The following is a 72,089-nucleotide window of genomic DNA, read 5'->3' as shown; positions in this document are numbered from 1 at the left end:
AAACTGTTCTTGGCGGTTCAACTTGAAACATTTACACATTTGCTCTTATTTGTGGAATAAGCATTCATTATCTTTCCTGATTGTTTGGTGTTTTTTCAGGTGTGCTTTAAATGGCTTTTCTCTAGTATTCTTGAAAGTTCTGTAGGTGTCTTCAGGAAGTTGACATCAACGTCTCGTGGTTTCAATTTCAATTGAAATATTGTTTTTGTGATTGTTTTCCATGAAATTCCTCCATTGCCTACTTTCTTCTAAGTTCTTCGAGTTAATGTATGTCTTACTTATGATACATATCAACCTCTTAAATAATACTGGTATGAAGATGTAACAAGCCATCAACTTTTACGATTATCCATAGTGAGGTTTTTGCTCTCCTACTAGTCTTATCTTTCTAGATGGCTAAGTAATTACTTATGTTCTCACTCCTTATTAACAATTTGTGGGATCTGTTAATTAAACATTTCCCCTGTTCATCTGATTTTTCAGAAACTAACTTTCCTCAGCTGTTTAACTTCAGATGAATTAAGGAAGATTTCTAGAAGTCGCATATGCCACCTGCCCATCATTCAAATGGATATCACTTGTCATATGTCTCATGTTAAACCTCATAAGTCTTCGAAGTTTTAACTTTAGACAAATTTGGCAACTTTCTTTTCTTGAACTGTTGCCAAAAGATCAAACTAATGTAACCTGAGTGCTTTTGATTTAGCCTCAGTAAATATGCAAGTTTCCATGCTTTCTTGGGTATTACTCATCCTCACATCAACCAGATGTAGTTTCTGTTGTGAAAAAAAAAAAACTTACTTTCATATTAAGTTTGTCACATCGTAATCATTGTTAATTATTACCAAAAACCATATATTATTATCGAAAGATTTGAGGCAAAGGGGATCTACATGTGTTATTTCTTGTTTTGATATGACCCTACGATCTACATGGTAAACTACATTTTAGCAAAGGAAATTTCTGGTTTCTGAGAATTTCTGAGAATGCATGAGACATGATTATGCTTGAACTCTACATCCATTAAAACTGGCTGTAGGTGGCATTTTTACATCACTTGTATTCTTTGGAAGTCACACCCATGTCAAATTCTATTTATATAAAGTGTATTTTGAGCGATGATGAGAGCTGGTTGAGCACTACTCCAAGTCTTAGCCGAGGTCGCAATATCAGTGGGATCAATCACATCTGCACAGGAGCAAAAGCTGTGAGGCTGGCAGCAGTCTTGTGGTTGATTGCTCTGTGTTATCCCTCTTTTATGCTGAAGAGGCGCTCTCCATCAGTTAGAATCTGCAACTAGAGTCTACTCATCATTTCTAAATATCAACTATTCAAGTGGTCTTGCACATTTTTACGCGTTTTTTTTTTAAACAAAATAAAGTAGGACTTTAAGCAAAGAAGTAGGAAAAGTAGTAGCAACAGTAAAAAAAAAAGTAGGAAAAAGCAGGAAAAGTAGGATCACCTGGTTACAGTTGGAGTTTGGGTTAAGGTTGGGATTAGTTTCAGGATTAAGATTAGGGTTAGGGTCAGAGGAAGGGTCTGGGGTAATTGTCCAGGCATGGGTAATTGCTCTAGAACCGTAGGAAACGTGCTATCTTCCCCCCAAGATGGCTTTCCTACATGTACATGTACATGTACATCGAAAACTCGAGTGCTTCACCCTACCGTATGCGCTTTATGACATAAATCAACACATGTACAACAAAATATTCAACGACTTCACGTACTCAACGTTGTGATTACACATATGCACGTACAGAGTACTAGTACCTTAATTCCTGGAGTTGAAGGAGAAGGCTTTTAACCTGTGAATCCAGGAAATAATACTCCGTATGTGTGTTAGGGCGTATTATATGCGTGAATGTAACACAAATATGTTTGACAACACGGAAATTTCCTCGAAAAATTTCCAGCAACTCAAGTGTAATGCAGTACTGTGTGCAAACAAAATCTCCATACTTTAAATAGATATCATTCTGTGGCTGTAAAATGAGCGTAGGATGATAATGCATAAAGTTCACTGTGAGGAAAAAAATGTCTCATTTGCCAGCATGCCTGCGGTCAGCATTGTTTTGTACTCATGATCTCATTTTCACAGAATTAATGTTAAACACAGACACACAGACAGACAGACACACACACATACACACACACATCGTCATAGAGATGTCTCACATAAACTCATGAAAATATTAACCACACCTATAGTATAAGATTTCTAGCCTCATACTTCACAGTTTATGTACAGTAATATATCGCTCTGAAAACACCGAGTTAATAATTGTGATAATCATATCTCACAAAGGTAGACAAAATTCGTAGTTAAACGCGAGTCCAGTGTACCTGACTATCATTACCATTTTTTGCCCCAAATCCCCAGACCCCTCCCTTCTCCCGTCCTACGGATCTCTTCATACCCATTTTTAACAATTTTATTGTACGAACTGGAAGAAACCCTCCAGAACGTATGCATCTTGTCATTCAGCGCAGACATTTTCTAAGCTCAAATTCATTAAATTCTTCCGTCGACATGTTTTCATTGCAACGGATTGACAAAGTGCCCTACATCGGTGTATATCTTATATTCGTCGATGTAGGGCAATTTGTCAATCAGTTGCAATTTTCTAAGCTGTTAGAAGTGTTGGTGTAGCTGTTCCCTACGGACATGACATAACTTCGGCCCAGGAGAACACTCAATGTTATGCTTGCATCTTTATGTTTATTCAGACATGCTTGGACAAGACCTCTTTAAAACAAAAAAATAAATATGAAGTGATACACAGTAATGACACAACGGTGACGGGAGTATAGATTTCTTAGGGAACAGTTCTTATAGCATAATACAGAAGCCGGCCATGAGACGAGTTGCTTCATTTATCTGAATTAATAATGGATGACTGGTAGAATTAAGGGATCTTTCTGGAGACTTTACGGCCACAAAAAAAAAAAGATCCAATCCCACACAAGGAAAGGTATTTCTTAGAACTACAGACACAGTCAATTTTTGCCTAAGTCGCATCTGGAGGGATCAAACAATAGGTTTTGACACAGGCAGAATTCAACATGAATGACTGAATTAAAGCACACATCTGCCACACAATTGGACATTGAAATTTCTTTCGACTTAGATGATAAAATGTGACTTTGACTTTGGGGAAGGCAACTGTATTAACTTCCCAGCAAAAAAAAAAAAAAAAAAAAAAAAAAAATCAAATCAAATCAAATCAAATCAAATCAAATCAAATTAAATTAAATTAAATCAAAAAAAAGAAAAATAAAAAGAAACAGCAATGTTCATCACTTCCTCTTCATGTTTGATTCGAAATACAAAAGGAACTGTCTTTTAAATACAGCGATAAGAAAGTGCCTGTTATTATGTGCTTCGTCGAGACCCAGGTCTACCACTAAATTGCAAAGTACAATGTACACGTACACGACCCTGGGGAACAAAAATGAAATTCAGGAAGTGAATGAAACAGTACTTATCTACAGGAAATGATAACATACAGTATACAATTGTATATCCCTGTACTTACTCTCTCTTTTTTTTCCCCTCAGAATTGTACTGAATAGCATAAATCATGATTTTTGCAGTACATTTGTAAATTCAATCTTGTTGTAATTCTACTGAAGCAATGCATAGCGTATCAAGCTTTCACGTGTGTCATGACATTTGATAAACTCTTCCTTTATTAACTCTCTTTGGACCATCATCTATATGTGCTACTGACATTGTACATATGGCATGTGCCGGCAGGACTGGAAGGGCTAAACCGAGATTCCACACATGATGCCAGACATAATGTACATCGTACTTGTTGAAGGAATGCATGATATCTCCATATTCCATGAGCCATGGGACTGTAATAAAAGTCATTCCATGTAGTATCACTAACCATCTGTGAGTAACAGATCACATCTGAAATACATTTAAAGGTACAGTTCCAAAGACTGGACTGACAGATCTGCGTCGATCTGAATGCGATTTGCCCTTTTCTGCCGCACACTTACAAAAAGGCCGAAGACTGCACCCATACATTTCTCATTGGAAGAGCCGTTCTCGTAAGTATGAGTAGCAAGTAACTGTGGATACAAATCAATATAGTTTCTGCTGTAACTTAGTATGAATGCACCTGCAGCTAAAAGTAATGTCCCCCCCCCCCCCCACCCTGCCCCTTTCTCTCGTCAAATTTCATGCTCCAAATCATGGGATATGAGACGTGCTGTAACACAGGATGTTATATAAAATTCATAAAAGTCATTCCTATCATCCATTACGTACAAAGTTCCTTAAATATTATTTAAGTTGATGAAATTCACTTTGGTAACTACTTCATGCTAAATACTTCAGAAACTTTTTTTTACATTCAACTTACATACACAAACAATGATTGTTATGGCACTGTATCGGAGTCACAAACCTTGTTAACCTTCCATATGATATCTATGATGCTGCAAACCTCCTGCCTACCCAATGAGAGACACATATGGATATGTAAGTATCTACCTACGTGTCTACATGGTGCAGTTACACCACCACCACCACCCCCACCAAGTCTAACATGTCCCAGGGTCCAGCAGACAATCATCAAAGTGTTCTATATAGTACGCATTCAATAGCAGTTTAAAGGGACTGTACAGTACTGGTTGAGGTAAGGGATTCATGTTTTGAACATTTCGAAGTGAGATAATTAGAAACCTCTTAAGAAATATGAAAGAGCATGTCATTTTAAGAAGGATTCAACGTTTATTTGATGAAAATTGGTTTTGAAATGGCTGAGATATCCAAAAAAGTGATAATAATAAAAGGCGACAGGCCACAACTTTATTAGGATCTCTTTGTTTCACCTTGTTTTTGGATATCTCAGCCATTTCAATACCGATTTTCATCAAATAAACTTTTGATACCCTTTAGAATTGCATGCTCTTTGGCATCATAGAGTGGTTTCTGAATATCTCGCAAAATGTTAAAAGCTAAATCCTCACCTCGACCAGAACTGTACACACCCTTTAAAGACAAACTACAGAGTGAAAACTGACACACTACATAACTTCCCAATCTACTTGGTCTGCTATTACTACAAGATTCAGGTCTATTCAAAAATTCCCTACAGAGGAACACTGTAGACTTGACAACGGAATCTTATCACCGAGTACATTATTGTCATACACGGAGTGCGCACTTGAATGCAATTAAATGATTCATTCACTGTTAGGATGGCTTTTGTGCAATGACTGTCCACGACTCGAGATAGAGATTCCTCTTAATATTGACACGACTTCTGCATAATCACGCATTTATTATCTGTATATCATCAGTAGTATCTGTAAGTATCTTTGATGGTTCCTTCTGAAAGATGAGTGGGAAGTCATTGGATCCATAAAATGATTAATGCATCACTGGAAAAGGTAAATACATGTATACAAAAAGAAAAACACAAAACAATTATCATCTTACACCATCTTTAAGTGATTGATGACAATATAACCCTATGAATGTCTATTATGTGTGAAATGGAAGAAGAACATTAATGTCAAACCACTGCCAAAAAACAGCAAAATTCTGAAACCTTCCATACCTATTTGATGGCCTCCCGCTCAACATAGGAATGTTCTAAAAGGGCACACACATCTCGATGTATCATTCCGAGGTGTTGAACAAAAAGAAAAAATTGCATATAACTGGGTGTGGGCAAGTGGCTACAAAAGTTCAGGACTCTCATAGTGATATGTCATGACTTAATTTCTTTCTTTGCTGTGCAGGCTGCAAGTCTCTACTTTCTTCCTCAATAGGCCTGTCTTCATCAGACAGATGTTCAAACTAGCGGGCTATTCTGCGGTAGGAAAAATAGCCAGACATTATGAATGTGCATCTTCATTAAAGAGCCCACTTGGGAAAATTGGCCCAAAATTGATGCATGTTTACTCTGCATCATTTCCTTGGCTCAGCCACAGAACTCTATGTACGCGGCTTGAATGATGGGATGGAGAAATTTGGGGCTAATGGAGATGCAACCCACATAGCCCCCTAATTCACAAATTATCACGCTATTTCACAAACTTCACCAAGATTTTGGGGGCAATCAAGTAGTGCGTTATTTGCTTTTTAATTGCATGGATAGTGCGTCAATTTGACAGCGGGCTAATTTCCTAACCACAAAATAGCACAATATTTTGCAACTCCGGTCTGATGAAGACAGGGTTGGCCCAATGGTTCCCTTCTTTAAACTGACTGCATAGTGATGTACTCACGTGCCACTGTACACATTTGTGTATGCATTCATAAATAACACATTATTGTCATCATAATTTTTTGTTCTCAATGTCCTGAATAAGTGATTTCTTTTATGTCTGCCATAAGTTATAATTCTTACTGTTTCTTAATTGTTTCCATCTTTTCCATTTTCTATTTTATTTCAGGAAAATGAAACGGTGCACAGTATACGCTATTGGTAAAGAGAATTCTTTCAATCATGAATTCTACAGGGATTTGTGTGCAACTACTAGAAGCCCAAAACTTGGCCAAAAAAAAAAAAAAAAAGAGGAAAAAATCAGTTTCTCCAATCAAACTACAACTATAAGAAAAATCAAAGGATGCCAAGATCCACAATGTTTAAACTCAGAGACAGAAAAAGCAGGACAGCGCATATGACACCAAAGATTTTGTGAAGCTGTGGAAACATCGCACAAGGTTTTAGATGCCAAGGTGCGATGAAACACCAGTGGTGAGATTCAATCCACAATGACATTGATCCGGTGGTAGTTGAGACTGTGGTCCGCTCATTTCGACTTCTTGGCTTCAGCTGCTTTGTCTTCTTTTCCACTCGTGTCGTCAGCCTCTTTGGGAGCGGGGTTGTCTTCATACCTAGGATTGAAAGAGACAGAGACAGACGGGTAGACAGACATACACAGGGAGAAATAAAAAGAAGCAGATAGACAGACAAAGATAGAGATAGAGAAAGAGATGGAGGTATATATATATATATATATATATATATATATATATAAATAGATAGATACATACATACATACATACATACATACATAAATACATAGATATATAGATGGGTAGATATATAGATAGATAGATAGATCAAAAGATAGATCAATAGATAGGTAGATAGATAGATAGGTAGATAGATAGATAAGAGAGATGAGTAGATAGATGAATAAATAGATAGATAGATAGATAGATAGATAGATAGATAGATAGATAGATAGATAGATAGATAGATAAATGATAGATATGAAGGGAGAGACAGACAGACAGATAGACAGGTATGCAGGGAAGTAGATAGGCAGAAAAATGGAAAAACAGAAATACAGACAGACAGAGAGGTAACAGAATGCAAGAAAAGGAATAGAAACTATGTCATTGCTGAAGGGTACAATGTATACAGATAATCAAACTATTTTGTTTATTTAAGTGTACACAACCTATGAACTTTTAAACTATGGTTGCAAGTCAAAGTGACTGTGCGCTTTCATGAAACGGAGAACTAATCTATGCCACCACAATGGCACATTTTTCATTAAAATAAAACATCATTGTTGATCTGTCACAAACGGATTTGCACTCAACTGCATGACTAAAATTTATCAAAATGACTGGTGCTATTGGTGCAGTAACAATACAATAATGATAATAATAAAAGTAATAATAATAATGATATTAATAATAATAATAATAATAATAATAATAATAATAATAAGAACAATAATAATAATAATAATAAATGTAAAAATGACAATAACAGCACATTTACATTGCAAAGCTACTTTAGAAACACACTCTACTGCACATTAAAAAACAAGTTATACTGGTGCACTATTCAAATAAAGTTGTACATTTTAAGAAGATGAGTGTTAACCTGGTCAAAAACTCAAAACTCTAGCTGCTACGGAGGAAACCCCTTCAGTTTATAAAATACATAAAATAGTAAAATAAAATCATCAAATACACACGAGAAAAATGACCTCTTCGAAGGAAAAGTCAATGTAACGAAGCAGTGAGCACCCAGCTATTTTCCTCATTAATATTACATTACATCAGTATTCATTCTATCTAGTTTCACCCCTATGAGGTCTAACTGATAAGAGCGTCTTACTTGAACAAAGCCTTGAGGTCTCCTTTCACTAGAGCTACAAATAGCGGCAAACCGATGCAGGCAGGCACTAGGTAGAGCAGAGCCGGCTGGGCATGCTTGAAGCAGTGCATGACAGCGATGGTGGCGAGCAGGCCCAGAAGGTATGCTGTGAAGCCGGTGTAGAAGTAGGTCCGCGCCCCTTTTCTCCTACTGCAAATGACAACAAGCACACAAGTGGTGAAAAGTCGAGAAGAAAAAATATGGTTTTAAACTACTTTTAACCAACTCTTGCATCCTAGAGAATTGTGAGATATTGTAGATGGTCAAAAGAAATTGAAATTCCTATATATTTCTTTTTTAAGTTTTGAAAAATTTAAAAGATTTAATTTTACTGTATTTTGAGGGTGCCGAGTCTGAATCTGGATGGTTTTAAAGTATCCAAAATGGCCACCAAAAATTGACATTTTAATATGGATTATTTCCTTCTACGTGGTTACAAAACAGAAAACAAATTGATGGGTTTATCTTGAGGGTGCTGAATCTGAAGCTGGCTGAGGCAACTGTTGCATTCCTGAGGGTTGCGACATATCCAAGATGGCTGCTAAAAATGGGAATTCCGATATAAGTATGTCCGTAACTGGTGAGAATATCAAAAACTTTTTACTCCTACATCCCTCAGGGTTTTGCGATATTCAAGATTTTTCATTTGATTTGATTTATCTATTTTGTTGTTGTTTTGTTTGTTTGTTTGTTTGTTTGTTGTTGTTGTTTGTGTGTGTGTGTTGTTGTTGCTGTTGTTGCTGCTGCTGTTGTTGTTGTTGTTGTTTATTTTATTTATTTATTTATTTATTTATTTTTTTTTTTTTTTTTTTTGGGGGGGGGGGGGGGGGCATTTTGGTGGCCATCTTGGCCAGACAGTAAAACTGTGTTCAGCCTCTGGCACCCAGACTACCTCACCATAATTAGAGTCTCAGATGCCATGTGAGGACACAGTAGATCTAGCGCCTCACAAGGGAACTGCCTCGAAAAAGCGAGGAAGAGTTACTTCAGCATCTAGCCAACGAGGAATAATCATTCTTTGCCGGTCATATCACAATCAAACTCACCTGACATCAAAACGCAGAAGGAGGGCAATGAAGATGCCTGGAATGACGATGTCCCCAAGACCCAGCATGGCAAAGTTGTTGGCTTCCAGACCCTTCTCTAGGATGTCTTGTGGGAACACCACTGCAAGTATGAGTGTACCAGGGTTAGATGGCTTCATATCGAATTTGAGAAATCACCATACTAAAATAATCTAAAACTTTCTTTTCCTTTCCAAACGTTGGCTGTTGTTGTTTTGTTTTGTGCTTTGCACGACTATGCAAAGAACCCCAGTATATGTACAGCCAGGAAATCTACATAACAAATAAAGGATGTACCGTAAAAGTGGAAATTTTCTCGGTGTTGAAATTTTTGCGCATTTCACGCAACCAGAAACTAGCGCAAAAATAAAAGTATGCAAATATTTTTGCCTGCCATATGTTCCAGTAGCTGAGATCCTGATTCCGCGGAATTAAAATCACACGAAACTCTTCTTACCCTGCTGAGCGCAAAAAGTTAGTCGCGCGAAAATATCCACTTTTACAGTATGTGGGACTTCAAATTAAAAACATACACGTAACTAGGTTGCAAATTCTTAGTTGTAGGGGCGTATTCCGACAGAGGATAAGGATAGTTAATGCAAAGTGATACATGCACATGACTTATCAAACCTGGATGCTCTATACTGACTAAAATTCTTGATGGGAAATGTACCCTATCAGAATATTTTTTTTTTTTTGTTCATTGTGATGTTAAAGCCACAGGAGCTACCACCGACTGTTTTTTTTTAAAGTTTCTACAGTGTTTTCATTATTACCTTAATACAAATACTTCATGGTGGAAAATAGAAAAAAACAAAAAATAAAAAACAACTTGAGATATTTGCAGTGTAAAAAACAAAAATGGTCATAAAAAAGTCATACCGTATTCTATCATTCCAAACTCTAAACTCAGACAGAAAAGGAATGACAACACTGGATCCCCAAATCAGCCATGATTTTTCAAGCCTTTTAAAAACTTGCTAGATTTTATGAGCCTTGTGATGCATGGTCAGAAATGTCATATGTTTTGCTTGTCTACAAAAACCAGTCCACTTCAGTTTATCTCTATTAACATACATTCGGACTAGAAGTGAGAGGTTATAGTAATATTATTATTACAAATATGCATACACATTTCAATCTACATACAACGTATTCATAAACAGAAGAAAATGATTCCGACTGTTTATCAAATGCTCACGTTTGATTGGCGCTTCAAACGACTTGGCAACTGTCACCATGACGTTGGTACCGAAGACCCAGAAGATGTCGTAGATGAAGAGCCCACCTAACAAGATGCATCCTGTCATAATGGTGTTCAGCTGGAGAAACTCTACGCCATTGAGAGCAAAGGCCAGGCCAAAGACATTGTTGGCTACCCAGTGCTGGAAGTCAATATTTCAAAAACACAAAGCAAAACAAAACAAGCAAAAAGAAAGGTTGAGGTCCATAAATGGTAATTTGCACTATCTGAGCATGGAGAATATACAGCATCACATATTATTGACAATGAGTGTATCAATATCTTAAACTTCTGTTTTAGTTACAACTTGCCCTCTGAAATTCTTATTTCTTTTTTTCCTCTAGTCCCTGAATATCCACAATATGGCTTGTTGTTAGCTTCATGCACGTACAGTGGAGCCTTCGAAAAAAAAGAAAAGAAAAAGAGAAACTTACAGTGTACACAGAGAATAGCTGTGATGCCAAAAACCAAGAAACGAGGTTTTTTGTTTGTTTGTTTTTGTTTGTTTGGTTTTTTGTTTAGAGAGACTGATATTTCAACAATCCCATTCCTCCTTGTTAAAATACTATAGAATGAAGTTTGTATGTATATTTTCATTGTGTGTATGTGTGTACATGTGTCATCGATACAGTTGTAAAATCCTTTGCAAACTGTTACAAATTATTGCTCTGCTTAATCAAACATCTCTCTTTCTCTCTCTCTCTCTACTTTTTATGACACTTTGTGTTAGTAAAACATTGCATATGATGTCAAATCTCAAAACTCTCAATGTGTTTTGGTGTTATATTTTTAAAAATGTCAGTTATCCATACATTTGACTCTATAGGGTTCTACTCGTATCTAGTTACAATGATGGCACAAATGAATCAATGAAATACTGTTTATTTGCTCATATGTAATGTAGCTCCAATAGGTGTACACCCCTCAGATCTGCTTTCCCTATCCTAGTCATTCCCAAGGTCTTCACATTGGGGCTGATATATCTGCATCAGTAGCTCAGTAGAGTGCAAAACTCTTGTAATTTCTACATCATGAACTACGTATGTATGTTTACAGTGAATCAGCTCTAGCTCCAACAAGAGCAGCAGTTTGTAGAGCATGAAAATCTTATCGTGTAGGAAACGGAGTTGAGTGTTGCACTCACCTTTTTCCAAAGATACCACACTCCAAATGCTGCCCCAACACCTAAACAGATCAAATCTTTGTTGTCAAACTCGTAGTTCATTAACTCTGTGAACAAATGGAGAAACATACAGGTATCAGAACATACGTGTACATCATCTGGGAGTACCGACAGAACACACGCGGAAGTTTGATATTATAGTGTACCAATTCCATGTCGATCGGTTTAGCGAGGTATCAATTAAGGTACATTGTACAGAAGCACGTGCATTGCATATTATTATCATTCAGTTCAAGGCATACTTGGAAAAAAATATATATATCGATAGCATGATCGTTGGATTGAAAGAGTCAGGTGATCGATTACATGTAGTCTATTTCACATCATTTCTGCTTTTGTCTGATTTCTAAAATTTACATTTAAACCCTAATAAACACTGACAAAAATTTCTAATATTTTGCAGAGGGCGTGTCTAAAGTATATTCTACAAATATAGCAAACACAATACTCGAGGCATTGGAACACTTTAATATCGTCATTACATCTATAGGGATTTTCTGAGTGGGTAGATCAATATTTCAGCTATAGGACACAGATACATGCATTTTTTAAATTTGACAACCAATCTAAACTACTCCACATTTGTAATGAATCTCTAAAAAAATGATTTACTACTTACAAATGTACAAACACGTATCATTTTATTCAATAAAATTTGATCGTGTTTTGCTTTGTTTTCCTTCCCGATGACAAATACCAACATATAATGATATCTATGTCTGCATTTGCGTCAGTTTGTTTTGAGACACTTAAGAATGAAAAGACAATATGAACACGAGGCCAGAATTAACACAGGTCTGTAGATTCAATTATAGGTCATGGATAATACAAAAGTTGATTGTAAAAATGAGTGTGACATATCGCATACAATGGTACAGTTGTAGCAGACGTCCAGTAATAAATGCACACTAACAAGCATAAAATGATGTGCAAGGTACTGTATGCCTGTTTCACGCGTGGGGCGGAATCCACGTGCCCCCCCCCCCCCATTTCGTGCAATAATTCTGCCATGCGAGAAGACCTTGTCATGGGGCTTCTTGACATTGTTCTTTCAAGTCTAGCGTAAGTTTTGAGACCAAATTTTGCGACATCTGCGCGGACCATTATGAAGCTACGCCCATATTTAAAACGGCATGTCACCCCAAAACATGCACACTTTTGTGATCATTTCCTATGGAAAACAGTGCTCTGTCATGAAACTCATGAAAAACCTGACTTTTTTGTTTATACTATTCATCACTTTGGTTGATGATTTTATTCTAATTATGGAAGACATGTGGTCCATGACAATTTGCATTGAAAAAACAAAGAAAAATACAAAAGAAAAAAAAACACAAAGAAATACATAAGAAATTCTGAAACAATAAGGATTTAAATGACTTCTGGAAGTTTTTATGATGTTCAGCTGTTGAATATGTTAAATGGACTTGATTTAAGTTGCTTTTGTGAAATCCAGGCTACTAACCAAAAAAATGGCATGATTACATTAACCCGTTGAGGACGAGTCCCGAGTATACTTGGGCAGGTGTCTATGGGAAATGCGTGCCGTAGCAAATCAGTCCATCCTCAGGAGACGCAACTCTCCATCTACACACCTGAAAGACTTTGAAGATGTTGTTACATGTAACATATAAGTCACTCTTTTTCTTACCCTCTTTCTTGTCATCCTTCCCTTTAACGAACAGCAAATGGTAGCTCTCGTTGGGCATGGATTCTGGAACCAATTTCCTCACTACAGGACTGGCGGAAGATAAAACAAAAGACAGAAACAAATGAAGAGGGTTACTGCACTCCAACTACATGTTTAGTTTCATTAGAACAATGGTCCTGTGGATTCCTCTGAAATCTAATACCAGTACATAATGGTCACGCACAGAAGCTTTTACAAAATTAATGGCAAAACATAGTTTCAGTATGCCTGACAAAACTTTGATGGGTAACAACGAAAATTATGCGAAATACACAATGTACTATGTGCAGCTGTATTTGAAGACTAATACGCCTATAGTGTCTCTTGCAGAGACTCCAACTCTCCCGTTTTCGACGGGAGATCTCCCGGCGAAAGCCCATTTTTGCACAATCTCCCGTTCTCCCGCTTGAGATTTGATTTCTCCCGCCCTGGCTCTGTGTCTCCCGTTGGAAAGGATTTCTTACTTATTGCTATATCGTATGTTGAAAAATAAGCCTTAGATAGCACGAGAGAGCATCTAGAACCCTAGACTGGGTCCCAGCCGCAAGGAATTTCGCGCTTCGCGCACATCAACTTGGAATCTCCCGCTTGCTAGGGGTTTCAGGTGGGAGAAAATCCAGATCAGAAGGTGCTTGGGGTTGGAGTCTCTGCTCTTGGCATGTCAATTATCCAGCTGATGCTTCATCATGATTCTTAATCAATAACAAATTGGGCCATAGTAGCATCCATCATTCTTCAGCCGAGAGTGAATTGCATGCATTTGTAGGGAAATACTGTAGTCGGCGCGTATGCAGCCGGCAGGCCAGTAGCTGCAGCTGGGCTGCAGAGTGCTGTATTATCCCCGTTAGCGACACGTAATAATGACCGGCCGAAAGTTCATGATGTTCGAATCCATGCTATCACCATGCATATTACATGTACATGTACAGTGGCTGTGCTTTGGAGTAATAATTGGCATGCAACACAGAAAAGTATGAGTGAGATCATATAATGCTCAAGTTTGTAGATCATTCATTCAAGGATAAAGTTGTGTCAGATGATCCCAACAATGTTACACTTTAGATCTCAAAATACTCCAAAACAACTTGTTATCCTTGCAGATTGTGTCAGCCAGACAAGTTTCTTGGTAGACCCTTTTGAAAAACAGATTGCAAGCTACATTAATTCAAAATGGTGGAAAAATGAATTTTGAATCATTCCCAGGATGCTGTTTAACCTTTAAGAGCTAACTGGTAAAGTATCACCACTAGATGGCAGCAAACATGGCTATATCCCTGATCAGAGAGACAAGTGTTGAAGAGTATAGACCAGTTCGTAATTCCACTTTGCACATGAGCAGAAAAAGGTCATTTGTACCAACAGGCATTTTGGTTTATCATTTCACTGAAATGAGCATCTGTGATGTAATGATTATTCATGTGATCCTTATCTGATTAGTGCTTGCCAGCACATCCACCTGATAGCAAGCCTGGCATTTGCAATATCAAAAGAAAAAGGTTGTTATTCCATTACATACGAAACAATAAATTAGATGCCTGCTAAAATGTCAACTGACGGACTATTCTGGTCACCTGGTCTATTAATAAAGCGCAAGCTCATTCTTTGTTTGAACATGAATTCCACAAATTGTTGTGTCGGGCAAGCTTATGCATTATACCGCTTTGAAAACGAGTGAAGTGCCTAACCAACTGAGAAAAAAGAAAGGTCATTTGTACCAATGTGTACATGAGCTAATTACGAACTGGCTTATCAAAAAGGGTCTTTGTCCATGCTGGGGCCGGTGTATCATGGAGAAAGTCTGGCTAATAGTTGCGACAAAAGTTAAGATGCTGCTAGCATGCATATTGCAGGGTGCTACAGCCCCTTTGCCTGGTTGCCCGGGCCACTGCGTGGCCAGACAGGTGTGAGAGAAGGTTTTGTAATGCCAAATGCTCTATCACATTCTCTTTAACCCATACCAGGCCGGGCTTTTTGAGCTGTTCTGTGGCCTGGGAGGTTTGAATCTATTAAACCCCACCCTAAACCTAAATTCAAGCATAATTATGCTAAGATTAATTGATTTCAGCCAATGAAAATGAAAATAACCACATCTTTTTGAATAAGATGAGAAAACTCCATAGCGTCGCTGCGGTGACAAGACCTTGTACCTCAAATTTTGCTAAAAATGACTTTTTTGGATTAATTGTCCGAAAATCAGTTAAGTGCTGTCCTATCCAAATCCTAGCTGTCTTACTCCAAAAATGAAGCCACCATGGCATGTCAAAGGAATGGCGTTCCCATTTGATAAAGTGCATTGGCCACCATATTTTTGCTCTCCTGAACATTTGACATTTTGTAGATAAGAGGCCTTGTTGCCCCAGTGACGATAGACTTTGTACACACAATCATGTTTTTGAGCCATTTTCGGTCCTACAGGTATATGTGTAAAAGGTCCTACAGTGCTGTACAAAACTGTGTGCCCGATTTTACAAAAATGGTGTCATGAGATGTGCGAGACTTGAAAGTAAAGTCAGTGAACAGCGCGGTCAAATAATTTCGTGCAGTTGAATAGCGTTAAGATGTGGTAGTGTCATATGTTGTGTAAATGTAAGACAAAAACAAACACAACCCCCCCCCCCTCATTTTAGGGTTAAGATGTGATAGTGTCATATGTTGTATAATGTAAGACAAAAACAAACACAAAAGGGCCAAGATATACCTATCTTGTAGGTAAATGTTTGTTTGTTAATCTATTTTGCGTGTGCAATTTCCAGGTAAAGGTTGAGCTTGACCTCCTCAAAAGCAGTTTTCTTTAGCTAATAAGTGTGCCCCTTGGAAAGTTTGCAGTAAATAGCCACATAATGAAGACAATGCATGGCCATCAAGTCAAATTTGGCATACACGATCTTTATATCATTACACCAGTAACTGCCATATTACACAGAAATAACCAGAATTTGAGAGGCAAGAAGACTTTTCCTCTGTGTGTGTTTGTGTGTGTGTGTATATGTATGTATCATGTGTGTGTATCTAAATGTAAAAGGGAGGCAATCCCCATGTAAGGGGAAAAAAGAGATAATTAAAAGCTATAAGGTTTCTTCAGAACATAACAGGAACGATAAATCTAATCTTTGATCCTAGTGTGTTGAAATAAAGCTACAATGAACTGAAAAAGAAAAAAAGTTTAAAAGAAAATTAAGATTGCATGTTTTAAATCAGTATGCCGAAATGGTGTGATAAACTTTTTTCTTGTAAAATATGTCAGTGTGTGTATGTGTGTGTGCGCGTATGTATGTGTGTATTAACTCATAAAGAAATGTATTCATTCAATACTTTAATATCTTATGAATGAAATAGTATGGGGACAGGACTTTTATATAAGGCATAGCCTTTCTGTCTGTCTCCGAACACTTTCAAATGTATTGTATTTTCGTACTGATGCTTATTGTGATCATTCTTTTCTTGTTATTATGGTGTTGTCAATTTTCTGTATTCTCCTGTTTGTTTGTTTTTTTACTGAAAGTGTTGAATAAATCTGAATCTGAATCTGAATCTGAATCTGAAAACTGCCCAAATGACTTACCTCAGAATGTGGGCAAGGGCTAGGACTCCTAGAAAGAAGAAGTATATCGTCAGGAGCAGGTTGATATATTCCTTGGAGAAAATCTGCAAAGTGACAAATACACCATAAATGGAAGATTACTTACAATGAAATAAAGTATGAGAAATGAATAACGAAAGGACAACATATATTTGACTGAATTATCATGCACAGCTATTAAAGATATATTCCAACTATCAAATCCTAATGTTGACAAATCATCCAACATTACTGGGTTTGTTGTTACTGTTCTTGTTCTTGTTCTTTTTCTCTCTTTTTTCTTTGACTGTATGGTTGGGAGGTGCACAAGTACTGCACTATTAACCCTAAAAAGACTGGGCTATTTTGGTAGCTCGAAAGACCGGTGGGGCGGGGGGGGGGGGGGGGGGGGGGGGGGTGCTAAAGGGTCCCCCTTAAGATCTCGGCCGTGTTTAGCGCGATCTGGTGGATCTACAAGATCGTATATTCAAATTTTCCAAAATAGCCTTCTTTTATTTTATTTTGAATAATTATTCTTATTTATGCAAGAAATCAGACTCTTTGATCTAAATCAGTAAATAAAGCTCCAAAAGTGCTCATTTTTAGTCTAATTATTCTTTGTGGCATTTTTAGCAAATGTACTTGAAAAAAAATTTGGTATAAAAATTAATTTCTTATTTTATTGTTTTATGAATTTCTTATGCATTTCTTTGTTTTTTTGACCTTTTGTTTGTGTTGCTTTTTTAAACAAAATTTGTGGCAGACACTTTTTGAAGCATAATACTCCTAAAACAAATGAATTTTAGCCATTGAGAGTAAAATTAAGCATATTTATATGAACCATGTGAAAAAAATCATTTTGCATTGACTTTGTACACAAAATCACATTTTTTAGCCATTCTCGGCCTCACGTGCATGTACAAAAAGTTATGTAACTTCAGAACCGTACCCCCGGGCGTCACAAATTTGGTGTCAAAATGTGCGAGAAACTCGAAAGAAAAAAGTCATAGAGCATCGCGGCAAGAGCATTGCATGTTGCAGAGTAATCGTGCGAAATGTTGAGGGGGGCCTTTTAGGCCCCCCCCCCCAGTCTTTTTAGGGTTAAAAGACATTGGAACAGCATACCTGGAAAACAAGATATATTCCAAACAGTGTTGCACTGGCTATGATGGGAAACATGGCTGCGTCTTTGTCGGACATGATTTCTGGTGTTTCTCCATTCTCCTGCAAGTACATGTTGTATTAAAAAGGAAGAGACATACAATACAATGCATTATGTTGACATTGACAGATAATGTAGTACTTTACCTGTTGACTATATTCAAAGCAGGATAAGCATATAATGGCTGCAAAAGACAAGAAGAGTTATCAAACTGTAAATGCATATATTGGAAAAGACAATATTTACTTATTTTTTACAAGAAACTTGCCAGATGCACATACAATGTACAAAAAAGAAAAAGAACTAGAGAGGGGCCGTCAAAGGCGGCAGACCCACGCCTATTTGTACAAAGTCGGGGTAAACATAATGTGCATTCGGTCATCTACCAGAATTCGGCCACTTAATTGCCAGTGTGCTTTATCACCAGCCAGTGAGTTCTACCAAAGATCGTACACTGAAGTGTACGATCTTTGGTTCTACAGTCACATCACACGCAAATCACATCATTACACATACGGTATTAACACTCATTCACGTACAGGAAAGTCCTCAAGTCTCCTCCAAAAATCCATCGAAAATCCCAAATTCCACAGTCAAAAGTGCAGAATCGGAACTTTTCCAAGCGCGCGCGAATTAAGTCCAGTTTTAAGAGTATTGTCTACGCGACGGGTCGTGGAAAAAGCGCTAAAAATCGAGAAATACGCCGTTTTCTTGCGGGATATTTTGATTATAGCAAGCCGAGAGTGTGATGATATCAAAGGTCGTATGAGTGTACGATCTTTGATGGTACGATTGTATCCACAAAAGCGCAAAAGAAAAACAAAATTTACGTACCCCCTAGGCAATTACCCCTTTGATTAGTGTCTACGGGAATTATTCAATGCAAGGGTTGAATGCAAATGTCTACTGCACCAGTATTCGGCCACCAACGAGCGCCGCAACGTCCCCGATGCAATTTTGCACCAACAGTGTAGAGCGCGATGCATTGTCAGCGGCCTTGCACAGTAGTCACGCATTGACATTGAGCACGCATATCGTGCAGAATGACTGCGACCGAGCAAATGCTCCTCCAACGAAAAAAACAATCAATGTTAATTTGAAAAATCATCAAAATGCGGGCCAGTTTGTGATGACGGAGAACGAACTTTCATAAATCTAGAAGGACATAGTCCCTCAAATAGGCCTAAACGTAAATTTCGGAATTCTTACGAACATTTGAGCAGCGAAGTCGGATCGTTACGGGGTTAATGTTTTCGTATGGTAGCGGAAAATCGCAAAGTGAGAAACGGGAAATTTTCGGAGTGGTCACTATACCATGGGGTCAAAACTTCAAGGTCACACAGAATTTGCAAGGGTCAACCGATTATCACCAAAATCTAATCGATTCTTTCCTGCCATTATCCAAACATCCCCATAACATTTCGTGCAAATCCGTTTACCCGTTCTCTTGTTATCTTGTACACAAACAAACAAACAAACAAACAAAAAAACAAAGAAACAAAAAAAAACAAACAAACAAACAAACATACGGAACCCTTTACATAACCCCCTGCCGATTTTCATCGGCGTGGGTAAAAAGAAAAACAAAATTTACGTACCCCTAGCTGGGCAATTACCCCTCTACGGCAATTATTCAATGCAAGGGTTGAATGCAAATATCTACTGCACCAGTATTCGGTCACCAACGAGCGCCGCAACGTCCGCGATGCAATTTTGCGCCAACAGGGTAGAGCGCGATGCATTTTCACCGGCCTTGAACACGCATTGACAATGAGTGCGCATATCGTGCAGTGTGACTGGGACCGAGCAAAATTATTTCATGATTGAGGAATGCTCCTCCAACAAACAAACAAAAAAAGAATCAATGTTAATTTGAAAAATCACCAAATACGGGACAGTTTGTGACGACGGAGAGCGAACCCCGAACTTTCATAAATCAAGAAGGACACAGTTCCTCAAATAAACGTAAATTTCGAAATTCTTACGAATGGCGTTGAGCAGCGAAGTTGGATCGTCTTACGAACAGAGTTGCATGCAGCGAAGTCGGATCGTTTGGGAGATACGCTTTTGTATATGGCGCGCCGATCGACCAACAACACTGTTTATCGGCGATAAAAACTTTATCGAGCGATAAACTCTGTTTATAGAGCGATAAACTCTGTTTATCAAGATGAAGCTCTGTTTATCACACCTTTATCAACTGATAAACTGAATTTTTCTCGATAAACACCGTTTATCGGCGGTCGATAAACAGTGTTTATCACAAAAAACTCTGTTTATCGGTCGATCGATAAACATAGTTTTTCCTCGATAAACACTGTTTATCACTTGGTCGATAAACATAGTTTTTCTCGATAAACACTGTTTATCACTTGATAAACAGTGTTTTTCGTTCGATAAACACTGTTTATCGCCGATAAACAGTGTTTTTTCAGTGTTTATCGCCGATAAACAGTGTTTTTCGGCGATGAACAGTTAATCGGCATTATTGATCAAATGGCGCGCCATATTTGTATGGTAGCGGAAAATCGCAAAGAAACGGAAAATGTTCGGAGTGGTCACTATACCATGGGGTCAAAACTTCAAGGTCACACAGAATTTGCAAGGGTCAACCGATTATCACCAAAATCTAATCGATTCTTTCCTGTCATTATCCAAACATTCCCTGAACATTTCGTGCAAATCCGTTTACCCGTTCTCTTGTTATCTTGTACACAAACAAACAAACAAACAAACATACAAACAAACAAACAAACAAACAAACAAACAAACAAACATACGGAACCCTTTACATAACCCCCTGCCGATTACATCGGCGTGGGTAAAAAGGAAAGGTAAATGAAGGATTCCGTCTAGATGGAATCCCATTTTCTTTGCTTAAAGGGGCATTAAATACGATTTTCATAATTTCACATCATGTAGTACATAAATCAACAGCTCTGTGTATAGATTTATGGAATTTATTGTGGTTCTTGAGCAGAGAAACAATAATTTGAAAAACCTTAAACAAATTACACTGAACTAGGATGATGACATAGGAGGCTCACATATCTCAGAAATGTAGCAGTGTAATTCCACTACAATACCGCTTGCTAGCGAGTTCAAATGTGTATAATCTATGCATGTTTTCTTCTTTTGTTCTGCTTCCTTGAGCCCCAGCTCATGCATTCTTGTGGTGACCCTGCCATGTCATCATCCTTGTTCATTGCAATTTGTTATAAATTTTGAAAATACTGTTATTCTTCATCCCAATTATCATAAATTCTGAAACTCTGTCCTCAGTATAACTAATTATTTTATAGTTGTTCAAATGTAAAAATCTGAAAATCATCTGGAGGTCTCCTTCAACTTTCATAACTTATATTTCTGGTCAGTTTCTCTTTGTTGCATTTAAAAAAGGAAAGGTTTTTCAGTAAATGAGGTAAGGATACATACTTAACATAGGTTTCTTGTGATGCTTTGAGCAGGGTCCTGCTGCTCCTGAATACAATTGTACACAATTTGTACATGCAGTATACAGTGTATTCTATCTGTAACATCTAGGTTGCCTACATACAATGTATGTACAAGTACGTGTAGTTCTACTTCACATATAACATGTAGAGCCTAGAAGTTTAGAATTAGAGACTACAACTGCAGGGGCGGATCCAGGAATTCTGTAAAGGGGGGGGGGGGGGGAGAGGGGCATGACTAATATTTCTGGTGCCACTTCCGGGTTTCATTTCATTTTTTCTTTTTATTTCTTTTGTTTTTAACGAAAAATAAAGGGGGGGCGTGCGCCGGTTGCGCCCCCCTCTGGATCCGCCACTGCAACTGTATAAAAACATCTAGACTTGTAAATTTTCAGGAGAGAAAGGTTCCAGACTTCTTTGTGGTGTGTGTGTGTGTGTGTGTGTGAGGGGGTACTGAGGGGGGGGGGGGAATCAAAAGCTGACCAGATTTCATCATGAACTACAGAATTGTAGGCCCTATATAATTTCCCTTTTGACATGAATTTGAGGGTAATCCAAAAGGGCTGAATTTTTAAATGAACATTAAACTGACATTTCAAAATCGATTATGGTCAATCATTGGCAAAGGATACGGATCTAGAGAATCAATGTTTCTTTTGCGAACTGAGACCGAGGTTTGCAAGTGCACTGGGAGCCTATCAACAATAGCGCATGGTGATATTTTCACGTGTTGTTAAATTTGCGGTCCAACGGTGATTCACAAAAATTAAACCCTCGCAAAAATAACAGCTTATACAGTACACGTTCATGTATGAACGACAAGACTAATAAGAGAAAAAAAATCTGTACGGCATGTAAGATCAAAGTTAAGAAGGCCCCTTCTAGGAAAGAAAATGTAAAATTTTTAATGCACGTTCTTTGCATTCAAAGAGAGCTGACAGAAGGATGTGTAGTAGCAAGTACATGGCGATGGCTGAGTGTAATAGTACTATAATACAACGACAATAGTATCTAGTATGATGGTGCATGTTTATTGCTAACTGCGACCAGCAGCCCCAACGTACAACGTACAGTGTTGGGGCTGCGCCGTTTTGGCATCAATATTTTAATGTTGTACCAAACGGGTGCCGTTCCGGCGCTGTATTTCCTTAATTTTTCAACAAAAACTACTGGGAATACTTACATGGGTCGACTAAACCTAAATGATTCACATCGGCGACTGTTTGATGCATTTCATTGCTTATGATGCAGAAAATGCTGTCTTATAAGGCAAATATCTTCAGCTCACCGATGCTCACTAAAACTCACAATCACTTGCACATGCGCACACAATGCATTCAGTGCAGTGCATTGACAGCTGTATTACTCGCTACATGATGCATATTCACCGTGCGATGATGCATTATTCATATCCTTTTGCGTCCGTAACGTTGAAGTCATTGTTTACGCATGCGTAGATGCGTACTGATGGATATACACGTTCAAAATAGCAGCAAAGCTCTCCACTAGGGCAGACCGCCTACTCCTAAAAAATGTGGAAAATTATGCAGTTTCCAGATAAATTGGTGAGAAGGACCAAGGCAATGGGGTAGTGTATATTTCATTTTATATTGTCACTGTGTTTATGATGGACATTTAGCCATGGTTTATTTGTGAAGTTGCCGTATATGTGGCAATAGGGAGTTGTTCGTGATTCTCACTTGAACGAAACTGCGGGGTAGCCGCCAGGACCCCGCCGCAGAGCGGCGGGTCTCCGGGGCTAGTTTATTGCCAAACCGGGCACCCCGCTTCGGACCGTTTTTGCTATTCCCACTAACACTAACAGTTAGATAAAGTCCCAGCAGAGTCCAGAGAGAGAGTTCTATCCCGATTACGCCGCGAGCAGAACTCTCTAACATTAGCCATTCACACTAACAGACTACAGACTACAGTATCAATGACCATATGAGTACAGAAATGAACTAACTGTAGAATCTACCGTCAGGTTAACCGCGACAGCCACCACACGCAGTGTGGCGGCTGCGCCGTGCTCCCATATCAGATCTTCATGTTGAACAAACGGGTGCCTTTGCGGCGCTATATTTCCTTAATTTTTCAACAGAAACTACTAGGAATACTTTATACATGGGTCGATGAAACCTAAATGACTATCATCGGCGACTGTTTGAGGCATTTCATTGCTTGTGATGCACAAAATGATGTCTTATAAGCAGCTCACCGATGTTCACAGAATTCACAATCACTTGCACAAGCGCACAGAATAGGGGAGCTATTCGTTATTCTCACATAAGCGAAACTGCGGGGAAGCCGCCAGGACCGCGCCTGGCGGCGCGGTCTCCGGGGCTACCGTCAGGTGTTCTACAAAATGAAATTTGTCTAAATTGACCCGACGTGTAACGTTATAGATATAGGCCTAGACCTATTTAATGTCATTTATTAATAACAATAACAGTCAGTCAGTGTCTATTTGAGAATGTTTGTGCAACGTACTACTACTGTATTACACAGATGCGAACTAACGTTAGAGTTTCTAGGCTCTAATAACCAGACCACAAAGTTAATATATGAACCTAATGCTGCCGAACTCATGTCTCACGTAACATAGGGGCTGTAACATATGGTCACACTAAACCACGACCACGCATGCTGCATCCGTGTGAACGCCGGCAGAATTCACTGAATGAGTCTCAGTCTTGATATCACTATCAGTAGTCAGACATTAGGCCAACAGTGTGTGATCAATATAGTACAAGCGAAGCTCAGTAGGAAGCCAAACTCACTCTTTGCTCTTTATGATATCTCACGGAACGGAATGAACCGAAAAATATCGGAATCAATGCCATCATCACCAAACTGCCATAAGCCAGGGCCATACCCTCAGAGGTTGCTGGAATTTTAGCGGTTCCATTTCCAGCTGTTGCATTGAGAGTTGCGTTGATGGTTGCCGAGATCGTGTCTGTTGCCTCCTCCGCCATGATTGAGAATGCAGACGTGTTGCAAATTTCAGATGCTTACCGAGGATGGCGCTATTTCATTTCAGTCTAGGTCCAAAGAACTTGTGGGATAAAAAAAATGAATAAATACATTGTAAAAGAAAAAAAAAAACACACACACTTTGTTGTATCGGTATGACCGTAGAGTTCACAGTGACTTAACAGCAAAGAACATGCACTAAAAGACCTTTTAATGGTTTTACATTCCCCCCCCCCCAAGCTTGGAGGGGGATCTTTCTTAAATACACACGCACAAATTCACACACACCCACTCATATAAAGGGTCATCGTCCGAGGTGAGGCTTCTTTCGTGGAACTAAATGGACTATGGTAGTAAAAACCCTCAGCATCAGCTTAACTTGCATGTTTCTACGTGTGATATTAATGTGACTAACAAAAGACATGGAGAGGGAAGATTTAAGTTATGCTGAGTCAAGGGGAAGGTGCATTGCAATGTCTTTTGTTAAACATATCACTGCAATGATTGACAGATGAGTGACAAAAGGAATATAATAATTGAAGGGGTCGGTGCAATATAGTGCTAACCCACACAATGGTCATTTTGAGATAATCGCTGTTGAATGTTTGGAAAGTCCATGCGTGCATTTTTTACCATCTTATTGGTTGAATTCAATTATGATATTTTCACGGAGGTTAGAGTGAAGGATAAGGATCATGAAAATGCATGTAACTAAATTTTGACAAAAGTGTGGGTTAGCACTATATTGCACCGACCCCTTCTATTGGTTTGTAAGGATTTTTTTTTTCTGGGAGTTCCAAAGAAATCTGAAGAAAAATAGAAGAAAAAATCGTTAAAAATATATGGAATGTTTCTAGATATTCGTTTCATCGCAAAAGTGATGTTGAGGGTATCATAAATCAACATAAATCAACATGGATTTGAATTACAGGGGACCTTTAAATTTTGATAACGCTTTAATTTCACGAGATCATATAAAACGTATAAGGCTGAAGCATCGATCATTTCAATATTCGAATGCCCTTCTCATTCTCAATGGAGGATATTTTATGGTAAATTGATCTATTTACTCCATTTCGATGTGTACAATGTTTGATTTATCGAGGAAAACAGTTTTATCTTTTTTGTGTGCACATGACATGTGTTTTTCATTATGCTGGTAGTATTGATCTTTTACAAGACCTTAGATTTCTACTAGATCGTATACTCTCTAAAAAAAAATCGAGTGAAAATTTTCACTCTCAAAAGAGTGAATACAAAAAAGAGTGAATTTCGAGTGAAATTGGAGTGAATTTTGAGTGAAAATGCTCATTTTCACTCATTTTGGAGTGACGTCAGGGATCACTCGAAGATTTTGGAGTGATCCCTGACGTCACTCCAAAATGAGTGAAAATGAACATTTTCACTCAAAATTCACTCCAATTTCACTCGAAATTCACTCTTTTTTGTATTCACTCTTTTAAGAGTGAATATTTTCACTCGATTTTTTTTTAGAGAGTACATTATAGCTATGATGATATTTTCCTTTGGGGAAGGGAGGATCCATATTGATCGGGGGGGGGGTGGTCAAGAAAGGTTTAGGTGGGGAGAAGATCATGGGACTTTTAAAGGCATAGTCTACCATTTGCAGATGAAACAAAAACCCATGCAGCTTTAGTGCTTTAAAATAGTTCTAAAATGTGAGTTAGGGACAGAAACAACCACGGTAAAAATTTTAATCGGTAAATCAATGTTAAGTATTGTTAAACACACATGGTTTAATTAAAAAAAATAATTATATCTCCTTATATTTTAGGCTTTATTGCAAAAAAAAATTATGGCATAGGATGTTTTGTGATACAACTGACCTACATATACTTGTAGGCCTATACATCAAAAGTGATATCTTGAACATTTTTTAAATCACTGCTCCCAAAGGTATTTAAAACAGGACCTTTAAAGGGACTGTACAGTATTGGTTGAGGTGGAGATACAGGTTTTGAACATTCCTAAGTAAGATAATGAGAAACCTCTTATGAAATATGAACGAGCATGTGATTTTAAGAAGGATTCAACGTCTATATGATGAAATTTAGTTTTCAAATGGCTGAGGTATACGTATCCAAAAAAGTGATAATAATAAAAGGCGACAGGCCACGCCTTTTATTACGATCTTTTTGTTTCACCTTGTTTTTGGATATCTCAGCCATTTCAAAACCGATTTTCATCAAGTACACTTTTGATACCCCTTGGATTGCATGCTCTTTGACATCTCAAAGAGTGGTTTCTGAATATCTCGCAAAACGTTAAAAGCTAAATCCTCACCTCGACCAGAGCTGTACACACCCTTTATAGGGTCTGACAAGTACAAGAGACTTATCAATTGTAAAACGGGTTAACTCCATTCTTGTTGATTTGACATTATTATATGCGATGAAAGCTGCTAGCCAATCCAGAGAGAATAGTATGAAAAGGTTTTTTTTTTATCATAACGCCAAGAATACAGCTGTAGTCTAACAAAATAAAGAGTTTGATCGCAAAAACCGATAAGTCCATTATTTGTCAAATATCAAAATAAAAAGAATACTAAGAAAATGTTTGCTTCTTTTGACCATAGCTTCAAAAACGAACCTTGAGATTATGTAGTGACCAATATATCATTTAAAAGGTATCATTTTGTACTTTATGACGGAGATCGTACTTCAAAATCTTCAAAAATGGACTTATCGGTTTTTGCGAACAAACTCTTCAAATGAAGAACCATCCGATATGATTAATTTTGCTCTCTGTGATGATGGGATTACTATATCTACAGATGACATTTAACCCGTGTCGCGATCAAACTACTAATCATAATGTTTTGCGTCTATTTTCTATCCTTTTAATGTTGCAATTATAAGAATATGTACATTTGAATACACAAAATATAACGTATAAAAAAGAAATGTATGTATAATCATAATCACCATATTCATACATAAATAATTATATATATATATATATATATATATATATGTAATATATTTGTATTCAAACTCAATATGTATTTTACGGTGTTTGTGAAAGTAGATGTAGGCCCTATCTCACAAAAAAACCCACAATTCAAATGCTTTGTATTGTTATGAATATGCTTTATTTTGTAAATGGTAGTATCTCAAACATGATGGATCTTTTTTCTATCTTAGCGTTACAAAGATGGCATGGAAAGTTTACAGTTAAAAATTCGTCAGAAACGTTACAAACGATACAGACATTATATACCTGATGAATTGACTGTCGGTGTATAAACACGCGAAATCAATTGCAAGTACTTGAGTATAGCTTGATTATAAGGAAAGCATGACAATAATATTCGAGGTAGGACTACTCTACATAGAATATTTGCTGTGTGAGTTATGCAGATTCTAGCGTCGTTTGCATAATCTTATTAGATGAACTTGAAGAGTTTGTTTGCAAAAACCGATAAGTCCATATTTGCAAAATGGAGATATTTGCAATTAAAGGTCAAGAAAAATAAAGAGAATAATAAGAAAATTTTTGCTTCTTTTGACCATAACTTCAAAAATATACCTTTAAATGTAGTAAACAATATATCATTCTAAAGGTATTATTTTGTACATTATGACAGAGATCGTACTTCAAAATCTTCAAAAATGGACTTATCGGTTTTTGCAAACAAACCCTTCACTTGCAAAACACTGCAACATTACTATATGCTACGAAACGTATACACTGCACTTGCAAAACAGGCATAGTGCAAAATCAGTATGCAAATTATCAACAAAATTAAATGAAAACATAGAATTACGATATGACTATTACGGGGTCGTTTCTTTGCCTCGAAATTCCGGGTTAATACGAGGAAAAGTTTAATATCTACGCTTTTTAATACCACTGTATCATAATTGCCAAGATTTTACATTGTAAACCACGTTTTTACGTTTACACTATTATGTGTGCAAGTCATTCTTTGTTTACAGTGTGTGACGAAAGATCAGTGATATATTAGTGAAACAATAAAACAACATCTGAGTATTCATGCGGGCACACTGCAGAAAATGGAGGAAAACAAGCTCATAAGATTTACGTCATTGCGACTGTATGACTTATGAACTACACAACCATAATAATTACTTGACTGTGGAAGTAACTGACAAGGTTCACCATGCAAAGCAAGTCCGATAAACATATTCCATATGAAATACAACGAAACGATTTGATATACAAAATATGAAGTAGAGACTACAAAGAATATCTTACAGTGTATGCATTCTACGTGCCATACGTAATCAGTCATACCTATAGAACTATAAAGGATATTTAATTACGCAAGGGAAATACAACATTAACAAGAAATTTCAGAATACACCTTTTGAAATTACGTTAATGTTAGGTTGATGGAAAGTGCAATAAGGGTTTATAACAATGTTGATTATTACAGACTGGAAACAATTGTTTACAAATAAATCCAAAAATGTTGATTTGTTTTAAGCGTTGCAATTATTGCTACCGGAACAGGACAAACGGAATATCGTCTTAGCAGTCAACAATCGGTAATTCTGCCTTTTTCGTGTGTGTAAATCCTGCCTGCTAACATAATCAGCTTCAAGCATTTATAGGCTTTACGATGAGATACAAACCTAAGTAAGCATATTATTATTTAATTCAATTAAATTATATTCTATTTCCGTTTTTCGACAACAAAAATGACAGAATATACATCTCACTTTCCTTAATGATAGACATGATAGAAATTACGTGGATTTAATAGAGTAAACAACAATAAATGTAAATTTATAGTAACGATACAATATAAAGGGACTTAAGTAAAATGAAGCAAAGTGAAAAATCAATAATTAAATGTACTTTGTGAAAAACGGAGGGACCCACTGAAAACAGAAAAGACGATGCCTGCAGACAATGTTTATGGAAAGTGACATCCTCCTCCCCCCCCCCCCCAAAAAAAAAGTGCTGATAAGTGCCAAATATTAATAGTCCATGCAGCTCTGAGGAAAACACAACACCTTTTTTTTCCCACATGACAGGTTAGCTGTAGCCATGGAGTTGATGCTTTGAATATAACACAGATTTCCAAATAGAAAACATATAAATTTATGTGCATTATCATAGTTTATAAAAGTACATGAAATACGTCACAATATATCATGATTGAACAGTTGAATGACACAGCTTAAAACATTCGCGGTGGCACTATATAGCAGAACACTTAAGGAATGACAAAAGAAGATGAAAAGAGTATGCCAATAGGCTATAATAAATTTCGGTATTGTTATTACGTCATGAGGTCTCCTCAGGCATCAAACATTATGCCAACAAAATCAAACATTATGCCAACAAAATCAAACATTATGCCAACAAAATCAAACATTATGCCAACAAAATCAAACATTATGCCAACAAAATCATAAATCTGCCACGCGATGGCGTAACGTCGAACTGCGCTTGAAACACAACTAGACTGTCTTTTATGCAGACATAAGATATAAATAAGAAATCACTATTATGACAAAATATTCTTGGATTGCTATGTTTGGAGGAAACAGATTTTTACATCTAAAAGCAAAACAAAATATCTCGTTTTAACAATGATGATAATTTTGTACAGAGGTGTAATATATGAAAAATTGTATTTGTTTAGTACCCTTGTCCTCAGAAATATCTGTGTCTCATACAGTGTATTAGCTGCACTGGCTGCAGTGATTATAAACTGCACATAATAAAATGTATGATGACAATAACAGCATATCATGAAATGCTAGACAAAACTAACTATAAAAATATCTATACAAGCTGCATACACAAGCACACAATTAAACTGTCCACTTAAACTATGAATGACATATTAAAGCAAACCAAAAAGATAATTAAACAATAACATAAAGCAGTCACAATCCTCAGGTGAATGGTCAATCTCGATGAAAGGGAACAAATCTAGTGGAATTCTTCTATCTTTGATAGTGAGGATGCATTGTGTGTGTGTGTGTGTGTGTGTGTGTGTGCTGAACGGTACACAGGCATTACATTTGTTTTTGTCTTTGATGACGTACATGCGGAGGGGAAGGTACCGGTAATCGGTGATAGCATTGTACACTTATGTTTAACAATATATATAATACAACGCTTGAAGGAAGTCATGTATAAAGCATTATAATCGTTGCTTTACAAAGAGAGAGTGAGAGAGAGAGAGAAATAGTCAATGAGTATAATTTCGGTTATCATAACTGAAGGAGAAGCAAGTCTGAGGTTGCATCGCAATGAAATAGCGCAGGAATCAACAACATCGAAGTTGGTACAGAATTCTTATAACAAATGCAACGTATAGGGTAAAAAAGAAAAGAACAACGGCTGACCGTATACTGTTTTCTACTTTTCCTTTTGAAAGATAATTGACAACATGTCAGCAAATTGTATTATTGACAAAGATAAATCCAGTTCAATCCACATAATTCTTCTTGTCACATTGGCATACAGTCATACATTTTCACAATGGTAATAACTGTAAATCGTTCCAATTCACATCCACGACTTACAGTACACAGGAGAAATAACACAAATATTCATCATAAGGAAACCCTTGAAATACCGGATAGGCATGACAAGTTATTCAAGACACTCGATCTCACCTAATATCTGTTGATAGACATCACAAACCTTCTTCGTAATAATCTTGCTATCATGTTGTAGCCCTTAGTATCATAAATTTGTTATCACTTCAAAAAAGTACATAGTATACTCTACCACTTCAAACGTCAGTCATAGCTTGCAAGATTCAGTACAGTAACAACCATTGATATTAAACTATGACGTATGGACACACATTATATAAGAGCTATTTACATTAAACTCGATAGGAATCGAAGCAAGCCAAATATGTGCGTAGCAAATTGGCATAACAAGGGTTTCCGTATACAAGGATTTTTCACACAGAATGAATTACGATAACTTTCCGGCTGTAGTCGTGGTAGGGAAATACTATATGATTTAACAAATCTACATGCAGGAATCAACTTGAATAGCAATGCATTTCTTTGACTCACTAAAAGTGTGTTATATGCAAGAAACAATGAATGAACCTTACAAAATACAAGTAGGTCTACTCTACAATACTCCACGTGGTCTTTTACAAACCAAAAGAAGGTAAAGCGAAATATAAGAAAATGCAAGTCTTTAGAACTGATTTCGTGACAATGAAAGGAATTTTGAGCATAACATTCTTTGATATTCTAACTACTAACATGAAAATGAATCCCACAAAAATCTTCACTGCAAGTCATTTTCTTTTTGGAGCGTTTGAGCAACCCACATGTACAAACAAAATCAATGCCTGCGATTAGCAACGTATTTTAAGACATCACTTTTCACCCACGATATATGTCACATAGATAAACATTTCTACAATCTTTCAGCTGATACAGTTGCGTCACTTTGTGAGGTCATTCTCCACAGTTTGTTATTTATTTTTCCTTTTCGTTTGTCTGGGAACATTTAGATCAGGAAGAGATACATGTTGGTAAAGATCATTCATGGAACATAACGTTTAATTAAAATATGGAAAAAATAACAGAATGTTCAAACGGAGAGAAATTATTGTAAATGTACATGTATGCCATAATCAATGAACAAATAGATGAATTATAATTGTACACGTGTTGCCACGATAGCCAATCGAACAGGCAATCGTCTAGGATGAATAAATTTGAACTTGAACTTGATACGATGAAAGAGATTTAAGATAACCACACACACACACACACACATACTGTACACACAAAGGAAGAGCAATGTGATTCAATTCTGTAGTTACGATGCATACACAACACAATTGGGAATGTCGTTTTTCCATGGCAATCAGGTTCCTTGCATCGTGAATATCGCTTCAAACGAAATCAACAACACTGTCAACATACCACCTCAATATAGTAAGTCGATTGGTTCGGACGAATCAAACTAATCGAAAATCTTAAGCTGTTTTAGAAAAAGACTTGTCTTTGAAAGATACCCTGATTCTCAATATTTGCTATCTAAAACAATTATAGCTCTTGCAGAAGCAATATACGTTGGGAAAATACTGTACAATATCATTATAGGTAAGTAGGATTATTAAAAAAAAATAATTGACCGAGCAAAGAATAAATATTGCAGAAATCCTATCGAGTAAAACTAAACACACAGAGAGAAAGAGAGAGAGATCAAGGTAAAGCTAACCACGTAATATGTTTGGGAGCATCAGAGAGAGAGAGAGAGAAAGAGCACGAGAGAGCAAAATTGGGACAGTAAAGAGACGAGGGAGTGATAGACATATTAATTTTACCTCTGCCAAAAGTAACAGCCGCTGCCTTTCATAGCATTCTCCGGGTTGTCATCAGACAATCGAATGCCTGTGAGTTCTCGCATGACACACTTCAGCACATGTTTGGAAGCAGAAAGGATGTACATGTGCTGGCCAGGAAACGTCACCTTCACGAAGTTAGCTCTTGGACTGACCTCCTTCTTCCAGTCATCCAGTACCGATGGTCTGATGAAAGAGTCATCCTTGCCTCCGAATACGGTCAGATTACCAAGGAGCTTGTCCTTGTGTGCATAACGGTACTTCTTGCAAATGAATACGGCAGCTTTGATACTGGGGATGAGAGAGGTTCTAAGATTGACGTTGTTCATAGTGGACGGCTCGAACAAGCTGAACTGGAAGGAATGGCCATTGGAGGTAGGAACCTTAGGTGAATCAGCGTGGTTGTTAATGATCTGTTGCATTTTCCGATAGAGAAGTTCGTTTTCCTTAAGATCATCTGGGCGAGGGTATGCCATAGTTGGCGGGTACCATGCGCTGAGAAAAAGGTGCGCGGGAGAAATGTTGTAGTTTTCTCTTAGGTGATGTGCTAGTTCAAATGCGATGAGTGCACCGACACTGTGTCCAAAGAATGCAAAGTGACCTCGAATAAGGGTCGGCATCAACGCTTCAGCAATCTTGGTGACGATGTCCTGAAGGCTCTGGAGAGGTTTCTCCTGTTCACGACGTTCCCATCCTGGAAGCTGAATAGTGATCATCTGGATGTTCTGGCTAGCAAGCTTCTTCTTCCATGGAAGAAACATAGTTGGACCTCCAGCCACCGAAGGGAAGCATATCAGTTGTGCTGACGGTGAGTCCAGCTTCTCATTTACATCCAGCCACAGTGCATCAACAATGCCTTCAGTCGTTACAATGGCGGTTGCTTCCTCCCCCTCCAGTCCTTCAGATACGATGCGTGAATGGATGACTTCGGTCAGATTTCTGAGAGTTAACGTGTCATTCAGAAGTGACATGGCTGTCAGAGTCACACTAAACTGGTCATGAATATCGTTGCTCAGGTCGGTAGATAAGTGAGAGTCCAGACCGAGTGACATCAGTGTAGCATCTTGAGACACATCTCCACTGTAGCCAAGGCGTTCGGAGAAAAAAGCGGAAAGAGACTGCATGATCAAGGATTTGCCTTCCGCCGGGGCAGCCCGCTTGATTTGCTTTCTGATATCCCGCTCGCTCTCCAGAGACATGATTTCAGGTGGAAACAATGATTTCAGTACTGAAAAGGTTCCACTTGGATCGGAAAAGTGATGTGATATCATGACATGAAAGCCCTTGGCATATTCGAGTCGATCAAGAATGCCTGATACTCCAACCACCGTGTAGTCAGTGGACAGAATGCATCCCAAAGCGCCCAAGATTTCCGACGGTGACAAACTTTCAAGTCCCAGTTTCTTCCAGTGGTCAACAAGACCTTCTCTCGCGGCGAATCCTTGCGAGTTGATCACACCAGGTAGCAGTGATGTCGCTGGTAGACCACAATTTCGTCTCATCGTGCAGAGGGACGACAAGAAGGTGTTTGCTGCACAATAATTTCCTTGTCCCCTATTTCCGATCATCTCTGCCAGTGAAGATACCATCACAAAATGCTTGATTGGAAAATTCAGCTTCGTAGTGAGTTGGTGCAGTAGCAATGCTCCATACGCTTTGGGCATCATAACCATATTCCAGATTTCCTGGGTAAGACTTTGAAGGTATGTATCACTGTACAACGTTGCCGAGTGAAAAACTCCTTCAAGTGCATGGTCCCCATCCTGCTGAATGGCTAGTAGTGCTCTCTCAACATCTCCATAAGAACTCATATCCGCTGCAATGTGTGTGATGTTAATCCCTCTGTCACGAAGCAAGTCTAAGCGCTGAGAGGTTTCTGCCCCCGGTACATTCCTTGAAATGATGAAGATATGGCGTGCCCCAGAGCTTGCAAGCCACTCAACAACGGAGAGACCAAATCCCTTTGATGCGCCTGTCACAAGATAGGATGCCTGTGGATTGGCTGAGAACGTGGACCTTTCAAAGTTCAGTGAAACTGGTATTTTGTCTTCGTCTATGTAGATAGTGACGTTTTCTAGGGATGCTGAAGCCTTTGCACATTCTGAAATTGGTAAAGCTGATGATGCAGGTGGCATGTGAATATGATAATTCTCATGAGCATCGAACAAGTGCAAGAGACTAGAGATAGAGTCTACCATTCCAGTGAGTTGTCCAAGGCTGGAGTCTATTGTAACCGAAAACAGGTTCGGAGGCATATCTTTTATCCTCACCTCATGGAAAGGTTTTCCTCGGACCTGGACGACTGATCCGAGAGGACGAACCTTTTGGAATAGCTTGGTTAATCTCTTCTTGTCTGGCAGTTCACCTACAAGTACCAAAACGTCAGCAGATTTGTTATTGATCTGTGCGTCGATGTTGTCCGTAGTTACGGACACAACACGCTCCTGCCCAAGAAGTCCAGACGCTTTTGTGATTCCGCTTTCACATACCATATGGACATAAACCGTAGCGTCCTTCTTCTCTAGGGCGAATTCGGTTGCTATCATTCCAGCATGATCCTCTTCTGAACTGAGACACACGATGACCTTGCTTTTTTCATTCGACCTCAGTGCGCCATTCAGAGCAACGAACAGAGGAAAATAATCCTTGACGATGCTTACAGCTGTGGCAGGTGTGAGGTTGTCAGGTATAGGTACCAGTTCTGATGCTTCAGCTGCAACAATGGCTGATAGCTTCTCGCCCGTTCGTACCCCGAGCACCGTGGTACCCACTTCACATATGCCCTGCTCACTGTTATTTCTGACTAGCCCAGCAAAGAGATAACAGCAATTGTAGGGGTCTCCTTGCAATTGTTGCACGGAAAATGCAGACACCTTTACGTTGACTACATTTTCTTGACGACTCACAAATGTCCCCTCATTTTGCTCAGCAACTACTCGTTTCTGGTTCAGCGTTTTAGTCAGGTCAATCTCCCATTCGCTTGACTTTGCTGCAGCGAAAGTAGATTGGGGTTGAATAACTACTCGATGGGCATATGTGTCAAAGGTTGATCCGGTGCTGCCCCCTCGTTCAAATGACTGCTTATGTCGCAACGCAACATGATTTTCTGTTGAAATTTCATTCTTCATGTATTTGAATAGCCAAAGCGCTGCTTCTCCAGGTTCTTGAATAGAGGGCAAGTCAACGGTAATGACTCTCATTTCTGGATCTTCGTGCATCAGTGTTAGTGAGAGAGATGAGGTAGGGGCCATCATGGGATTGACAACATCCTTGTCAGTCACTGCCTGAGCGCCACGAGTAACTATCCAGACTCTCGGCCTTTTCGCCATGTTACTCGAAACCAGAGCACGGTACATGTCTATGATGTTTATTCCTACCACTCGTTGCGCCTCCAAAAACTTTTCCGTGCTGATAACGTCAGCATTGTCGAATTGTTGTATGTCCAAGGCAGATAGCAGGATGACATCACTTGGGTCCGTCATCACTTGGAGGATCTTGCTGAAATCATCCTGGATGTCACAGGAATTGCATGGATCAAAGATTGAAATCCTTTCCCTGTCAAGATGTTTCATTAGCTCGGGACAGATGCCTAACTTGTCTGTCACCATGACAATTGACCCAGAAGCAGCCGTCTCAGTTGCTGAAGTACTACCCCTGTCTGAATCAGGGGAAAGTGGCATCCACTTCCTGCTCCATAGCTGTACTCGTTCATCTGACTCGTAGTTCACCTTTTCAAACATCATGTTGTCTACGCGAGTGAATACTCTCTGCGTAGATGCATCAGCCAAAACTGCATCCCCACATGTAGCTCCGTCCAACTCTTTGATACGGATGTAGAACATCATTCGCAGCGGCGCACTTCCGAGGACATGAATGGTTTGTAAGGCGTGAGGAACCTGGAACCAAACTTTTGGAGTGGCATTTTCTTGCCGCGCTTTTTCTTGCTCCTGGAACATTTGACAGACTCCAAATCCTTGGAAAATACTATCAAAGAGGGCAGGGTGAAAGTTGTAGCGATTGGAATCACTCTTGATCGGTTCCGGTACTGAAGCATACATCAAGGCCTCGTTGTAGTCATGGCTGAAGTAGGCAGTTTCAATGCATCTGAAAGTTTCTCCAAGATGATAGCCACGCGCCCACACAACGTCATAAAATTCTGCTTGATCAATCATGTGTGGGAATTTTGCCTGTATGTCCTCAGACGTCAGTCTGACGTACCTAGCGACATCTGCCAAGGGCTGCAAGGAATTGGGAGCCCCAACTGGAATATCTACTGTTGCCATGCTGTTTAATTTCCAGGAGCGATCAGCGGGGTTGAAACTGCGTAGGGTTAAATTTGCCTCCTGCTGCCCGGTCTCAAGAGTAATTTCCAGGGAACCGTCTACTTTGGGAGCAAAGATGAATCTCTCAAATTTTACGTCTTTGAGTGTGACAAAGTCAAGATTGGGATAGATCTCACGGCTTGCCTCTAGCATAGTTTCGATGTGAGCTGCGGCAGGGACAATGACGTTTCCTTGAAGCTTGTGATCCCGCAGCCATGGCACAGACATTTGTGAAAATTTCGAGCTCCAAATCTTCGGCGATGTTTTTCCACTCAGATGAGAGACGTGTAGACGTTTCCCAAGCAAAGGATGACGTTGAAGAGGGAAACTGAAGAGTTTTCTTGATTTTTGTGTAGTTCCTGAACAGAGCACGTGTTGCCATGGGTATGACGGAAGTGACACAACTTCGCAGGGTCCGTCTGGAAAGAGTCGCTTATGTTCAATCGGGTAGCCCTCGACATGGAGTCTCGAGATTGAGCGAAGGAGACTGAGTTCGTCATCTGCAAGCAAGTTTGTGTTTGAAGGTCTTTGCAACGATCCTGTTACAACCACCTGATTGTTGCTGTTTGACGGTGTCCTTAGTGTATCCCGAATGGCGGAAGATAATACTGGATGAGGTCCAATCTCCAGGAAGCAGTTGTAGCCATCTTGCAAAAGCTTCTTTACAGCGTCCATAAATCTGACGAGCTGTCGTATGTTCTGCCACCAATAGGAAGCACTGTTGACTTCACTCCTTTCCAAGTAGGTGGTCGTGACTGTTGACAGAATAGGAACTGATGGAATAACGTTGGAGGTTCCTTTTCCTGACGTTGTGTTGAGGTATTTTGCACTGGCGAGGAAAGACTTGCGAACGTCCTCCTGCTGGTAGCTGTGGAATGCATTGCTTACCTTCAAACCGATACATCTCACTCCTTCTTCCTTGAGATCCTCGGTAAAGGATGCGAGGGCCTCTTTGTCACCAGACAAGACGATTTGTCTCGGACTGTTGATCGCCGCCACGTTGATTTTACTCTCGAGTTTGCTGCTCTTCAGGCGTGCTTCGATCTCTTCAACAGGATGCAAGATGGCGACCATTGTCCCACGGCCACTTGTCTTTCTCAGCTGGTATCCTCTGGCGTAGATAAGGCGAACTGCATCTTCGAGAGAAAGATGACCGGAGGCATACGCTGCGGCAACTTCCCCGACGCTGTGCCCCACAATGGCGTCTGGAGTGATTCCTCGAGAGCGGTAGTACTCAGTTAGACCAATCTGGACTGCACAAAGGCAGGGTTGTGCAATGTCTAGAGTGTGAAATTGAGCGCAAAATAGGACAATGGTGACATTGAGACTAATGGAATAGTAATAAGCAATTAGCTGGTTTGCATGACGTCTTTCTACAGCTTCCTTGTGATTGATATCATACCATAATTATTACCCTAGTAACTAAAATCCATCTGGAAAAAAGTGGAATCACTTCGATCCCTAAACGCACATTTCCGGTCCTTCCTCGACTTTTAATAAGCTTTTTAGTGAGCATTTCCTCGATTTTATCGCATTCAGTTTGAATGACCCCCCCCCCCCCCCCCAAAAAAAAAAAAAAAAAAAAAATGAACACACACAGACACTTACAAAAGTTTCACATACCCTGCTAAGCATACGCCTCGATTTCATTTCAGGACTGCTTAACATTTTTTGTTCGTTCTTAGGATGTTCTTAGATGACTTGAATATCAGAAACTCGATGTTTTCCTATATTTCTGTTTTTGTTCTCATTTTACGCTTTCATAGATATGACCTTCATACATTTTTGTTAGTGGCGTCGACTCTGCCATTCCACCCCCCCCCCCCCCCCCCCTTGGAAGAAAGAAATGTCTGCTACTGGCATGTGAAAATAAAACTGTTCGGTTTAACAGAGTAAAGTATCTGTTTCGAATAACTTCTTGAAATGAATTAACTGTAAGGCGCTTACCTGTCTGGTTGATCTTTGCTTGGTCTTCTTCCGTCGTTAACATCTGCATTAGAGACCACTTCGCTCCCAATTTCGACAGCATCTTGTCGATATTCTGTTGACAAGGAATACATGTAATGAACAAAAAAGAATGAGTCCATGGTCACATTGAGGGAATGTGCTCAAAGGTAGTGCAGTATCTTTAATGCGACTTAAATCTGCTTTAATTCCTATAATTTCACGCTAATATGTAAACAAACATATTTTTTAAAAAAAGTGTTATTACCTATGCAGGAATTATATGGATGTGACATTTGATTTCGATACAGTTCAATTCAAATTCATTGCCACTTTTATGTACAAACATGACACAAACTAAATACACTGCAATTTTACACATAACAGGTAACGAATAGCACATGATAATGCGATCGCAAACAAAGCAATTTTCAAGGAGATTTTACCAGCTGTGTAGTAAAGCAAATACGCATACTACTAGTACTATATACAATCAAACGGTACATGATGTTCGAACGGTATAATAATGCGTATGAAAGAAACAAATCTCGAGGTGTCCATGAAATTACATCTTACTACATTTAAAATGTTAAAAATGGCATAATAATGCGGATGTAAGAAACAAAACTTGAGGTGTCCTTGCAATTACGTTACGTTTAATGGGAGCAGAGTACTGAAAACTAAGCTTGTGCACAGGGACATTGAAAAGAGAATACAGAAACACACCAACGCACGCAGAAAGGTCTACATATGAGGAGTTTATTTGCAAAAGGGGCTAGATCCATTTTTAGTACTTTAGAGAAAAACTGGTTTGTTTGTGAGAATTTGTACACAAGTGTATGGAAAATCAAAGTTTAATCTTGCTATAATTTCTATTCAAATGTTTGTCTGGATTTGAAATTTTCACCGTAACAAACTCAAATGGAATTCTGTGCAGTGATGCTAATAACTCAATTTTCATCCAAAATGGATCTAACCCCTTTTGCAAATGAGCTCTTCATATAGATGATTCAGTATAGACACTTACGTTATTCAGGTGAACTTTGATTCAGTCAGTGAGACTTAGATATAGACACAAAATCACACAACCCCACTTGCCCTCCAATGCGCATATACTCACTTACTGTTTCACTTACAGGTACAAGGTATTCAATCTATACTTGCGCATACTTGCCGGTGTGGAAAGAAAGGCAAAGAAGTTGAACCCTGACTAGACCAAAAAGAAAAGACAGTAGATATTTATTGGTGTGCCTTAGAAATACCGAGAGGTAGGGGTACCTACTTCGACATATTGACGGAAGATGAATAAAAAAAAAACAAAGAAATCATACCTTGATGATATCACCGAAGTCAGGATCATTAATTGCCAGACGACGAGCCATTCCCCACCATTGTGCGCCCATCCCTGAATAAACGAAAACCAAGCGACGAACAGAAATGTTCGTATCCCTAGCCTGGCCTTCTATGACAGTAGAGGTGGCTTTGGTGTCTTGTTGGAGTTTAAGTTTGATCTGGTTCCTTGCATCGCTGGGAGATCTCACGATTATACACATGCGATGGTCGAGGTGAGTTGACCTCACACCTGCTGTGTACAACGCATTGGTGTAAAGTACCCTGTCATCTCCTATCACTTCTGTGAAGAAGGTATCCCAGTCCTGGAGACATTGTGTGAGGGCGCCCTTCGTTGCTGCTGAGAGGAACAATATGGAAGGCTTCTCCGTAACTCTGTGGTTTATGAGTGAGTTTTGTTGCTTCCTTGAGCTAAAACCTTCTAAAACGATGTGAGCATTAGCTCCGCCGAATCCAAACGAGCTGCAACCAACAATTTTCTTGGCCCCCTCTGGCCATCTTGTAAGTTCAGTTGGAACACGGAGGTTTAAGTTCACAAAGTCTACGTTCTCATTTCCTGACTTGAAGTGTACCTGCTTGGGAATCTGCTCGTGTTGTAAGCTGAGGGCTAACTTGATGACTCCAGCTATACCTGCTGCTGCTTCGGCGTGTCCGAAGTTTGTCTTGATCGATCCGATATAAAGTGGATGCTGATCGGACCGACGCTTAGTGCCCAAGGCTTCACCTATTGCGTTGGCTTCGGTCCTATCACCAACTTTTGTGCCAGTGCCGTGAGCCTCAAGGTAAGTCAAATCTGTTGGGTTGACTTTGGCATCGTCGTAAGCCTTTTCGAGGAGAGCAACCTGTGCATCATGACTAGGGCGAGCAATTCCAGACGTGCGACCGTCGTTCGAGAGCGCCCCTCCCCGAATAACTGCGTAGATCCTGTCTCCGTCTTCAATGGCCCGTTTCAATGGCTTGAGAACCACTGCCCCTACACCTTCTCCCCGGGCATACCCGTCGGCAGAGTTGTCGAAGGTCTTGCTTTTGCCGTCGGGAGAAACAACATCGCCTTGACAGAAGCCCACACTTGTGATTTGAAGTAATGTGATGTTCACACCACCCGCCACGGCCATATCACATTGCCCTTTCCGCAAGCCATCACAGGCAAGAAGGATGGAATACAGTGACGAGGAGCATGCAGTGTTAACTGTCAGGCTAGGTCCATGAAAGTCATACTCGTAGGAGATTCTGTTTGATGCCATGCATGAATTGGTGCCCGAATTCGTGTAAAGATTGATGTTGTCCTCAGGAATTGTGATAAGGATGCTGTACTCGCTTGCAGTCACGCCCATATACACCCCGGTGTTCGATCCCCGAACCGACGGGGCTGGTATCCCTGCATCTTGGAAGGTCTCCCAAACTACTTCGAGAAGGAGCCGAACCTGTGGGTCCATATGGTCTGCTTCCTCTGTGGATTAAAGTGTTAAAGATATAAGATAATTTATATTGATTATCAAATCGTAGTTCGGGTACAATTTTCGGGTAAAAATTTTTGGACCAGAAAAATTGTTAAATAAAAGTTTGTTTTGTTTGTTTATAATTCGTATGCCATAAGAAAGTTGAAGTAAATTCAGCCTTGTTTTCATCTTTTAGCCATAATTATGTAGGTCCATGATAATGTGTAATAAACTGATAATTTCAAACCAGGAAGCCAGAAAGGATGGAAAATACAACTCTTAAGGGTATGCTATGACGAGGAATCCAAATAACAACAGTAACCATTTTGACCAGGTGTGAACACAACCAGTAATTGATACCATATGCTATGTATACGACATGGAAAACTAATTGAGTGGGATGATTTTTATTGAATGGTGTTGTAAATGGCATTTATTGAAATTAAGCTTCTCTGCCACCTTGGTAGTCTCAGGCAATTATCATTTGCTGTCTAATTAGCATATTTCATGATATCTATGTCTAATATGTTTCCTAATTTTTATCATGAAAGCATGAACATTATGAGTGATTCAATTTTTCAAAGATTTCTATGACAGGGAATCCATTTACAGCAACAGTTTCCTTTTTAAAATAACGTCAATGTCTGAGACATGCACATTAGCATAATGAGCTACTTTGCCTATTTTGATTTAATTGATTTATTGAATCCTGTATTATTACTGTAGACTGCATGAACATACATGTACATGTATAATACTGTACATTGTTGAAGCCATACATATCCATTATACATAATGCATATACATATGCATACACATACACATATACATATACATACATATACCTATATATATATATAAATGTACACATACATATACATAGGATCCATATACATAATGTACACGGTCTTGTAGATAATATCATACTTTGTAGACGAGGAAAAATCGCTTTGTAGAATTTCTTTTGTTGATTCCTGTTTTAGGCGTGCATTAAAGTAAAATCCTTGGCCAATTGTCTCTATCAATCAAATAAGAATGTGCAGCTCCCTTGCATAACATGTAAGATAACGAATTATGTAATAATTATATGCTGCTAATTTTGATACAGGAATTACGGCGACACTAATGATAACATGAATTGATATCAATAATAAACTTTAGATAAGATATTATTAGCAGAGACGAGGATTGGGCTTTTAACTTTTTTTGCAAAATAACAAGAAACCACTTATGAAATAGTACACGTGTGTATACGAATAGTGAGTGGTCACGAGTGCAATGGTACGAGATTTAAATGACAAGGATCTCTTCAGGCGTTATATGATACAGAGCATACCATTCTAAGACGAATTCAAAATTTATTTCATGAAATTCGGTTTAGGAATGGCTGAGACATCCAAAAACAAAGTAAAACAATGCAGTCCTATCCACCTTTTATTAGGATCGCTCTGTTTTGGATATCTCAGCCATATCAAAACCGGTTTTCATCCAATAAACCAATATTGTAAACGTCGAATTCCTTTCGAAATCGTATGCCCTTTCACATTTCATAAGATGTGTCTCATCTCAGAAAAATGGTAAAAACATGAAGGTAGGTCTCAACAAAACCCATACGATCCCTTTAAGGGATGGAATTCATATTTCTGTTTTTTTTTTTATAGATTCTTCTTGCACGAAAGTCTACCATGTCTACGTCATAAAAGACAGCGTCATAGTACAACTATTACCTGGTGATATTTTGAAGAACTGCCTGTCGAAATACTCTGGGTTTTTTCTGAGGTATCCGCCACACTTGTTGTACATCTTCCCCGGCCGTTTCTCCCCGGGTATGATGAAGAAAGATTGGTCATAGCGATCAGCGGGAGGAGGCGTTGTGCAGTCCAGACCCTTGGCAAGCATGTCCCAAAATTTGTAGACGCCGTCGATGCCATCAGCGAATCGACATCCTATACCAACGATGGCAATCTTGTCATCGGCCGACATCGTTGGGTCGTTCAACGAGTCCATCGTGGATGCTTATTTCTTCACTTTCCTGATGGAGACCAAACAGAGCCGATAGTTTTTGACATTCGTTATTTTGTACAATGAGGTTGCAAGAGGAGTAAATATTCTGACAATTTTGTTTTCACATACCATTAAAGAAAATTATCTGCAAGGAACATTCATCATCTCCAGGAATAATAAAAGAGGAATATTATGTGACAAAAAATTATACAATCGCATAAAATAATGTATTCTTCAATATCACAGGCATTGGAGGATATAAATTGATGTGACTAGAAATGAAAGTCAATTATTTTATTTCATCTTTGAAATGATCTTAACCCTACATTATCAAAACAGTGTTTGAAATGTTTGAATCCCATGCATATAGTTTCAGGTTACACGACAAAGAACAAAAATGATTGTACCCAAAACCACTATTGAAATTAAAAATTTATGTATCGGCACCTGCTCTCTTTGAGAGAGAGAGAAAAAAATCATATTTAAAAAAAAAAAAACATGTTCATAATCAACCTATTAGCATTGCAGACACATGCATGGACATCCTCAACCAAACATACAATCTACTTCCCCGCATTTGCATCCTCACACCTCTTTCTCTCTCTCTCTCTCTCTCTCTCTCTCATTATATGCATATAAGACGGCTCGACATTAACTTTTTTAATTAATCCATTTATAATAATCAATTTTTAATCTTTGGTTTCTGATCGGGCCAACAAAATATAAACTTGATGGACATAAATATTATCAGCACTGTGCCAATCCCAATGTCGAACCTTCAACCCCCCGCCCCCAACCCATTCTTCAATGAGAAATCTTAACCCCAAAGTTGGGAGAAACTAAAAAGAGGATTATTATGGAGCATAGGCATTTTTTTACTTTCTCTAGCCCTATAATCCTTCTTTATATTCTAACTGGCACTCAAACCATCCCCTTCCCTTTCCACTGCTTGCTACCAGAAATTATACTTCAAAATGAGTTCTAACGGTCAACATGGTATTCTGCTATTTATTTCCTTGCCTACTTTCATTCAACGTGAAAACGGCACTTCCCGTTTTCACTGGACTCATAACACTATGCTTTCGAACGAGCTATATAGGCCTATATACGCTATTACCACGTTTCAACCGTGGTACTTAACAATACGTATTTCAAAGTCCACCTATACGTGACATTGGCACTCAACCAACCACCCTCTTCACCCAATTTCACACCAGAATTCCAAGCTACTCATGGCTTTCAAAAACTACATTTTTATTCTATAAACGGAATTACCATTGGTTACAGTGGTACGTATCTCCATTTTTAATTCTTTCCCCAAAAGGTAAGAATTATGAGATACGAACGTAGCATTGCCAATTTCATAAGGAGGGTACCTCTGTTTATAGGAAATAAGAATGTTGAATTAATGTTTTCTTTCATTAATTAACGCTTCAGCCCAATCAAGGGGAACCGAAAAGACCATTCGCAAATATAATGCACGTTTAACGTCACTGAAAATATTCGGGTTGAATTGCTATCAAAGTTTCAGGAGGGATGGCAAAAAAGACAAACATACACACACACACACACACACACACATACACGCACACACATGGAAATGCGAGAAAGGGCCATCGAAAGCAGCCAAAAGTATGGAACTCGTCTTACCTGGCTGTTTGGCAGGAGCTTACGTCGCAGGGTTGATGACAGTCATAGCAACGTCACAGAAATGCGGAATGATAGCAGTCGCCATGGGTTATGAACACGATGAACGCACGCACGTACGGCCTACTTACGTGCCTATGAGTCGAGAGTTTTGTAACCCACAAGCTTTTGATTGGCTGCCGAAAAGAATTCTGCATTGCAATTGGGAGATGGTTCTATCTGTGACGTGTTTAGCTCCTCCCCATTTTGGGCAGAGGGGTAGCAAGTGGGTGAACAAATTCAACTCACAAAATCTAACACCATTGTCATTTGTGATTGATCGGAATCATCGTTTAATTCACGTCATAGTCAAGTGTATGCGTGTGTAGCCTTTGTTGTTTGTTTCAAAACGTTCTTTTCGCTTACATATTTTCGGTCTCCATGTTTGTTTGTTTGGGTTTTTTTTTTTTTTCCAGGGCGTAGTAGGCCTACTTATCATGTTGAAAAGAGAAGAAATAAAAATAAGTTACTGAAGTGTGAATTCGATGCAATGCTGAGTCATAGTACCAAATACTTAGATGGAATCATTTTACGTAAATATTCAGGTACGTAAAGGGGGGGGGGGCAGCTCCCCCCCCCCCTCCATTTTTAAAACATCTCTTTTGCTTCACACACGGACATTAGATTTCGAAAATGATTGTTCAGAAAATGAAGATTCATGCAAGAACTAAAAGAATTAAGTTTTTAGCGAGTGGAGAATGATGATGATTGGGTAGTGGTAGCAACACCTACTCACTAATTAATTAAGGTCGGATACACTATTGGAAATGAAGACAACGAGCCACTCCGAGCGTACATTGTAGATTGGATGGGTTTATTAGATCGAGTTGTGGGAGCCAGTCACTGATGTGGCGACGGTAAAATTGTGATACACTCTCCATTTTTACACAAAGAGCAGTCGGTATTTATACATGTAGAACAGCAGAGAGGTGACTCACCTCTCTGGTATCAGACAGTGAAACAAGTGCTCAGTGTTGACAAGCGGTTAACTTGGAATTGTTTTGAAGAGAACCAGCGGGGAGGATAAATGACCCACGGAGAGAGGAGGAGAGAGAGTGGGAAAGACGGAGAGGTCGAAGCGGTGAGAGAGAGATTGTGAAGGAGAGAAACTGGAGAAAAGTTGAGCTTGGATTGCGCATTTTGGGACGCCTGCTACGATCACCACCGACCGTGGTCGTCAATTCCAATCGGCGCTTTTCGCGGCCCTCACGAATCTCCTTGGAGCGAAACACATCAGCACGACAGCGTACCATCCGTGCGCCAATGGTTTGGTAGAGCGTTTCCATCGCCAATTAAAAGCATCGCTCATCGCACACCACAATGACAACTGGACCGAAGCCTTGCCGCTGGTCCTTCTCTCATTACGCACCACCATCAAACCCGACATCGGACATTCGCCAGCCGAGCTTGTGTACGGCACGACTCTGCGACTTCCTGGCGAATTCATCGTCCCGACGAATTCGACTACTACAGACGACCCCACCAACTATGTGCATCGTCTCCGTCATTTCATGACCTCCTTACGCCCCACTCCACCCCGACCGCACCCGACTTCGCCGTCGTACATCCCCACGGACTTGTCGACATGCACACACGTTTTTGTGCGACATGATGCTGTCCGCCGACCGCTACGACCTCCCTATGACGGACCATTCCGCGTCATTAGCAAATCTGACAAACATTACACGCTCGACATTAACGGACGCACCGACACCGTTAGCATTGACCGACTCAAAGCCGCACGACTTGACTCTGAACCGCCCCGCTCCTGTTCCAACAACACGACACCGCCGCCCACCGTGGCTTCGCCGACCACCACGCCTATTACGCCTAACCTTGCCTCGACCTCCGAACCTCGCACTCGACGCGGGAGGCGAGTACATTGGCCGAAGCATCTCGTTGATTTTGTTTGTTAGTAACCCTCTTGTTGTTGGACAGTGAATTCAAACTTTTGACTCTGAACGAACATTCAGTGACATTTTGTTTTGATCTTGTGTCTATTTTGTCACTTTGTATTTTTTTACTTGCATGGTGCTACGGCCGAATTTCATGTATTCATATTTTATGTTGTCTTTCGGTATGCGATATCACCGTTCATTATCACTGTTTAACGACACACATCAATCTGACAGTGATTATTTTCATATCGTTATCTCGTAAGGAACGCATAGATGTGCGAAGCGACGGAATTAGGCGTATTATTTGGTGACCATTTCAGTAATTCATGTGCCTTAGTCACCATCTCACATGCATTTAATTGTACATGGAGTATACAGTTTGATGAGTAATTGCTTTAAAACGTTCTTAGCTCAATTTAAATATATTTCATTTCGCATCTTATTCACGAACCACGTTCATGCTATAGGCATTATATGTATACGACTACATGATGTGTTCCATGCCTTACAACCAACAGTTCACGATGTGGCTTAAGCACGTATATTTAATAGCTTGTACATTTTTTTTTCTAACCACTTTGTATATTTCACGATTTTGTAGGCACTCTAGTCCCGCTGCAGGCTTTTACATTTTCTATCGTTCACATCTCTCCTTCACCTTTCGAGAAGCTCACTAGGGGGGAGCTACTGTAGCAGCTCAACTTTTCTCTGCTTCTTTCTCCTCCACAATCTCCTTCTCTCCGCTCCGACCTCTGATCTCTGTCTTCCACACATGCACTCTCTCTCTCTCTCTCTCTCTCTCTCTCTGTGGGTGTGACCCTCTCCGTTGTTTTGTTTTCCCCTCGACAAGTTTCCTTTATCAGGTAATTATGTAGACAAACTCTCGCATGATTACTCGCGAGCCTCCGCTGGCTGGTGTGTTTATTCTCAATGTTATTGATGACGGATACAATTCCTAGTATTGAAAGCCACTCGGCATAATATTTCTCTCTCGTAGCCGATCCCAGACACCGCTTGATAAGCACACGACTTCAGAGGCGGCCGCCGTATAATGGGTAAAGATAAGGCCACCGATTGATAATATCCGAACACAGTAGACCCCTGTCAAAAGTGACAAGTGATCTGTAACTTTCTTTAACCCCATTGTTTCACCGCCTACCGGAGATGTGAGTCATCTCCCTGCTGAGATTGGGTATAAATAGTGATTGCTGAATATTGTAAAAGGGTTACTCGCACCACGACTCGTCGATTGATACCTCTTCGAATAAAAGCTGCAATACCTCATGTACTTCCTGCGTACCCCGAGTCTGATTTCTTTACAACTTTAATTAGTGAGTAAGTGTGACTGTGGATCTGTGTACAATTGCATCTGCAATACGAACAATACAACTCACACGCACGCATCATCTACCCTCACTAAATTGGTGGTGCGAGTAACCCTTTTACAATATTCAGCAATCACTATTTATACCCAATCTCAGCAGGGAGATGACTCACATCTCCGGTAGGCGGTGAAACAATGGGGTTAAAGAAAGTTACAGATCACTTGTCACTTTTGACAGGGGTCTACTGTGTTCGGATATTATCAATCGGTGGCCTTATCTTTACCCATTATACGGCGGCCGCCTCTGAAGTCGTGTGCTTATCAAGCGGTGTCTGGGATCGGCTACGAGAGAGAAATATTATGCCGAGTGGCTTTCAATACTAGGAATTGTATCCGTCATCAATAACATTGAGAATAAACACACCAGCCAGCGGAGGCTCGCGAGTAATCATGCGAGAGTTTGTCTACATAATTACCTGATAAAGGAAACTTGTCGAGGGGAAAACAAAACAACGGAGAGGGTCACACCCACAGAGAGAGAGAGAGAGAGAGAGAGAGAGTGCATGTGTGGAAGACAGAGATCAGAGGTCGGAGCGGAGAGAAGGAGATTGTGGAGGAGAAAGAAGCAGAGAAAAGTTGAGCTGCTACAAGTTTATACCGGGTATTTTGTTGCGTTTACTTTCTAATTAGGCCTACAGTTCTCATTATCCTATATGTAGAGACATATGCAAGGCATTACTGTCACACTTGCCACCACTCCTACTCCATTCACTCCGTTTAGTGTCATCGCCGGTATGGTGTAGCAGTGGAATGCGTCCCAGAGCTTCGCGCCCGCTCCGGGCTGGGATTCCTGATTTTTATGAATACGCGTCTCCCCGGGCCCTCACCACTAGAGTTTCTAGGGGAAGCTGCCTCCTTTCACACTGGATCAGCCCACAGTACAGGGGCAGCCAGGAATGGGTGCGGCAAAGGCGGCGACTCCATTTGTCAATAAACTGTGCCAAAACATCTCCCATCTATTCTAACCGGGGATTAGTGGTCGTGTTTACTGCTTGTCTAAATGCATGTCATGGTTTAGACAGAAAGATCCGTCTGTCCGGAGGACTCTTTTATATTTTGCCATTAACGCTGTCCTCCGTAGACAGACGGAAGGTTGCAGTACCCATTGCTGTGTGGATGTTCTTAACCACTGTCTCTATGGAAAATTGGGTGAGGTACCTCACCCTTCTCGATTGCGTCTAATTCACGGCCCTAGGTCGGCAAATTTAAGCTTGTATGGTGAAATTATTTTTTTAAGAATACGTTACACTCACCAGATTAATGAATAATCCAACATTTTAGTAGAATTTTCAACGTAAAACACAGCCTGTCGCGTCGTCACATTCAAACTGCAGAAACATACACTATGAATCTATAAGCCAATCACATGCGAGGTAGTTTCTACGTGTTTGTTTTACTAAAACAGGTACCTCGCATGTGATTGGCTTAGCAATTGTTACAGATTCAAAATGGCGACTTACTGCTCGCGAACGGCGATGTTGCGATATCGATCAAATTTCTGCATTATAACCGAGGTTATGTGAGTATTTCGATTGCACAATGTGAGAAATTTATCCCAAATATTGCTGCATAATGTGTCATGTCATGTCATACTTGTTTGAATGTAAAAAAGCTGTCTGAAATTTGGTTTATCGTAACGTTTGATCTGTGCGCGACTGCTCCACACAGGAGCCGCAATCATTGACTTCGGTCTGTATACGGAGGGGATCCGTGAAGCCAGACGCAGTCTCCGCGGAACATTCCCCGACGTACAGATACAGACCGATCTTTCGGTCAAGTCATGGTTAGGCTTCTATTTTGTAAGGACAGCATCTATTGACCTTGATGGCCGTAGTATTTTTCTATGGTCTATTCGCCATACAAAACACTAATTGTATGATGACCATGGAGCTTGTAGCTCCATGTGATGACGTAGTGCCTACGTGTATACGGACGAGTGAACTCTTTCTTTCGTATCAGCAGCTAGGGAGCTGGTATACTGTACTTCCACCTCACTGGTATATCTCGCGTTTCGTACGCATAGGTGCTATTCGCCTTTATCTCCAGAGAAAATCAGTTTGTTTAACAACCAGTCCTCCCCCCCCCCCCCCCCCCACCAAATCATTCGGTCAACGATACACATAATCATGCTTGATCCAGATTCCTAGAAATACCACCTTCACGGAGGGATCATAGGTTAGAATCTTGACCCCCTATTACGGACTTTTGGAAGGGGAGCCATCAAAATAACCCCCATATTTTAAGGTTTTAGAAGGGAGGCCAGCAGAATTGCCCCCTATCACATGCTTTTGGAAGGGAAGGTACCAAATTACCCCCTAAATGAAGGAAGAGTGCTTCGAGGTGAAGAGTGTCCACAGTTTCAGCTCCTGCATGGACAGGAAGATTTTGGGACGTTCTTATGCCGGATATACCAGAGAAGATGTATGCATTTCCTAGCTGCAGCACTTTCCTTCACTCAGGGTCCAGGTTGGTATTTCTACAGATGAACATATCTGTTAAAGGTAAAAGAGATACATGAACTGAAATTAGTCAAATGACGATGTGTAGTCTGGTGGCTATTAACCTCGATTTATTTCATTTTCATTTTATTCCATTTCCGACAAAAGTATACAATGCAATATGACATTTGCATATACAATAGATATTCATATCTATATGTTTTTCATGGTTTTCATGATTATCATTTTCTTTTTTTCTCAATATGAAATCTGTTGATCTTAACACAATAATGAATCTACCTTCTGTATGGATATTCAAATATTTCTTATTTGATATGGATTTCCTAAATTCAATTATGAATATACCTTCTGTATAGATATTCAAATATTTCAAATTTGATATGGACTTCCTAAGTAGTGTTCTGAAGGGAGGCAGTTTGCTCCGAGAGGAGGCGTCCAGCACGGGCAGTGGCGGGCGCGCAGTTCTTGGGGGGGGGGGGGGGGGGGGGGGGGCTACACCGCTTTTACAGACTTAGCAACCGCCTTTACAGACTTAGCAACCCAGAAAATGTACACGTGGAACATCCGATTGTCGCAACACCATTGTCCTCTGTTTTTCTGTCAGTTGTTAGACCTTTTTTTTTTTTTTTGCTCAACAGGAAATAAAAAAACTTACGAAATTCCCCACAACATTACCATTAATAGTAAGCCAGCCATTCTTATTCCCTCACAAACAGCGTAATGTCTCTTTTATGGCTCTTCCATTCTGTGATTCCCCGAATGAAAATTCAATACATCACAAAGCACATGTTAGCCGCATATTCGTTTATGTTTCACACGCTATTCACACCAGCTATATAGGTATGACATCGTGTGTACCGCAAACAATACAATTCAGCTCATCCATGTCATCGACAGAATGTCTTACATTCAGTGACAAAAGGTCAGGTGAAGGCTGAACTAACAATAAAAAGCAGCACTTGCAGCATGCTTTCATGTTTTTTGGTGTTTTTTTTTTTCAAACCCGTCTGAAATGACAATGAATATGTAAGCGTCATTGTGTGGGTATTTCCAAAGTAAAGACAACATTAGTAATTTTCTGTTTCCAACATGCGTTCACCCCCCCCCCCCCCCCCTGCACTTTAAAGGGATCGTATAGCTTTGGTTGAGACCTAACTTCAGGTTTCTATTTGTGTGTGTGTGTGAGATAATAAGAAACCTCTTTTGAAATGTGAACGCGCATGTAATTCCAAGATGAATTCAACATTTATTTGATAAATAATTGGTTTGAAATGGCTAAGATATCCAAAACAGAACGATCCTAATAAAAGTTGGGACCACTTTTTATCACGATCGCTTTGTTTTACTTTATTTTTGGATGTCTTAGCCATTACAAAACCGATTTTCATCAAATACACTGTGGAATCCTTTTAGAATGATATGCTTTGTACTATTTCAGAAGTGGTTTCTTCGTATCTCACAAAAAGATAAAAGCCCAATTCTCATCTCCACCAGTATTTCACCATTCTTTTTCCATCATTTAGAACACTTTAGCAGCTGCTTTAGCGAGAGGTAACTTTGCCCCAAATTGCTCTAAATAAGCTATACAATGTATATTCGAATTTGTGCAAAGGTGAAAATTTAGGCGACCGTATAACGCTGGACTGACATCTATGTTTAGGACAAATGAAGGTCAAATAAGAACATGTTCAATGAAAATGAATGATTTCTCAACTGAATAGCCTGATATTGACCAGAAATGATAACAGTTTTTAAATTCGATCGAACACTCTGTTTATACCATTTCTAGAATTAGTGGTGAACGTATGTTAAAGGAATGGTATAGCTTTGTTTGAGATGGGGCTTCACGTTTCCAACTTTTTGTGAGAAAATGAGAAATCTCTTTGTGAATATGACAGAGTGTGAATTTCTAGGATGGATTCAAAGATTATTTAATGAAAATTGGTTGTTGAAATGGCTGAGGTATCCGAAACAATTAAAGGATCCTACTAAAAGGTGGGACCCACTAGGATTGCTTTGTTTTACTTTGTTTTTGGATCTCTAAGCCATTTCAAAACCATTTTCATCATAAACCGTGATTTCCTGTATAGGAATTGTATGCTCTGTGACATTCTATAAATGGTTTCGTACCTGGCAAAAAGTTAAAAGCTCAATCCTCATAAAAATTATCTACCAATACTATGCCATACCTTGAAGTGGACAGACCAAACTGTCGCATTTTACTGCAAAGAAATACTGCAGATGGAAAAAAAAAGAAATAATGCAGATGAAATAGCACATCGACGTAGCTAAACATGAGATATTTGACCATGTGTCACAAAAACAACAAAAAGTCGCAAGCCCTGATTTTACATGAAAACTTATAATAGGTGAAACAGGTCAATCTGGTCTATCTTGACTTTTTTCACATTTTCTGCAAGCTGATAAGCAGCTGGTAAGAGCAATTCTTTTTCTACATTATTATAAAGTTTGGAATCATAAATCGAATGGGATATTGTGTTTGTTTCTGGAACACTATTCTTAGTAGAAAAGTGCGATAAGGTATATTATAGAGGCCCCTTTTCATTTCTTGAAAATCTTTTACACATAATCTGATAGTCACTTCATTGTTGTTTCATCATAATATGATAGTCACTTCATTGTTGTTTCAAAGGCGTTTGAAACCTTTTTCTTTTGTCCTAATATTATCACACATCTTCAAAGCTCGGTAAGATAAAGCGTTTAGCAAAGCTCGGTAAGATAAAGCGTTTAAATTCAAACCCTATACTTGTTTTAAATGCGAAAAATGGAGGGACCTAAAAAGACAGAGCTTTAGTATGTGGGTTCTCTGGAGTCAACGAAAAGATAGATTGAACTCGTATTTAACAAAGTGGAAGAAGTCTGGAGAGAAATTAGATTAACAAATAAATACATTTACATAGTAACATAAAACAGCTAGACAGCAAGACAACTTCTTACAGGACAAAATCGACAAGACTGACAAACTGAGACAAAGTAAGACTAGAACAACAGAGCAATAAACATAAACAGCGATCTTGAGATTAAGTGCACTATAAATTAGATAAGCAGGAGAATCCCTTTGATATCATCAATAAAAGCTTAAGGTCTTCTCTTTCAGAATCTGCCCTGTCAAAATCTGCCCTTAAGATCCATGTCAGGCGACCTTTTATTGGTTTGTGTTGCAGGGTCATAATCATTGTCCTGATTATGAGGGTAAATAAATACACTTGTAATACGAAAAATGTGAACCTTTGATAACAAGGTATTTTCTTTCACAGTCTATTTCAAAAATTCATTCATGATATCTTTGCGACGTATGAATTTTTCGGCGTCTGCCAAGGTCAATAAACTGAAGTTCGACAAAGGAGAATACAGGTAGTACTACGACGCTTGGGTCTTGTGTTGGTGTGCCTGTGACCTTTGATGACGTTTGATATACCATAGTGTCACGTGAGCAACCTTTTTTTTTGTTATTTACTCTGCTACTTTGACACGTAAGCATTCAGGTCGAAACAAATCCAAGTACAGTTAAATCAACGTTTTTAATAATCGAGCTTTGGTTTTGGTTCAAAGTTGGAGTTTTGATATGAAAATATCAAATACAAAGTAAAGTCTGAATAAACACGTGACATTTGGCTATGCTGCTCTGGGTTCCGGGTTCGTGTCCCCCCCCCCCCCCCCCCCCCCCCCCCCCCGTGTTCGGTAGATCGCCGCGTCAGCAGGTGTGGCTCAGCAGGTATGGCTCAGCAAGTGTGGCTCAGCTAGCGACGCTCATCCCTCGTACCGGTAGTCGCCCCAACATGACAGTCCCGCTCGCTGACGTTGATTCAAGCCCCGTAGATTATGACTGCAACCCGTACTGATGTGTTTTATGTGCTAACCAAAATGTTTCCCTGCCTAATATTCCCTGACATCAGTACTTATACACAAACTACTAAAATCAATTAACATACAGCTCAGACAGAAGTATGCATTAAAATTTGTCTTCACAAAGCAAACTATCTCTACTTACTAAACTAAGACTTCCCTAGCACCTAATCATATTACACAAATATTGACTGCTCATGAGGATGATGGTGGAAATTATCATTCCCGAGGTGCTTTTCATACAGACCCTTCTATCAACCCGAGGCGTTAGCCGAGGGATGATGGAAGGGTCGGTATGAAAAGCACCGAGGGAGTGATAATTTCCACCACCATCCGAATACAGAGCAGTTAATATTTGTTTTATATACCTCATCGTTTAAGACTTAACCAAGATCTAAGGCTAGGCAAATACGAAGTATATAAATTCTAACTGTTACTCAGTGTTAGGCCTAAACGTTAGCCCTAAAATCAGGCCACAGCCTGCCCTTGCTTGCATGGTTTTCGTGCATTTCGTACACTACCCAGTACGCACGGTACATTGTACTCACTCACACGGCCTTCGGCGAGCTCCTGCATAAAATCTTGGCAGAAGATTACAGTACACATCCAGTTTCCCGTCGCTCGTGTTTTAATTCGATATTTCCAACATGCTGAGATTTGTCTCTGCTTCGGGATCCTAAGAAATTCTAATTGCAAACACACTCTAAAGTGTACGATCTTTGATCCAGCTCACTTCAAATCACGGAGGAGCGCTCGATCACCATGCCACGTTGAAACATGCCTGCTGTGCGCTAGTGCGATGATTTTGCATGTGAAATACGATGCGCGTAGTGAACGTCCTTGTTGGGTGGAGCTAAGGAGGGGTTCGGTTGCGGACACCGCGCGCGAAGTCTAGTGTACTTGTTATGTGTACAAAAGTCGCGGAGGGGTTACGAATTCTATCACGAGGGTTTTGCCTTTCTATCACGAGGGGTTTGCCTTTCTATCACGAGGGTTTTGCCTTTCTATCACTTATTATATTCCACATACTAAGAATGTTGCAATAGGATTGGTCCAGAGCTGATCACGTGATGAAGCGTAGTTTTGCCCATCACATCACCTGAGAAGAAAAGTTCGTTACACTCTATGTTGATAGTCCCTTTTGTTTCGCTGATCTCCACACAGTCCACATAGTCCTAAAGCAAGATGAGTACGCGCGAAATAAAAGTGCGTTGCACTGTGGACTATCATGTGACCTAGGTCACTTGATAGTACACAGTGCAACGCACTTTCACTTCGGTGCCGCGCGGTGCGCGCAGCAACTTCATTGTTTTGTCATCTACGCGCACACGTAGCCTAAGCCCTAATGATACCTAAAAACAGATAAAACGGTTTCAGATGTGGAATAAGATGGGAATTTCTAGGACCCTAGATGTGGAATATAAAGCAAATAATCAACTTTTAGTTTCAGGCAATGAGACAAACTATCACTTCCTCGGCGATCTGAATGTGTACGCTATCTTTCCTCAGCTGCGCTTCGGAAAGATAGCTACATCCAGATCGCCTCGGAAGTTTGTCCCATCACCTTCACCAACGTTGATTATTTGCTTACTAGTACATGAAAACCCTGAGGCAAGATAGACGGGACTACACCTTGTCACGTGATATACTTTTGACCAATCATTGATACGAATCTCACTTATGATGTATATAATCCTGAATATCATTAACCTAACCTCACAGCCGGATGAGCTCGCCTGAACCTAACACAATGATGTAATACGGCATAACTGAATCCAATTAACTAATTTTCTTTTTTTTTTGTATCTTGTCTGGAGTACCCTAACCAACAGAGGCGTCATTGACCTAACGAACTTTAGTACAAAATCAATGGTTATATAATCACTCAAGACAAACATATTCCTCTCCTGATATAAAGGTCTATACGTTTTGAGATACAAGGATATGCCTTTGTGTTTGTGCTTTTACGTGTGCATGTATGCAATTTAGCTTGTGTAGAGAAGGGAGAACGACACTTTGGGTTGGGAGTATAGTACGAGTGTGAGATTGTTGGGCTGATGTAATGGGGTTGTTGGGGTGCGGGAAAATGGGAATGGTGGTCAGAAGAGGGAATAAGAGTTTGTGTGTGTATGTGTTTGTGTGTGTGTGTGTGTGTGTGTGCGTGTGTGTATGTGTGTGTGCGTGTTTGTGTGTCTGTATGTATGTATGTGTAAGAGTGGTTGGTGTGAGGGAGAGAAGTGTGTAGGCATTATTCGCCCGCGAGTGTAAAAAGTGTGTGTGTGTTTGTGTGTGTGTGTTTGTGTGTGTGTGTGTGTGTGTGTGTTTAGAGAGAGAGAGGGGGGGACGGAGAAGATGTAAATACAGTTAAACTCGCATAAGTCGATCTTCTTGGGACTGAGCAAAACACATCGACTTAGGCGATTTTCGACTTGTGCGTAAGTCGAAAAAAAATCGACTTTACAACAGTTACACCACACACATATATTATGTATAAATGTACATGTATGTTGTCTACTCTGTAGCCGAGAGCTGGAGAGGTGTGCCGCAGCACGGGTCCCGGCAGGGCCGCGGCTAACTTTGCATGGACATTGCATTAGTGTTGGCACAGGTCCGATTACTTTACACCCTTGTTAAATCTTGGGGAAGTGAATATGAACGATATTTGAGCAGTGATTGATTCCAGTTTACCATACCGTGGCTTGAAATACGTGTAGAGGTGTAATTCTGATTTACCCGTGCCCGTAACTTTCCCCTTACTTTCCGCTTTGAAAACTCAGCAGCTTCATCCATCCACTGCACAGCGCAGACTGCAAACATACACAGACTATACACAGCCCAGTCGCTGTACGCACAAACTATACACAGCCCAGTCGCTGTACGTACGTAGCGCGACAGGGCTGTACCAGCGGACCTCCAAACACGAAGAGAGTTCAACAATCGCATGCGATCGCTTTGAATTTTGATACTTTAGATCATTTTTTGTCACCTGTCCGGTCGGGCTAGGTCTTATGTAAACAAAAACTGGCGTCTCGTGATTTTGACAGTGATTTATTGCACAATTATCTTATTCGACTTAGGCACAGTGAATTTAATGGTTTTTCCGTGAAAGTGTTCTTGGAATTTCATCGACTTAGGCGAGTATTCGACTTACAAAATTCGACTTGTGAGTGAATTAATACACGTAAGTCAATGGGGAAAAATCGGGACTTTTTAAAATCATCGACTTGCGCAATTATTCGACATATGCGATGTCGACTTAGGCGAGTTTAACTGTAGAATGTTAATGAAGGTAAGAACTGGACTTTTATCTTGATTGTGAGAAAATTTTAACTGCTTGATCATACCATACTATACCATATCAAGGAGGAAAAAAAAGAGAAGAAATGATATACTGTGATGAATTACTTTTGAGATAAATCTAATAATAAACAAAAGTAAAATGAAAAGAAGGTGCGTACTATAAAGAACCTTATTTCCTTTTCGGCTTACCGAAACTTCGGAATAACGAACCTTCGGAATAACGACCTATAGCCGTGTTTGTATCCATCTACATGTATTCTTTTGTCTTTTTTTGACACCCGCAATTCACTGAGAAGATGGAGCAGAGAGTTTTATTCGATACAACCGATATCATGTCTGCATAATATGCAAACCAATACATTTTCAGTCTGACATTTCACGTCAAATAGGTTGCATCTTTAAGTATGTATACAAGGGCATTAAATACGTGGGATGAGATTCACGCTGATAAAAGAATTCGCAATTAACTCTTTTAAACATGGTTTAAGGTCGTATTATTTCCCATTCGAAAACTTCACGAAGTTTTGCACTGTTGAAGAATAACGTATTTCAGCATTGTTTGTTTGTTTGTTTGGTTGGTTTATTTCTGCATTTTCTTTCTCCGAATACAATTGCAAATGAAAACAAAATGATACAGATACATACAAATCAATACAAAGAAAAATCATTTGCGTAACAACATTCAGTCTGAAGTGGCATAATTATGAATCAAAATAACATATTAAGGCATACTGTATCTATTAACAAAGGAGAAATCAATACAGGGGACCGTCATCATAAGCAGAGCTTGACGTGGATGAGGCCCTATCTGAATATGTGATACCAATGTAATACAACACCAATTATATATGTACTCATAAAACTCTTAATCTTAATACACAAAACACATTTTGCTACAGAAAAAAATAGTGACTCGGCGCTTTAAAACAAGAAAAAAAAACAACACGCAGCACCATTGACTGCTGCATGGTATAGTAGACAATAAAAGTATAGGTGTGTGCGAGTGACAGTGCGTCGTGTGTGCAGGTGACAGTGCAAGAGAGAATAAGGCTGTAGCATGCCTATTTTGGGGGTAAGGTATACGCTTTAATGAATGTATGCAATATCATTATCAAAGAAAGGAACGGGAGGGAATGAAAAAAAAATAAAAAAAACACTTTGCATGGATCAGGGCTTACTGAGACTTCAGAAGAAAAAAAAAGAAAAAGTACATTGATCAAAGACTACTAACTGGAAACATATTTCAATAATAAATACTTTTTTAAATGAGCTTTAAAGGAAAACAGTGAAGTACACTGCTTCAATTGATCAGGTAGGTTATTCCAGACATCGGGACCGTAATGTCTAATTGATTTCTGAGCTAAAACAGTTTTGGGGTTTACAAGGTGAAAATCTGTCGAACGGCGAGTTGGATATGTGTGTATAATTTCGAATTTAAGTGAAAAATATTATGAAATAAAGAGGGAAGTTGATTTGTTGCATACTTGTACATAAATATACCTGCTTGTAAAATGTGGATGTCCTGAAGCTTCAAAGTATGCAAACGATGAAATAAAGGATCTGTATGAGATAAATATGTGGAATTAGTAATAATACGAATAGCACGCTTTTGGAGTAAGTAAATACAATGAATTCAGTTTAGTAATACTACAATTTCCCCATACAATATTTGAATACAATATATGAGGCAAAATTAAAGAATTATATAAAAAAATCAGGGATCGTTCTGATAAGAGATCTTTCAACTTCCAGAGTACACCAATATTTCTTGATAGGGTCCTTTGTAAACAGGATATATGTTTGCTCCATGTCAAATGAGAATCGATTGTAATGCCTAAAAATCTAATAACCTGTTTCTCGCAAAGAGAAAACCCATCAATTGATATGTTGACATTAAGATCCTGTGAGTAGGGTTTTCTAAAATGAACAAAATTTGTCTTATTAACATTCAAAGATAACTTGTTTTATTTAAACCAATTCAATATATTCAATAATTCAGTGTTCAAACGATTAACAAGTGTCCCTATATCATAATCTGATGTAATAATGGATGTATCATCAGCAAAAAGTATAAAATTCAAAGATGGAGAAGAACCTATAATATCATTTATATAAATGTTAAACAACAGAGGACCTAAAATGGAGCCTTGAGGTACCCCACATTTAATATCAAGTTTGTGTGATTCATAAGACTGAAAACTAACATACTGTTGACGGTTTTGCAAATAATTTATAAACCAGAGCAGAGCGTGACCTCGTATTCCATACGTATTAAGTTTATGTATCATTACTTCATGGTCGATGGTGTCGAATGCTTTCGACCAATCCATGTATATACCTATAACATTTTATCACACATGTGAGCGATTGCATAGTCAGTAGAATATCCACTTCTAAATCCAAATTGATTGGGTATCAATAAATTATTGGTTTGTAAAAACTGATATAACCTTTTATACACAATTTTTTCAAGAACTTTGGATATACTTGGTAATAATGAAATTGGTCTATAATTACTCATTAATTTAAAGTCATCTTTTTTATGAATGGGAATAACTTTTGCAAGTTTGAATGAGTTCGGAAAAATGCCTGTTGAAAGAGACATATTAAATACGTGAGTTAGGGGGCTTGCAATGTAAAAAATTATTTTTTTCAATAAATGAACACTAAGACCATCATGCCCACTCGATTTAGTTGTTTTCAGATTCTGAACAACATTGATTATTTCATGATCATTGGCAGGCGTGAGAAATAATGAATTTTCACAAGGATTGGGTAAATAATCAGTAAAATGTGTATTACATGAATTCATATTAGATGCTAAACTAGGACCAATATTTATAAAATAATCATTAAATGAATTGGCAATTGTGGTAAAATCAGTAATTTCCTCATTGTCAATGATGATAGAGTTGGTAGTTTCTTTTACCGTCTTTCCCATAAGAGCATTGACAGTTTTCCACTACGAAATAAGATTATCCTTATTTTTTTCTATATTAGTTGAATAATACAATTTTCGGGACAATCTTATTACTGATGTTAATTGATTTCTATATTTCCGGTATTTCATAAATGAGTTATTACTTTGATTCTTTATTGCTTGCTTATATAACTTATTACGGGTTGATATAGACCGCATAATACCTTTGGTAATCCAGGGTTGTCTATTTTTCTTTAAAGGTTTCCGTTTAACCTAAGGAATATTTTTCTGATAATAATACAATAATCTGCTGATAAATTTTTCATAAGCAGTATCAGCATTGCTTTCATCAAATACATCGCCCCATTCTTCCTGCGCTAAATCAAATATCAAAGAATTTATATTACTTTCTGTTTCCTTATAATACATTTGAGATTTTTTATTTTCAAAATATTGTTTTGTTTGCAAAGAACTATTGTTGATGGTAAAAACAGGTAAATGATCGGATATATCATAATAAAATATACCATTTGTGAATTCTGTGTTTATTACATTTGAAAATATATTATCAATAAGAGTTTTTGATGTACTAGAAATTCTTGTTGGGTTGTTGATATGTGGTTGAAATGAGAAAGTTGCCAATGAACTTAGCAACTGCTTTGTATAATTATCAGATTTATTTAAAAGATCAATATCAAAATCTCCCATTATAAAAGTGTCTTTCTTTTCCTGAGAAATAATACTCAGAATTTGATCAAAACTTTCTAAAAAACAACCAATGTTATTTCTTGGGGACCTATATAATTACCTATTATTATATTTTTTGCTTTAATGTTCACAATTTCAACAAAAATATCTTCCGTACCCTCGATATGTAAGTCATGCCTGACTTTTATATCAATGTTATTTCTAATGTAGAAAGCAACCCCACCTCCCTTGCCTAAGTAACGATCAGAACGATGCATTCGATGATGCTCTAAATTAAACATCGGTGGTGAATTTGTATTAAGCCAAGTTTCTGATATGCCAATTATACTAAATTGAAAATTTTGTAAAGAGGAAAGAAATGATTCTATGGAATCAAAATTCTTATTTAAACTTCTGGCATTGATGTGAAGAAGACTAAACAAATCCAAAAATGATTGAAATTTATTTTGTTTTATGAGTGCATTAAACTCGGCAGTTGTGTAATAACTACTTTCGGAGTCATTCAAACTTTGATCATCAAAGATCATACCATGAGGGATCATTGTCGGTGTGGGGGTATGAGTAGAAATTGAAGGGTTGTGGGAAGAGGTTTGAGTGCAAGTGCAGGTGTCTGTGTGTGCATGTGCGCTGAGCGTGCGTGCGTGTGCATTCATCTTGAGTGTATGTGACAAAGAGTGCAGCGTCTAAATTATTTACTTGAAACTAGAGTCACCGTATACAGAACTAGAAAAATATACAATGTCTGGAATATGCGGGAAGAATTAATGGGTTAAAAAAAAAACCTACAACAGTATTTGGCAGTCTGCCAGGGGTACCAAAATGGGTAATTATACACAGCAAATATTATCTAAATGATTACTTTTTATATATTTACGAGAAAAACAAACAAACAAAGTAATTGCGAAGAGAATCACGATACATACGAGTCTCATTGAACCCATAGTGATTGAGCAAGAAGATGACAGGAGCAGTGACATTGGTGTATTGACTAAAAAAAAATCAAGCTGGTATAACAATCTCAGCTCTGGAGAGGTACAAAAAAATGGAATTTAGCAGCAAATAGCCTTGTGTGAAGTACTGAAATTATTGTGAGCTATTACGAAACCAAAGGAGCTAACAGTATACAAGAGTCATTAACCGTAGGCTAGAAAATAATATAACACCTGACATGTTCGCATTACTTTGTGGTTCAACATTTGGCTAAATGGATGTTTGTGAATAGGTCTACCAGGATGGAATAGAATAGAATAGTAAGACACTCTCGTTCAAATGTCTTGACAATCTGAGCCTGGATAAACTTAATTGTAATGGAATTATAATGATTGATACGAAATAGGGACAGCCACAATGGGCAGTGCATACTGTGAAAATCTGAGTTGTCTCAATACTTTGTCATTTAGAGGGGCTCACGAGAACAATGAAACCATGCCGCATGCACTGGCGGGCGGTTTTGTGCAAAATGGGAATGACAAACGAGTTCTTGTCTGATGAATTGAAATAATAGAAGTAGATGACTTAGTTAGTTGAATGCAAAACCTGGTCAAGCCAGTCATTGACCGTGGGCCAATAATAGAAGTACACACAGTATCTTGTCGGTCAGTGAAAAAAAAAAATCCCTCAGATTAAATTCAGTTTTACTAAATAGATGTTTACCAAATAGATGGAACAGAACACTGAACATTCTAACTGATGCATACTGTATCCAATTCTTAAACATCTTGTCTTCACACGTTGTAAAGGCACTAGTTGTTTCATTACACTCTCTTTAGAGGGACACATAAAAGAAGTGGAATGGAACCTGGCTACACATAACATCGTATATAATGTGGAATGACGATCGAGTTGTCGCCTTAGGATCGGAATGTTGCTAGTTGGCATTAAACAACCTACTGAGTTGAATTCTCCAGGAAAACCTGGAAGACCGAGAGTCATTAACCGCAGGCCAGAAAAAGATAATATAACACCTGACATGTTCACATTACTTTGTGGTTCAACATTTGGCTAAATGGATGTTTGTCAATACCAGGATGGAATAGAACACTAAGACACTCTCTTGACAACCTGAGCCTGCATGGATGAACTTAATTGTAATGAAATTATAATGATTGATACGAAATAGGGACAGCCACAATGGGAGGTGCATACTGTGAAAACCCGAATTGTCTCAATACTTTGTCACTTAGAAGGGCTCATGAGAAGAATGAAACCTTGCCGCATGTATTGGCAGGCGGTTTCGTGTATAATGGGGAATGACAATCGAGTTTTTATCTGATGAATCGAAATAATAGAAGTAGATGACTTTGTGAGTTGAATGTACCTGCAAAGCCTGGTCGAGCCAGTCCAGTAATCGTGGGCTAATAATAGAAGAACACACAGCATCTTGTCGTTCAGGGAAAAAAAAATTCTGTCAGATTAAATGCAGTTTGTCTAAATAGATGTTTACCAAATACCAAAGATGAAACGGAACACTGAACATTCTAAGTGATGCATACTGTATCTAAGTTTCAAACATCTTGTCTTCATACATTGTAAAGGCATTAGTTGTTTCATTGCACTCTCTTGATAGAGGGACACATAAAAGAAGTGGAACGGAACCTGGCTATACACATAACTTCGTATATAATGTGGAATAACGATCAAGTTGTCGCCTTAGGGTTGGAATGTTGCTACGTGGCATTAAACAACATACTGAGCTGAATTCTCCAGTAAAAACCTGGAAGACCAAGAGTCATTAACCGTAGGCTAGGACAAAATATAATATAACACCTGACGTGTGTGTGAAATCTTACCGCGGTGCACTTCAGAGTTGTTTGTTTTTTTTTTTGTTTTTTTTTGGGGGGGGGGGAGGAAGGAATACTAGCCTCATATCACTCGAAAATACGCTCTTCTGTTGTACCAAGAAAATGGTTAGAATTTGTCGGGGTCCGAATAAATGTCCTTGAAATCCATAGCATTAATTCCCCCACCTCTATCATAAAGACGTTTTCAGTGTTATTATTCTGAGGAAAGGTCTGAATTACTTACCTCTTGCTATTATGATACGAGCTTATGAAAAGAATCTGATCTGAGTGCAAAGGGACATAGATGCAAATATAAATGTTAAAGACAAACAAGCAGAAGAGAAAGATATTGCAATTGTGTCAATATTCACCGTCAGGCAACCTGCATGGTAGGAAATGTTGATGCCATGGGGGAATAGCCAGGGAATTCCCAATCCGCCTGTGATTATTATGAGTTTAGTTGCTATGGTAACAGCCAAAGCAAAGCGAGCATTGCGCAAAGGTCAAAATGTCTTATTGCTGACTGCGTCACTGCTTTCTTTTACGTATTTTTTATTGAATATATCGCTTTAGAATTCATTTTACAGTCAAATCCAATCTTGGAGCATTTTGAGTCCTATCCTCGTTTGAAAATCCTCTGGTAAAGGTAAAGGGATGTGGTACTAGTATCTCTTAGATTTTTAGTCACAGTTTCTTTGGGGTGACCGTTATCATTAAGTTAACTTCTGCCTTTTGATCCTGACTGCTACAATCTTTTACCCTCTGTTTGCTTAAAAGGTCCTGTTTACCTTTGGGAGCAGTGATTTAAAAATTGTTCAAGATATTACTTTTGATGCGTATGTGCAGGTCAATTGCATCATAAAAAAAATCCTACCATATAAAATTGTTGCGATTAAGCCTAAAATATAGGGAGATATCACTATTTTTCTCATTAACCCATAACTGTAGACGGTTTAGTCTTGAAACATCTTTTTTTCATAACGATTGTTCACATTTTGTACATTTAACAATACTTAACTTCAATCATACTTGTTCAAATTCTTGCGTTGGTTGTTTCCATCCCTAACTCACGTTTTAGAACTATTTTGAAGCATTAATGCTGGGTTCTTGTTTCATCAGCAAATTGTTAATTATGCCTTTAATGACCGCTGGGCACAGAAAAAAAAAAACACCCCATAGCATTGTACTCAGTGTTCAAAAGTCACTGACACATAAAAGGTTACGATTCCCTACTTTAACAAGGACTGTTAATGTTACATGTATGGAGTTCCATTCACCTTTACATAATCATTTTGGTAAGCCATCTTTGGTAAAACATATAGTCTCTAAGAACGGGTTGCACATAACAATATACAAAAACGCACATTTGTTGAAATAATACCAGAGTCTGACTGATATATCATGTAGATATATTATATCATGACGTAATTCTACGGTTCGGTGTAAAAATGGCAGAGGTAAAAATGGCAGGATAAAAATCTGGCTAGGTTATCATTCGAAACCTCTTCATACGTTTATATCTCACGAAATCGCTCTCATTATACTTCTGACATTGTACTTCTGCCATTTTTACCTCTGCCATTATTACCTCTGCCGTTTTTACCTCTGCCATTTTTACCTCTTCCATTTCTACCACTGCCATTTTTACCTCTGCCATTTCTACCTCTGCCATTTTTACCCCTGCCATTTTTACCACTGCCATTTTTACCTCTGCCATTTCTACCTCTGCATTTTTACCCCTGCCATTTTTACCTCTGCCATTTTTACCCCTGCCATTTTTACCTCTGCCATTTTTACCTCTGCCATTTTTACCCCTGCCATTTTTACCTCTACCATTTTTACCTCTGCCATTTTTACCCCTGCCATTTCTACCTCTGCCATTTTTACCCCTGCCATTTTTACCTCTGCCATTTTTACCCCTGCCATTTTTACCTCTGCCATTTTTACCTCTGCCATTTTTACCTCTGCCATTTCTACCTCTGCCATTTTTACCTCTACCATCTTTACCTGGCACCAATTCTACACTATTGGGGCGCACACGCTTGGCTTCTTTCTATATTCCTCTCATATATCACTGCTCTTCGTCTGTTTGTTTTTTTATATTTCACTTTGTGACGTTATTCTTACATTTCGTACAACGTGCATGATATTCAATTCAATTCAATTGATTTATTTTCATACTTCTCTTTATGAATATCACAACAGAAATGATAATACAAGTTCTTTTACCTTGTAAATAATGTGCAGAAAACAAACAGTATACATGGTGATAACACAGGAATTGTAATGATAACTCGTCAAAATCGAAATGAGCTTGAACAAAGAGAAGTATGACGGAACCTACATGAAAGCCAGCTTGTTTGGCTGTACTATTAAAGCCCCGAGTAATCAGTGTTTGTGAAAAAGAAACGGAGAGCGGATAAAAGATAAGACCAGGCGAAGTAATGGTTACCAAATAAGAAAAGCGGGGTATGCCTATATATAATTTTTAAAAAAAGGAAAAAAAAAACTATACTAAAATGTGAACTAGTACTGTGACCGAGCTATCTTTGGTTTCCGGAGTAGAACATGATTTGCATGTAAATATAGTATGCAGTTGGAGCCAGACACACGCGGTTTTATCATCCTCCGGGGTTTTTTTTTTTTTGTATCAATGTATATTATTCTTCTTCAGTGTATATATTATTTAGAATGTTTACCCGCAGTTAAGAGAAAGGACAAAGTAAGGGAATTTTTCAATAAAATTCGCTAATATTGTTGTTACATTTTGAAAAAAAAAATGATCACACGGGTTCGTTATTAAGGAAACATTGCATCAAGTTATCTTCCGAGAAGGCCTCTGGTTTGGTTTTTGACATGAGTCATCGTGAGTAGACAAAGATTCCAGCGACCTGAACAAATAATTGTCTTCAAGGAAACGGAGGGCGGAACGGAGTTGCGGTAAACGGTGGGGAAAACCCACACAATGTAGTTTTTTTGTTGTTGTTGTTGCATTATGTGTTCTTGTTGTTGTTCTTTTGTAGAAAGTGACATTCTCATACGATACTTCTTGGCCCTCGGGGGTATCTCACCGGGCTTGAAACTAGTTCGCGACTAGTTCGCGACTCCAGATTTTGCTAGTTGCAGAGACGTATCCGCGACGTCTCCGGGACGTCTCCTGAAAATTACAGAGTCTCCGAGGAGTCGCAAGAAATTTAAACATGTTCTAATTTTCGCGACGTCTCCGAGACGTCTCCATCAATTTCGGAGACTTCGCGAAAACTAATTATATCAGCGACTGCAGAGACGTCTCAGAGACGTCGCCGAGACCTGCTGGAGACCAGAAAACTGGTGAGAGGTCGACTCTATTTGACGCTGTTTGACCTACTTTAGAAACCACGTGACCCATCTGCGTGCTGACATCCCGCCTAAAGATCAAGTCAGGTGATCCTGCAGCGGCACCATCATATCTGAATTTTTTTGACACCTGCCATAACTCGTCTCAGAGACGTCTCCTTGGTGAGACTGCAAGCCATTTTTATGTTGAAGACGTCTCCGCGACTGCTGCGACTGATAAGTTGGAGACGTCTCCGTTGGTGAGATACTAGCTTGGGATTGTTCGACCGAAACCTGAATTGTACTCTGTGGTTAACTCAAAAGAAGGGAATGAAATTCCATCCAAAATCAATTAAATTCAAGTCTGCATTGACCCCTCAACACGCTTATTAATAAAGACATGACATTCTTAGCACAGAGAAACATTTGGGACAGTGCGGTACAGTAATGGATACTCAGAGGCCATTTTCAAGAGAAGGCCGTTGGTTTGAGTCATGCCCGAGAATATCAAGAACTGATAATATTATAAGCATCTTTTCTTAATCTATTCTCGGGGAAGGATATAATACTCACATTTACCCTTATATACCTAACCAAGATTATAATTGGATACCCTCCCATGATACGGCAAACAGTTGGGGCAATTCAGTTCCTGAAAAGAAAACACTCACACGCACACTCACACACAACCATTGCTTTCACTAAAGACCATATAATTCAAGAAACTTTATGGGCGTAGTCTAGCCAAATTATCCTCATGAATGAATGGAAGCTATACATAAATATAGACAGGTAAAAGTGCATTTCTATGAAGGACAGAATATGTTGATATTTTATTTCAAATTAAATGCATAATTTTAGTAAGGAAGATAGGTATGCAATGTGGTGATATTTTTTTTTTGATTTTTTTCCCCTTCTACAGGGTTCCTTTATTACATAATATCATACACACAAATATATACAAAAGAGATATGTATGTACATGCAGATTTAACACATGATATTCTTGGCCATTCTATATGCAATAAGAACAGCAAATAGTTACAAAAATCAATTATAAATTGCAAATTCTTTTCAAAGTGTCAGAAAATTACCTGACAAATCATTTCATAAGAAAACACAATCAGAAACATTAAGTAAAATGTAATCACTTTTTCATAAATTTCTTTTCTTTCAGATTTGTTTTACATATATACTTTATATGTGGTGATATTCATCATATTAAAAGATATTCAAAATCTGAGTTATTATGAAGTGTTAATACATCACAATGAGATTTTAACTTTCGCGTGTCTTTGTTATATTGGAAAATATATTTCAATGACTTATCACATATAAACTTCTTTTTATTGAGCCATTAGAAATAAATATCTTTCATCAATTGATAAAGAAAAGGGTTCCTGGAATGTATTGAAATGAACGAACATCTAACGAAAATCAAAGAAATAGAACCGCACAAGAAATCATAGTGGCAATCATTGTGTACTAAACTAAGTGCGAATGGACATATTTTCTCTTCTTAAAAAATAATCAGAATATTATATCACTTAATGTATCAGATATATATGATATCATAAAGCAGCATTCCTTGATGTACAGATATATGCATTTCTTATACAGAAACAAACACACAAAAACAAGCAAAACAAACAAACAAACAGAAACTGAAAACAAATTGGGCATCATCTTACTGATCATTCATAAGATAAAAATCGTGCAGTTCGACTTTTGCCAAGAAATCGTATCCCAAGTTCTATCAAGCTCACATCGAAATCAGCTTCATCACGCCTACTTTTATGATCAGAATTCTTTTAAATATAAATACAAATAAACGTTGTTTAAATGCCAGCTATTGTTTACAATTTTCATCCTATCAAAAAAAAAAAACCGTGAAAATTCAATATGACGAACAATGAAGGAAAACAAATACAAACAACATATCGACAGTGTGATGGTCGCGATGACAAAGAAACAAAACTCGTATAAAAGAAAGGAAAGAACATGGATGCTATTGTGACGCATCGCGTAGACATGGACTTCAAAACAGAAAGTACTCTTACGGTAGTCAAGCTAAAGTAAATAGTCCAGGCGCAGGGACCCAGAAAAAATGACTTCGTTCAACCCACCCCGCAGAAAAGGTTTGACTGCATAGGGTGGTCGGTTGGACTCTCTGGAACACCCCTAGGTAGTATGTGATTCGAAATTGTGGTATCAATAAAATTTTACAGGCCATTTTAGTTGCGACAAGACCTTATTGTTCGAAAAAAAGTCTGCGCCCGCCAAGACTACTACACGCACCACTTGCACTGCTACAGGCGCCAGTGCCAGTGGTGCCTGTAGTAGTCTTAGCGCACGCAGACTTTTTCCTCGGCAAACAAGGGTTTTTGCCAGCAAACTCACTAGCTGAGGTCAGTGTAGTTTAGTTTCTAGCCGTTTTTATTTCGTGTATATTTTTTCCGAGTTGCAGCAAGCCGAGTGAGGTTGCATACCCAGTGATTGTGACCCCAAACCGTTCGGGCGTCGCAATCACTTGGTATGCGCCTTCGCTCGGCTTAGCACAATAAAGTGGGCTTCTACACATGCGCAAGCTGCAACTCGGAGAGATGAAAACGAAATAAAAACAACTAGAAACTAGACTGGGGTCGGTTACGGCTGGCACTGAAAATTACAACATAATCACAGTTTTTTGCAGTTATTTCATGAATAATTCCTCAAAACACCGTAAAACCATATATATATATATATATATGTTGCTACAGATGTCAGCAAAACAATGGGATACATTGTAAGTTAAAATATTGTGCATGGTTACCATGGTAACCAGATGTATACAGGTGATTGATAATCCAAAAAATGCCTCCAACTGCTGCAAACTTTGGTATTTTTTGTTCAGTTTTTTTTTTTGTAGATAGGTGAATTAAAAACAAACATTTCTATTGATTATTGTTCAAAAAAGTTTTTTCCTGTTGCCATGGCAACCAGTAATATCCAATCAGGATTCAGCTGTCAATACTTAAGAACTATATATGCCCATATTTTCAAAAAGCTCAATAAGCATGTCATTCTGCATAATTGTACCATTTACCGTACTTTTAACACATATTTGACTTCAAATTACAGGCAAATGTTGTTTCCAGCAATGTATGGACACAAAATTCCCTTCAAAATCTATGTTAATACAGAGAGCAAAGCCGACGATATTCTGATATTAGCTTTTTAGAGTATATATTTACAGAGAAATGGTTATTCGAAACAACCTTGGAAAAGAACAGAAGAAAGCAATTGATTGTTCTTGTTCTTAAAGGAAATTTATTCAAGAATGCAGATAAATTCCTTTCTAAAGAAGGAATAAACACGTACACTGCATTATCCATCAATGGAATTAAAAGCGTACTTTTCGTTGGTAAGCTATATATATTTGGACAACTTGTGGTGGTATTTGATAATCAAGTTCGAATTACCAATTCTTTGGTAAATATGAATTCAATTTTTCATTTCTTGTTAAGCCTGTTACTAGAGCTCACAGTGTGATGGATTGACTTTCAGTACTTCGTTATACATATATATATATATATATATATATATATACAAGTATTTTAGCTTTATTTTCAACAAGTTTATTTGTGGATCGAGGTATTTGTGAATCAGGGTATTTTAAGGACGTCTCAGGGTCAGACAATTCAGACAATCAGACAACTTTCTGTCTCAAATATACCATCAGCATTTATGTTTGTACTACACCAATGTGCGATAAAAGTGAAAAAAAAAATATCTCGAGTGTAAATACTTATTCGTGCTTTTCGTGGACTGTAAGTGCACGAAATTTGAATCATTCTGTTTGTTATAGGCTATATCTAAAGTGTAGATACATTTTTTGTGCTTTTCGTGGACTGTAAGTGCACGAAATTTGAT

At 38.7% G+C, this 72,089-nt stretch overlaps 2 protein-coding genes across 2 annotated transcripts; both read right to left on the bottom strand.

The window, feature by feature from the left end:
* Positions 1-5,593: 5,593 nt before the first annotated feature.
* Positions 5,594-24,475, bottom strand: LOC139729442 (minor histocompatibility antigen H13-like). The gene is made up of 9 exons (XM_071640367.1): positions 24,281-24,475; positions 18,012-18,110; positions 16,890-16,972; positions 13,289-13,377; positions 11,599-11,684; positions 10,413-10,596; positions 9,194-9,314; positions 8,109-8,297; positions 5,594-6,865 (listed from the first exon to the last, which is right to left on the bottom strand). Exons 1-9 carry the CDS (start codon positions 24,473-24,475, stop codon positions 6,781-6,783), a joined length of 1,131 nt encoding a protein of 376 aa, XP_071496468.1. The 3' UTR covers positions 5,594-6,780.
* An 8,305-nt stretch (positions 24,476-32,780) lies between these two features.
* LOC139729439 (phenolphthiocerol/phthiocerol polyketide synthase subunit C-like) lies at positions 32,781-47,442 on the bottom strand. Its single transcript, XM_071640365.1, has 5 exons — positions 47,256-47,442; positions 43,585-43,872; positions 40,400-41,868; positions 39,072-39,165; positions 32,781-38,404 (listed from the first exon to the last, which is right to left on the bottom strand). Exons 1-5 carry the CDS (start codon positions 47,440-47,442, stop codon positions 32,781-32,783), a joined length of 7,662 nt encoding a protein of 2,553 aa, XP_071496466.1.
* Between the last annotated feature and the right edge of the window lie 24,647 nt (positions 47,443-72,089).

The sequence above is a fragment of the Diadema antillarum genome, unplaced genomic scaffold, assembly GCF_040938485.1.
Source record: "Diadema antillarum isolate AM-2024a unplaced genomic scaffold, OU_Dant_1.0 seq00000239_RagTag, whole genome shotgun sequence".
Taxonomy (NCBI): Eukaryota; Metazoa; Echinodermata; class Echinoidea; order Diadematoida; family Diadematidae; genus Diadema; species Diadema antillarum.
Note: the sequence above shows the minus strand (reverse complement) of the source record. Positions and strands in the feature narration are given on the sequence as shown.

Bases quoted from the DNA above. Each gene is read 5' to 3' on its own strand.
- LOC139729439 (XM_071640365.1), bottom strand. From the start codon at position 47,442: ATGCTTCGGCCAATGTACTCGCCTCCCGCGTCGAGTGCGAGGTTCGGA. The intron at 43,873-47,255 runs GTGCGTCCGTTA...TGAAGAAATAAG, and splicing joins GGTCAATGCTAACGGTGTCG to CATCCACGATGGACTCGTTG. The intron at 39,166-40,399 runs GTATGATTTCTT...CCTTGTCAACAG, and splicing joins ACTTCGGTGATATCATCAAG to AATATCGACAAGATGCTGTC.
- LOC139729442 (XM_071640367.1), bottom strand. From the start codon at position 24,475: ATGGCGGAGGAGGCAACAGACACGATCTCGGCAACCATCAACGCAACT. The intron at 16,973-18,011 runs GTATGCTGTTCC...GTCACTTTGCAG, and splicing joins GAATATATCTTGTTTTCCAG to ATTTTCTCCAAGGAATATAT. The intron at 8,298-9,193 runs GTGAGTTTGATT...TGTCATTTGCAG, and splicing joins CTTCTGCGTTTTGATGTCAG to TAGGAGAAAAGGGGCGCGGA.